The 69916-nt window shown below is 51.9% G+C and overlaps 2 protein-coding genes across 5 annotated transcripts; both read left to right on the top strand.

The window, feature by feature from the left end:
* The first annotated feature begins 19580 nt into the window (after nucleotides 1-19580).
* On the top strand, nucleotides 19581-69165 carry LOC129554852 (proteoglycan 3-like). Of its 4 annotated transcripts, XM_088843338.1 has the most exons (8): nucleotides 19657-19717; nucleotides 26273-26349; nucleotides 27344-27465; nucleotides 61738-61871; nucleotides 62304-62596; nucleotides 66882-67013; nucleotides 68179-68290; nucleotides 69032-69165. In XM_088843338.1, exons 1-8 carry the CDS (start codon nucleotides 19663-19665, stop codon nucleotides 69088-69090), a joined length of 984 nt encoding a protein of 327 aa, XP_088699464.1. In that variant the 5' UTR covers nucleotides 19657-19662; the 3' UTR covers nucleotides 69091-69165. The 4 variants fall into 4 exon arrangements, with proteins under 4 accessions (XP_088699466.1, XP_088699464.1, XP_088699465.1 ...); XM_088843340.1 differs by lacking the exon at nucleotides 26273-26349 and having other exon boundaries at nucleotides 19581-19717; XM_088843339.1 differs by lacking the exons at nucleotides 19657-19717; nucleotides 26273-26349 and adding an exon at nucleotides 20781-20935.
* On the top strand, nucleotides 32738-37339 carry SLC43A3 (solute carrier family 43 member 3). The gene is given in 3 exon segments (XM_088843341.1): nucleotides 32738-34562; nucleotides 35319-35442; nucleotides 35884-37339. Coding segments are annotated over 3 exon segments (513 nt in total). The 5' UTR covers nucleotides 32738-34275; the 3' UTR covers nucleotides 35986-37339.
* Nucleotides 69166-69916: the final 751 nt, after the last annotated feature.

The raw sequence follows: 69916 nt of genomic DNA, 5'->3' as shown, positions 1-69916 counted from the left end.
TCCAGGCAGTGAGATGGTTAAGAAAACCGTGCCTAATGTAGCCAATGCAACATTGTGCTGCCACAAAAATGATAATTACAAAGAATATGCAGAAGCATGGAAACTGTTCATCACATCATGTTTGTTGAGAAAAAGCAGGATACACCATTTGCATGAACACTGTGATTGTAACCACAAATAGTAAGCATTCATGTTGACGAAGTCTGGAGGAGAATATGCAAAATTGAAAATTATTTAAGGTTGGGGAAAATGATGAGTGGTTTTCCTTTTTGTTTAAGAATCATTCTTTGTTAATGTTGCTGAAATGTTTTCACAACAGAATGAACACTATAAACACAAAACCGTTTTTATTGCTTATAGAATAAAGCCAGCACTCTTCAGCCTTCGCTTACTATAATGATTGCTTAAATATTAATAATGTATGTAAAAAATTTAATTAATAATGAAATAATTTTTAAATAGTGACCACATTTTTTAGTTGCTTACTACATTTCAGGCAGTGAAGTGAGTGAGTCATCCGTGTCATTTCATTGGATCTTCATGACAACCCTGTGAATAAAAGCTGGTATTATTCTTGTTTTACAGTTAGGGGCCTGCGGTCCTATGACGCTAGGCCACCTGCATCACTTCAGAGCCAGGGCTGTCTGATTCCACAGCTTGTGCTCATTCCCGTTGATGGGCTTTGTGTGTCACATCTCGAGGCTCTTCAGTCCCTAGTGTTTCAGCATCATGATTTGGAAATAACTGTGGCTTATACGGGCTTCCCAGGTGGCACTAGTGGTAAAGAACTGTCCTGCTTCAGAGCAGGTTCGATCCCTGGGTCGGGAAGATCCCCTGGAGGAGGGCGTGGCAACCCACTCCAGTACTCATAGCTGGAGAATCCCACAGGCAGAGGAGCCTGGTGGGCCACAGTCCCTGGGGTCACACAGAGTCAGACTCGACTGGATTGACTTAGCACACACACGTGGCTCGTACATCATATACTGTGATGTACTTGATTTTAAAATTTAGGGGACTTTCCAGGAGGCCCAGTGGTTAAGACGCCATGTTCCCAGCGCAGGGGGTGCTGGTTCGATCCCTGGCTGAGGAGTGAAGACCCCACATGCCCTGCTGAGAGGCCAAAAAATAAAATTTAAATCAACTCAATAATTAAACATTTGAATGCATACTCTGGTATTCTCCTGAGCAAGAATCCCCTTGGAAGCATCCGTTAAATGTATTGGTTGTATTTTCCAATGTGCAATAATACAAAAAAGTGTTAATAGCATTAAAAAAGAAATCACCTAAGATCATCTTGTAAACCTCTCTTGGGGAAAAACATGGACTCCCTTCTGCCACAGTTGGCCCCAGTCTCCCGCTCCAGTCTGACTTCCCCACAGCTCCTGCTGTTTTCACTAGAGCCATTCCTGAGGCTGGAGCCCCTCCTAGGGCTCTGCCAAGACCCCCAGCTCCTCCTAGCCCTGCCCCGCGACCCTCCCTGCTCCCAGCCTCAGGGTATCCCCAGGGTGTGCCTGAGCCAGATGCAGACAAGCCATTAGTGGGCAGAGAGGACACAGATCAGGAGGCTGCCCATCACAACAATTAATCCTGTTTAAGCTCCCCTGGTGGCTCAGACCATGAAGAGTCTGCCTGCAATGCAGGAAGGAGATTGGGGTTCGATCTCTGGGTCAGGAAATCCCCTGGAGAATGGAATGGCAACCGGCTCCAGTACTCTTGTCTGGAGAATCCCATGGACAGAGGAGACTGGTGGGCTACAGTCCACGGGGTTGCAAAGAGTTGGACACGGCTGAGCGACTAACACTTTATTAAACTCCCACTGTGTGCCAGGCATTATACCAGAAACTATACACCTCATCTCAGTCGGTGCTCTTCTCCTTTATTTTCCCCCCTTTTCTGGGTCAGAGTTCTTTTTATTGTATTGTGTTAAGGACACTTAACATGAGATCTACCTTCTTAACAGATTTTTTAAGGGAACAATGCAAAATTATTATCTATAGGCACAGTGTTGTATAGCCCATCTCTAGAATTTACTCGTCTTGACTAATTGAAACTTTACTGTTGGCTCCTAATGATGACCTTATAAAATGGATATAATTTTTAATTTCTGTTTTGTTAGGAAACCAAAGCCTGTAGGGTTTAAGGCGTTTGCTCAGGTCACACAGTGGATGAGTAACAGCCCAGACCCGAGTCGAATACTGTTCGACCCCTAAGTCCCTTTCCCCATTCGGGTCCTGGGTCTTATTAATCATGAGGGTTATACAACAGGCCAACAGCTCTCTCCTCTGTGCCTTCAAAGTGGGCGCATTCATTACGGATGGGGTTCTTAATGAGCACAGCCACTTCAAAAGAGAATTTGACAACAGCTATTAAATGTAAAATGCTCGTGGACTCCGAGATTCTTTCAATTCAGGCTTAGGAAACTATCCTGCAGTGATTTGTGAAATGGACATGGAGACATCTGTAGCTTAAGAGTCAAAGCAGCATTGCGTGTGGTAGTGTGTGATGTAGGAAACACAACCTAAATGTCATCATTAGGGAATTGTTTACATAAATTTTAGCACATCCATCAAAAAGGATGAACAAAGTCTGCAAGTTCTTAGGGGCTTCCCCGGTGGCTCAGTGGCTCAGTGGTAAAGAATCTCCCTGCCAAGGCAAGAGATGAGGATTTGATTCTTGTACTGGGAAGAGTTCCCTAGAGAGGTTCTCTAGGGAACCCATTCCAGTATTCTTGCCTGGGAAATCCCATGGACAGAGGAGTCTGGCAGGCTACAGTCCATGGGGTTGCAAAAGACTCAGACACTACTTAGCACCAGACTTAGCAACTAAACAACAGCAACAAATATGTTCTGGGACTTCCCTGGTGGTCCAGAGGTTAAGAATCTGCCTGTCAATGCAGAAGACGTGGGTTTGACTCCTGGTCCTGGAAGATCCCACATGTCTTGGGGCAACTCAGCCTCTCCACTGCAAACACTGAGCTGGCAGGCAGCAATAAAGACCCAGTGCAGGAAAAAAAAAAAAAAAATATATATATATATATGTATACACACACACATACATATATACACACACATATATATACATATGTTCCTATATGGAACAATATCAAAGACACTAGCAAAGCAAAGTGCAGAACCATGTAATAGTATGTTACCATTTGTATCAAAACCCTGTGAGATGAAATATATAGAGAGCTATACACTCATAGACTATCTCCGGAAGAATGTAAATAAAACAGGTAGGAGTGGCTGCCCAGAATTTGGTACTGGAAGGACTGGTTGAGCAGGAGTGAAGGGTCTGGCTGCAGGGCTTGTCTGGCCAGCAAACTGTGTGGAGTCTCGGGGTAATTTGAGGGGCTTGTGGATTAGAGTTCTAGAGATGATCCCACCTCAGCCACCTCTCAGCCCTGCCCTGGATCCCCCGGGAGACTTAGGTGTTACCATGTAACCTTTTGTGCTGCTTGTGTTTTAAAACCCTGTGCATGTGTTACCTGTTTAATAATTTAAAATTTAAAATTAAAGAAAGAAGAATTTCCTGCCTGAGGCGAGACCCGCGTAGGCAATGGTGGCTCTCCGGGCTGCGGGACCCAGCTCTCACGGCACAGGCGGGGCCCAGGCCCCTGTCTCTCTTATGTTTTCAGTTGACGGCCTTCTGCTGGCTCTTCTCTGGCCAGCAGCTGGAAGGCTTCGGAGGTGGGTTTTTGGTCAAGACACATTTCAGTGGCTTCTCTAAGTCTAAGGGCTTTATTCTAAGGTGCGGATAATGTGAAAACAAAGTCCATCAGATGGGGATGACATATTCTTCACGGGGTGGTTTGAGGGAACAGCAGCTGGTCCTGGGTGGTACCTGCCGTGGTCTGGGTGTGAGTTGGAAAAGAATTTCCAGACATGAGAGAGAATGAGAGGGAAGTAAAGTTTATTACAGCGGGAGACGCTGTTCGAACAGCAGGCCGGCTCAAAGGAGAAGTGACATTGGACAGGGGCCCTTAATCCACTTTATACCCAGGGGACAAGGAGTGGGGCAGGGGTCTTGTGGTCCTTTGCTGACTGGCTGAGACACGTGTGCTGGGTGGGGGGAAGTGAGGCACGTGCCTTCTCCCCACGTAGGAGGGGACACAGGCTGTACTGCTCAGGAGGACCTGAAATCCCCTGATAGTTACAGCACGGGGGAGGGAAGGGCCACAAGGGTCTGGTTTCCTTTCCTGCATGCCAGGACCCTCCTTGGTTTCCTCTGCTCTTTCGTCCTTGGATCACCACGGCACCCAGAGAACGGACAGGCCAGTGGGGAGACCGCTTTATGTACGACCTTGGGAAACTGTTTATGTTGAGTTGTGAGAGGGTCAAACCAGAACACAGTGCGAATGGGAAGGATGCCCCCATCCGACAGAGTACTTTACAGAAAATCCAACCCAAACTGGCTTAACCGGGTCTCCTTGTCCTTTGGGAGGAGAAAGCAGGCTGTACCCCACCACGGGATAAACGTCTTTCCCTTCTCTCTGTGACTTCTTAGGTCAAAACCCCCTCGAGACAGCTGTCACCTGAAAGGTATTATACACTGATTGACTTGGGTTGGGGTTCCTGAGTCAGGCCCTGGCAAGGAGACTGACACCACTATGATTGTCTTGGACGCATCAGGACAGACTTGCAGGTGGGATCAAACCCAGAGCCGTGTCGTTGATGGACAATGTGCTGTACTCTTTTTCTCTTGTGCCATCACTTCCAACACGCTACATAAATTGTTTATTTACTCGGTTTATTGTTCATTGTCTGTCTCTTCCTGAAACGTAAAAGTGTTAGTCACTCAGTCGTGTCCGACTCTGCGACCCCACGGACCATAGCCCACCAGGCTCCTCTGTCCATGGGATTCTCCAGGCAAGAATACTGGAGTGGGTTGCCATTCCCTCCTCCAGGTCGCAGATGAAAATGGCAGGGTTCCGTGGCTGACTGATCACCTGGTGGCAGGGTGAAATTGCACAGAGGGAACACTTAGCCATGTCGGCTCTTCCAGAAGCCTTGGGCTTCTGATTGCAAATGCAGGCTGGGTATTGCCGCTCGACACCTGCCTCTCTCATATTCCTCAGGCAGGAACTGGCGTCCGAGCCTAAACTTAATTTGTCAGCGGCACCTCTTGGTGTCACTTCTGCTGAGCCCAGATAGCCATTAGGTGAGGGCTGAGGAGCAGCAGATAACATCTCTGTGTTACCTCTGGGAGGAACTTTCTCACTGGGGACTCTGAAACCAAGGACGTGTGGACGGTGTTAGTCGCTCAGGCAAGAATACTGGAGTGGGTTGCCATTCCCACGGTGTCAGCCGACTCTGCGTCCCCACGGACTGTAGCCCGTCAGGCTTCTCTGTCCATGGGACTCTCCAGGCAAGAGTACTGGAATGGGTTGCCATACCCTTCTCCAGAGGATCTTCCTGACCCAGGGATTCAACTCTGGTCTCCTGCATCGCAGGCAGATTCTTTACCGTTTGAGCTTCAGGGAAGTCTCAACCCATCCGCAAACACTCTGCTGCGTCTCTCCTCGCTGGTGGGGCAGATGCTTGGGAGTGGGGGTTCGGGGGATGGCTCTGATGAATTGTGGAGAACTGATTGTTCTGTCTCTTCCCTTTCCGCCGGCGGGAAGCTCTGAAGAATGGAGACTCAGGCTCAGGGAGGGGGTACAGGGGGGACTGGGCAGGGACAGGAGGAGGCTCAGAATGGCGGGAAGGAGGGCTGTGCTCACTTTGGAGTCTCCCTGCATTATTTACTGTTGTTTGGCCACACAGCACGCGGGGCCTCAGTTCTGCAGTTGGGGCTGGAACCCTCGCCCCCTTCCCTTCCAGGGGAAGTGCCGAGTCTTAACCACTGGATGGCCAGGAAGTCCCAGATGATGCTCGTTTTGAACTGCGCAGATGCATCCGGGACTGAGGGTTTTCTAGAGCTTTCCCCAGGGAGGATGTCCCTCCCCTCGGGGAGTGAGACCTGTGGTCTCTAAAGCCCGCAGCTTCCAGAGACGAAGGCAGCCGTCCTGGGTCTGTTGGCCCCGGGAGAGGGCGGCTGAGGCTGGGACGTGGGCAAGTGTAATAAGCACAGAGAAGCTCCGGTTCCTAGCAGTTCCCAAAGGAACGGTCCCTGAAAGTGGGGAACTATTAAGCTACTTTGCATCTTAAAACCAAGCGCAATTCAACCTCAGAGATTGTTAGCACACCTTCTGAGGCCGTTACTAGGAAGCTTTGTCTGATTAAGTCCTACTCTCGGGGTGTCTTTTTGAACAGAAATTTGCTTTTTTTCAAATCCCAGGGATGTAGGATTAAAATTGGATATTCTCTCTCTTTGAAGAAGTTGGGTTTAGGATGAATTCAAGGATGACTGACTCTACAGAAAGGGGAGCAGATTCAAGAAGAAATGAGGTACAGGGCAGAGATTTCCCCAAAGTGGTCCTTAAACTGATCAGAAATCTGCGGGGCGGGGGGCAGGAGTCTGCACTTCATTTTAAATGACAGTTTATCATGCATAGGATAAAGAACAGAAGCCTAATTGTGTAGCCCAGAGACATTTTACATGTGAATATAGCTATATAACCACCTCTCAGATCAAGACAGTAAACCCTCCAGGCACCCCAAGGTTTTCTCTTCCTGCTACAGGCAATTAACCCACCTTCCCTTCAGGTTGTAATCAACCACCTCTCTGACTTTTCTCACCACGAGTTCATTTTGTCTGTACTTGAATGTCACACAAATAGACTTAAACATCATAAGCTCTTTTTTTAAAAAAAAAAATGTGTACCATTTTTAAAGCCTTTATTGAATTCATACTTTGCCAACAAAGGTCCATCTAGTCAAAGCTATGGTTTTTCCAGTGGTCATGTATGGATGTGAGAGCTGGACTATAAAGAAAGCTGAGCACCGAAGAACTGATGCTTTTGAACTGTGGTGTTGGAGAAGACTCTTGAGAGTCCCTTGGACTGCAAGGAGATCCAACCAGTCCATCCTAAAGGAGATCAGTCCTGGGTGTTCACTGGAAGGACTGATGCTGAAGCTGAAACTCCAATACTTTGGTCACCTGATTCAAAGAACCGACTCACTGGAAAAGACTCTGATGCTGGGAAAGATTGAAGGCTGGAGGCAAAGGGGACGACAGAGGATGAGATGGCTGGATGGCATCACCGACTCGATGGACATGGGTTTGAGTAAGCTCCTGGAATTGGTGATGGACAGGGAGGCCTGGCATCCTGCAGCCCATGGGGTTGCGAAGAGTCAGACACGACTGAGCAACTGAACTGAACTGAGCTGTGCGCATTTCTGTTGGGCAGATATCTAGGGACAAACGTGATGATTTTGTGACCTGAGGGCTTGGCTGAAGGTTACCTCCAGTGGGGAAGGATGTTGGCTCCTACAGACTGCCCACAGCATCAGGGATGGAGGCAGCAAAAGCAGACATGAGCTTCAGGGATTCAGTCTGTCCTTGTGGGATTCTCTTATGGGCTCCAGCCTGTTTTTTTTTTTTTTTTTAAATGATTTTATTTCTCTGTTTGGCTGTGCTGGGTCTTTTGTTGCTATGAGAGCTTTTTCTCTGGTCGAGGTGATCGCAGGCTACTCTCTAGTTGCTGTGCATGGGGTTTCTCATTGAAGCGGCTTGTCTTGCTGCAGAGCATAGTCTGCAGAGTGACAGGGCCAGAAGCTGCCGCTCCCGGGCCCGAGAGCCCAAGCTCAGCAGTTGTGGCGCAGGGGCTTGGTTGCCCTGCGGCACGTGAGATCTTCCTGGATCAGGGATTGAACCCTCATCTCCTGCATTGGTAGGTGGGAGACTTGCCTGTAGCTCAAACGGTAAAGAATCTGCCTGCGATGCAGGAGACCAGGGTTCGATCCCTGGGTTGGGAAGGGAAGGGCAACCCGCTCCAGTGTTCTTGCCTGGAGAATCCCATGGATAGAGGAGCCTGGAGGCTACAGTCCATGGGGTCTCAGAGAGTCTGATGTGACTGAGCGACTAACACCTGGTAGGCGGATTCTTTACCTCTGAGTCACCAGCGAAGCCCCAGGTCCAGCTTGTTTTTGACCTCCACCACTTTATATCCACCTCCTGTACCGAACTTTCTCACCTATAGAATTCAAGCTGTGACGTGAGAGGCAGAAACAACAGTCTTGCAAGGCTGCTTAACCAGCTGCCACAATGGGTAAGTCAAAATCCCCAGGACAAGTCCACAGACACAGGACGTCTGCTCCCTGGTTACACCTGGCTGACAGTGTAGGTGTGTTGTCTCGGCTAGAAACTGCCGAACGGTTTCCAGAGCGGCCGTGCCTGTTTCCGCCTGTGCAGCAGCCTCAGCCTTCTGTGATCTTTTCACCCTTTCCAACTTCCCCAACCCTGGTAGGTGGGTATCTGCATTTTTAAAACAGGCTTTCCTTGGGATTCTCATGAAGGATCAAGGATAAGAAACTGGTTTGGGGAAAGACTTTGGCAGCTAAAGGAAGCCAGTTAGATCTGGAATTCTGTTCACCACTTAATGACTGTATGATATTGGTTGACTTTCTATCTCTCTGGGCTTCAATTTTTTCATCTATGGGATGAATTATTAATCATTGCTAACAAGTATTGAGTGCTTACCAGATGCTAGAGACTGTTCGAAGCACTGGATGTGTATTAACTCGTTCAACTCTCTCAACGAATGATGAAGAGGGTGTTATTATTATTTCCAACCTAGAGATGGGGAAACCGACGCCAAGATTTAAACCCAGGTAACCTGGCTTTGTGTTTTGAACCATTCGCTGTCCCTCCATTGCAAGGCTGCATGGAGACAAATGACAACAGGGAAGTGAAGGTTCTGCCAAGGACAGCACTGCCGGCACGTATCTATAATTCTTCAGTGGATCTCAACAGGAAACTGCCTTGCAGTTCTATCAGATATGCAGAATTTAATATAAACAAACAAGCGAACAAAAAAGCCAGCCATGATCATGACGCATGATGGAGCCATAAAGGTAGGATCTTCGTAGAAGCCAGAGAAATCCAGCACCGTCCAGAGAAATCCAGCACCGTCCAGAGAAAAGGACACCCCTACGGCTCCCTGCCTTGGATATTCTCGTCCCTTGGCAGGTAGGAGGCTCTAGAGGAGTGCATCCGCCTTCACCTAAGTGTCAGCCCAGCCTTTCCCTTCACTCTGACTTTGGATTGAACAAAGTATTGATTTCCTCTTCCAAAAGTCGTCCTTCCTGAAGAGATTGTGCTGACCAGCCAGCCTCAGGATTCCCGTCTCCTGCTGCTGCTGCTGCTGCTAAGTCGCTTCAGTCGTGTCCGATTCTGTGCGACCCCATAGACGGCAGCCCACCAGGCTCCGCCATCCCTGGGATTCTCCAGGCAAGAACACTGGAGTGGGTTGCCGTCTCCTAGATGGTTTCATTCCTCAGTGTAAATTAATAAATTGCGTTTCAGGTTTAACAGTCAGTCTTTTGTGAGTTTGTTTAGTTTAGCTCATTCCCCACTCCTTTCCCCCCAACCCCCACCCCGACCCCATGACAGTTAAGCTCCCAGGGAGAGGCTGGAGGGGAAGCACCAACAGGGTGACATAAGAAAGCTGTCCAAAGAATGGTATGAATATGTACCTTTGAGCATGTAGGGGACAGGGAGGGGCTTCTGTGGGGAAGGGAAGGAACTTCAAGGAAGGCTTCCTGAAGGAGGAGGACATTGGCATAGGCAGCGGGATAATACACGCGGGCTGAAACACAGGCTCTGGAGTCTGCTTGCAAGTCTGTCTCTGTCCCCTCACTGGCTGTGTGACTCGGTCAGGTTCCTTTATCCGGGCCTCAGGTTCTTCACCTTTCAAGTGGGCGTAACAATAGTAGCCACATTATGGGGTAGCTGTAAGTATAAAATGATTATATATCACAGGCGAAGAGCTCTTAGCGCAGTGCTGGGCCCACAGGCAGCACTCAGAATGGCTGTCAGGAGTGTTCCTTTGTTAACATCCAAAATGATGCTTTCATTGAGGAGAATTCTACCAGAAGGCAGGTGAAAGCCTGCCGTATCCCCAGAGGCAATTTTGTCTCAAAGGGATGAGCTGAGTCCGTGTTTTAAGACCTGGAGGGCAGAAAGCTCTTTGCAGTACATAGCTCCTTCCGGGAGCTGGTCACAGCCTGTCCTGCGGTTTCACAGAGTTGTCTGTACAATCCATAAGAACCCACTGGCCTTGAGAACTTCCGTGGTTTCTGAGTCACTCTCAGGACGTTTCAACTTCCAAGCAGAAAGCCCCAGGGCGACTCACCACCGAGGCCTTGCCTGGCCTCCTCCCTGTGGGGAGGGGGAGGCCTGTATGCGGGGGTGGGAGGCGTGCTGCCTGCTGCCCGCCCCCCACAGATCCCTGAGCCTGTTCAGCCTCCGCACAGAATCCCAGCATCACCGGGGGTGGGGCTGAGCCAGGTTCAGCACAGGCTGCGCTGCTTTCCCCAAGGAGAAGATGCTCCTGATGACCCAGCTCGGTTCTCCAGGGCTGGGCCCAGCCCCCAGGCCTCCTGCTTCTCTGTCCCGTGTTCTGTCTGCAGATCATGGGGGGCCTCCCCTAATCTCCCCACGTGACTCTGGTGGGGCCCGGAGGAGAGGTAGAGAAGAGGTTGAGGGACGCCAGGGTTTCCGCGTGCTCTCCTGGGCAGCAGAACCCCACTCCCCCCGGGTACTTCCTCACCCCCACCCCTCCAGCACCATGGAAACGGCTCTGGTTCTGAGAGCTGACGGAGGACGATGTCAGATTCGTGATTTCCGAAGAAGACTTAGCTTCGGGACCAGGGACCAGGCTGGATCACTCAAGAGCTTTGGTGTAGCAGAGTCTCATCAGCGTGAACGAGGGACACAGAGCTTCTGGCACAGACGTCAGAGGGGGCGGAGAGGGCCCCTCGCTGGTCTAGGCAAGGCCTTCCGCGTTTTTACCAGAGCCACCCCCACAACGTACATCTCAAATTAACAGGATTAGAACTTAAAATAGAAAGGTCTTACCAGACCGGCTCCCACAGAATACAAGTTTTATGATCTGGAGATTAGTCAGAAGATTCCTATTAAGGGGAAACGTGTCCTCGAGCAAGATACACTGTTCAGTTCAGTTCAGTTGCTCAGTCGTGTCCGACTCTTCGCGACCCCATGAATCACAGCACGCCAGGCCTCCCTGTCCATCACCAACTCCCGGAGTTCACTCAAACTCATGTCCATTGAGTCGATGATGCCATCCAGCCATCTCATTCTCTGCCGTCCCCTTCTCCTCCTGCCCCCAATCCCTCCCAGCATCAGAGTCTTTTCCAGTGAGTCAACTCGTCGCATGAGGTGGCCAAAGTATTGGAGTTTCAGCTGTAGCATCAGTCCTTCCAATGAACACCCAGGACTGATCTCCTTTAGAATGGACTGGTTGGATTTCCTTGCAGTCTAAGGGACTCTCAAGAGTCTTCTCCAGTTCAAAAGCATCAATTCTTCGGCGATCAGCTTTCTTCACAGTCCAAGTCTCACATCCATACATGACCATGGGAAAAACCATAGCCTTGACTAGACGGACCTTTGTTGGCAAAGTAATGTCTCTGCTTTTTAATATGCTATCTAGGTTGGTCATAACTTTCTTTCCAATGAGTAAGCATCTTTTAATTTCATGGCTGCAATCACCATCTGTAGTGATCTTGGAGCCCCCCAAAATAACATCTGACACTGTTTCCACTGTTTCCCTATCTATTTCCCATGAAGTGATGGGACCGGATGCCATGATCTTAGTTTTCTGAATGTTGAGCTTTAGGCCAACTTTTTCACTCTCCTCTTTCACTTTCATCAAGAGGCTTTTTAGTTCCTCTTCACTTTTGGCCATAAGGGTGTTGTCATCTGCGTATCTGAGGTTATTGATATTTCTCCCGGCAATCTTAATTCCAGCTTGTGCTTCTTCCAGCCCAGCGATTCTCATGATGTACTCTGAATATAAGTTAAATTGTTAGATACATTGATAAAGATACATTGACTAAATTAAAGATACATTGACTAAGACAAAGCAATGTAGAAAAAAGCAATTGTCCCTTTCTCCTTCTTGAGAACCCCAGACCCCTATCTCCTCCTTGGGGAGTCTCCTCCCGGACTTCTTATCAACCTACCTAAGAACTGACTCTGCGTTTCTTCCCACTACCCTTTGCCTTTCCACAAAACTGTTTTCATCAGCCCCAGCTCTTCCCTGTTCTTTTTATCTTGGCAGAGCTGGGCATCTGAAAAGTCCTGCTGTTTTCATTTGGGAGTCATGTCTCTCCCCCTGGATTCACCTCCTCTCTTTTGCAGAGTCCACGATGGTGGGTGTGGGCTGCTGGGTAAGAAAGGCTGGGAGACACAGATCTGTGGGTGAGTGGAGAGGCACGCTCTGCTCTCCTCTTAATCAAGGCTGCCTTCCGAAGCGGGTACCGACCCTCAACCCTATTACTAGTAATTGATACCCACCCATGTCATTCCAGCGCGTGCTCTGCCCAGCACTTGTGGGAGCCCCGTCCGAGGGGATGGGTGGGATACAGGCTAAGAACGTCTGTCGCAGTTGGAGCAACAGGATGTACAGTCCAGCCCTGCCACGTACTGCAGGGGTGATCCCGGGGGACTTGCTTGGCCCCTGTGGGTCTCAGCTGGCCCAAATAATGGATGCTAATAACACCACCGATCCCCACAGGATTGTCGTGAGGTTCAGACAGAACAAGCTCAGAGCACTTAGAAGAATGCCCAACAGATGGTCCGCGCTCAGTGAAGAAGCCTCCTGATGCTTGTCATGCTTTCTCTCACGGGTGGCCAGGCCTTGGTGTTGACAGCATCTCCCAGCCTGGTCCTTAGCTGTGGAGATTCAGGAGTCAGCAGGGCACCCGGGGCCCTCTGTTCCAGCAGAGTCTGTGCAGGCAATCCAGTTACCAACAACTGGTGGCTGGAGGAGCCTCAGCTGAGAGCTGAGTTGGGGGTGCGTGGGGGGTGGGGGCTCCGGAGGCTGCGGGTGGTGGGGCCGTGACTCCCATTTCTATCGCTCTGGGGACTCCAGCCTCCACCAGAGCGCCCCCTCTCCTCCACGCCTCTTTTGGGGGAGGAGTCCTTCCACACTCACTTTAGGATAAAGAGAAAGGTCTTCCCAGCGGGGCAGGGGGCCCCGCCTTCACACAGGGCTCTGCGGTGCCTGCCCAGCCCCCTCAGACCGCTTTGAACACACCAGGGGACCGGCTCAAGGGTCCAGCGGTGAGACTCCGCCCCTCCCCATCCTTTCAACAGACTTCCCCAACAGACTTCCTTCCACAGCTCAGAGTTCAGTCCACCCGGCCCCTGCTTTGGACCAGTCCAGTTGGTGCTGTGAACCGGTCACCCTGGGTCATGGGGCTGTGCAGTTGTGAGCAGCTAGAGCTCAGATTTCGGGGGCGGAGGTTCTGGAACAGAGCCTTTAGACTGTTAGGAGCACTTTGCCATCCTTCTCAAATATGACTGATTTCCTCCCTGTTTTTCTCTAAGTAAATAAGTTTTCTTAACAACAGCAGCTGCTATTTATTAATTAGCTAGTGTACTAACTGGACACTTTCCTTACACCTTTACTCTCTACAGCAGCCTGGTTCCGACTTTATCGAGAAGGACACTGAAGCCCAAAAGGTCAGCAAGAGCAGCAATTGGTCCATTAACAGTGTCTTTTTTTTTTTTCATTGCCTCACGATGATAAGTATTTTTCTCCCCAGTTGAAATGAAACAGAAAATGTGTGCATTTACATTTTGCCTTCTGAAGGAGGGCCTTCAAACCTCATTCACGACCATAGCCAGGAGAATCAGTTTGATCTGCAGCAAGCCCAGATTATGAACAGACTAAAAGTTTCTGTTTTGTTCTGCTTGTGTTCAGTATGTCAGAAATCAAAGCCCTTTATAGGAATGGTTCACGCTTTATCCACACAAAAATATTTGGAGATGATCGTCTTTTCAGAAACCTCTCTGGCTGCACCCAGAGCGTGTGGACCTCAGTTCTCTGGCCAGGGACTGAGCCCGCGCCCCCTGCACAGGAAGGTGGAGTCTCAGCCAATGGGCCAGGCGGGAAGTCCCCACACTTGTCTGGAAGGGGGTGAGGGGCAGGAAAGAGCATGTGGACGCTGTCCCAGGGGTGCCCTTAGGGTGGGGTGGGGGTCGGTCCTGGCTGAGAGTTTTCAGAGGAGGAGAGAGGTCGGTGTAGGTGTGGGCTGCACTGGGAGCTGACGCTGCTCAGGGCCAGTCACAGCTCATGCCAGGGGATGACCTGGTGCAACTCATTTCTATCGCCTTGTTTGGCAAACCGTTCTTCCTTGACCTAACTAAACAAACCCGCCTCCCCACCCCTTTGTCATGACATCCATCCGGTGGAACCTGCATATCCACACATGCTCATAATGGGAAGGAAACCCACCCCCCAGCACCAGTACTTGGGGGGGAAGCAAGAGACCCAGTGCTTCTCCTCCGGGAGGGGTTTGAACAAGTGAAAGCAAAGTCGCTCAGTAGTGTCTGACTCTTTGTGACCCCATGGACTGTACCAGGTTCCTCTGTCCATGGGGTTTTCCAGGCAAGAGTACTGGAGTCGGTTGCCATTTTCTTCTCCAGGGGATCTTCCCGACTCAGGGATTGAACCCGGGTCTCCCGCATTGTAGGCAGACACTGTACTGTCTGAGCCACCAGGGATATCCTTGAACAGGTAAGCAGTGTCATCAAATGGGAAACATGACGTTAACTCTTGCAGCAGAAGGGCGGTGGTTTGGAAGCAGGAAAAGTCCAGATGAGAGACAATGAGTGTCTGAAGGGGGCAGTGGCCGAGGATGGAGAGGAGAGATATTAAGGGGCACAATTGATAGGGCCTGATTGATTGATGCGGGCTGACATCCAAAGGCCGCACTTCGGCAGCCACTCCAGCCTCAAGCGCTCCACCGCCTTGGTCCAGCTGGTTCCGGAGTGCTCTAGCTCTGCCCAGGCTCCATGCCGGCCTCTGCCTGCAAGACCGTCCCCTCCGTCCAGAAATTCTGGGCCCCTCTGTCCGGCTCCTCAGCTAGATTGTGAGCTCCTGGAGGGAAGGTCGTGAGTCTCTTGTCTTGGAATCCCAGCACCGGGCACAAAGCCTAGAGCACCTCCTGGACGTTTGTGGAGCGAATCGATCCATTAAAAAGAGAGGCAGGGTGCAGGGGAAGCAAGCGAAGAGGGGAGGAAGACCTCCAGGCACAGCATCGGATCCTACCGTAAGCACCCGCTCTCTGACGTTACAGGCTAATCCTCATAGGCTCAGGCTCGAGTCCTCTCCGTAGCATCCGCCTCTCCTGGCTTCTGGAACTCGAACCATGTAAAACAGGAATGGGTCAAAGAATGTCCTACCACTGCATGCCAACGGGGTCAGCAAGATGGACACGTGACCCGAGGGAGCCTTCTGCAGACAGAGCTGTGTGTGGGGGGGTCACTGAGGGCAGAGAGGGCACCGGACGGGCGGGCAGAGCCCCGATGGCCTGTCCGGTCCCAGCTCCGGCCCCGGATTTACATCCTAAAATCTCTCCCTCCCTCCGCTTTGATTGTGTTCCCTCCCTCGCTGCTTCCCCACTTGCTGATCCCTCAGGTCCTCCGGAGACCAACATGTAAGTCAGAACAGGAGAAAGGGCTTGAATTAATTTCAGTGTCTTTGTATCTTGCCGTCAAATGGAAAATCTTGCATCTTACGTCCTGGTTACCTGAGCTGCTATATTTTCTTTCTTTGTTTTCTGCCCATCAATCAATTTTTTTTTTTTTTAGAAAAGACTTGCTTTCTTCAATGTCCCACTGTGTTGAAAAGTCATGTCTGACTCTTTGCAACCCCAAGGGCTGCAGCGCGCCAGACTTCCCTGTCCCCCACTGTCTCCGGGGCTTTGCTTGAACTCATGTCCACTGAGTCAGTGAGGCAAGGGACTGACGTCCCATGTGCCAGCGTGAAGCCTGGGAGTGTTAAGAGTGACAAGACAAGGCAAGTTCTTCTGAAGTCCCCTCCCAAGGCTGCTTCTGCGGGCCCTGGAGACCCCAGTACTGTGGTGGACAGTCCAGCTACCACCTGGCTGTACACCTTCATCAACCCATCTCCTGTTTCTTTCGCGACATGATTAGGACCTTAATTTAAGGTGTTACAGGCTCCATCTCACAGGTGGGACTTCCAAAGGGCTGGCTTGCAGGTGTGACCCCATGGGCTGTAACCCATCAGGCTCCTCTGTCCATGGGATTCTCCAGCAAGGATACTGGAGTGGGTTGCCATGCCCTTCTCCAGGGGATCTTCCTGACCTAAGAATAGAACCAGCGTCTCCTGTCTCCTGCATTAACAGGCAGGTTATCATTAGTGCCACCAGGGAATCCCCAAAGGGCTGGCTCGGGGCTCTATAATTCATGTAACTCGTGAGTACCTGCGTTTAGGATCAAAGCCACCACTGCCCTGTGCTTGGCTGGTTACACTTTATCCTTTCTGTTTGGGTAGTGACCTGAAAATATTCCCTGGTTCAGACTTTCAACTATCCTCCTAATCTTTTAATTTTTCCTCATTAAAAGGAAGGGTGTGCTTGGAATAGCTTGAGTCCCTGAGCCCCAGGAGGAGCCCAGGAGGCTGGGCGTGGGGCTTGTAGAGTGCCTTGGATATGCAGAAGCTCTCTCCCAGAGTTCAGCGTTCTCCACAGGGAACAGGAAATGGTCGCAGCGGAAGCCAACAGCTCACTTGCTCTGGGCAGGAATGGGAGCAGGGCAGCTGGGTTAGCCGGCTCTCTCCTGCTGATCACAAGCTCCGGCGGGCAATTATATACGTCTTTGATTAATAAAAAATGGAGCAGTGAATGAATACTTAATCAGCAAGGTCTGGTGGGTTGACTCTTTCAGAACCTGGGCTGGGGGTGTGGCAGGAAGTCATCAAAGGGGTCCCGGGCGGTGGAAACGCAGAGCACCTCTCCGGATGGTGGTCGCTGAAAAGAAAAAAAGAAAACAACAAAAAGTGGCGAATTTCATTCAGGGATCTTTCTGAGGAGACAGCCTGGGACACAGCCTCTCAGAGAGCTCCGAGGAACTGTTCCAAAGAGCTAAGGGAGGAGGCAGGATATCCAGGAGTTTTTACTGGAGAAAAACACAGACACCTGACCCCCCCCCCCAAAAAAAAGAAAGAAAACCCACTCCATATTGTCATACATGAAAAGATAACCGCCAATCACAAAAGCAGACAAGTAGGGGACCAGGCAAGAATCTCCGCTTCTTGAAGTTATTCCTAGATAAGATGCTAACTATCTAGGGCCAGTATCCTGTTTTCCTTCATTCTGAATCCCCTTCGAGAGAACTGTCTAGTTGGCTGCAGGTGCTGGAAGGAAATGACAACCCACTCAGCATTCTTGCCTGGAGAATCTACAGTCCAATAGATTGGGAAGGGGAAAGGGGTGCCTAGTGGGTTACCGTCCATAGCGTGGAAGAGAATCGGACATGACTGAGCACCTTGGACAGCATATTGAAAAGCAGAGACATTACTTTGCGAACAAAGGTCTGCCTAGTCAGTCAGTTCAGTCGCTGAGTTGTGTCTGACTCTTTGCAGCACGGCAGGCCTCCCTGTCCACCACCAACTCCTGGAGTTTACTCAGACTCGTGTCCATCAAGTTGGTGATGCCATCCAACCATCTCATCCTCTGTCGTCCCCTTTGCCTCCAGCCTTCAATCTTTCCCAGCATCAGAGTCTTTTCCAGTGAGTCGGTTCTTTGAATCAGGTGACCAAAGTATTGGAGTTTCAGCTTCAGCATCAATCGTTTCAATGAATATTCAGGACTGATTTCCTTTAGGATGGGCTGGTTGGATCTCCCTGCAGTCCAAGGGACTCTCAAGAGTCTTCTCCAACACCACAGTTCAAAAGCATCAATTCTTTGGTGCTCAGCTTTCTTCACAGTCCAACTCTCACATCCATACAAGACTACTGGAAAAACCTTAGCTTTAACTAGACAGACCTTTGTTGGTAAAGTAATGTCTCTGCTTTTTAATATGCTGTCTAGGTTGGTCATAACTTTTCTTCCAAGGAGCAAACATCTTTTAATTTCATGGCTGCAGTTACCATCTGTAGTGATTTTGGAGCCTAAGAAAATAAAGTCTTTCACTGTTTCCACTGTTTCCCCATCTATTTGCCATGAAGTGATTGGACCAGATGCCATGATCTTTGTTTTCTGATGTTGAGTCTTAAGCCAACTTTTTCACTCTCCTCTTTCACTTTCATAGAGGCTCTTTAGTTCTTCTTCACTTTCTGCCATAAGGGCGATATCATGTGCAATCGGAGGTTTTTGATATTTCTTCCAGCAATCTTGATTCCAACTTGTGCTTCTTCCAGTCCATCATTTCTCATGATGTACTCTGCATATAAGTTAAATAAGCAGGGTGACAATATACAGCCTTGACGTACTCCTTTTCCGATTTGGAACCAGTCTGTTGTTCCATGTCCAGTTCTAACTGCTGCTTCCTGATCCGCATACAGATTTCTCAAGAGGCAGGTCAGGTGGTCTGGTATTCCCATCTTTTTAAGAATTTTCCACAGCTTGTTGTGATCCACACAGTTAAAGACTTTGGTGTAGTCAATAAAGCAGATGTTTTTCTGGAACTCTCTTGGATTTTCGATGAATATTGGATGGATTCGATGAATATTCAATGAATAGTGGATGTTGGCAATTTGATCTCTGGTTCCTTTGCCTTTTTAAAATCCAGCTTGAACATCTGGAAGTTCACGGCTCACGTACTGTTAAAGCCTGGCTTGGAGAATTTTGAGCATGACTTTACTAGCGTGTGAGATGAGTGCAATTGTGTGGTAGTTTGAGCATTCTTTGGCATTCCCTTTCTTTGGGATTGGAATGAAAACTGAGCTTTTTCAGTCCAGTGGCCACTGCTGAGTTTTCCAAATTTGCTGGCATATTGAGTGCAGCACTTTCACAGCATCATCTTTTAGGATTTGAAAAAGCTCAAGTGGAATTCCATCACCTCCACTAGCTTTGTTCATAGTGATGCTTCCTAAGGCCCACTTGAGTTCGAATCCTAGGATGTCTGGCTCTAGGTGAGTGATCACACCATTGTGATTATCTGGGTCATGAAGATCTTTTTTGTATAGTTCGTCTGTGTATTCTTGCACCTCTTCTTAATAGCTTCTGCTTCTGCTATCTTTCTGTCTAGTCAAGGCTATGGTTTTTCCAGTAGTCATGTTTGGATGCGAGAGTTGGACTAGAAAAAAAACTGAGCACCGAAGAATTATGCTAATGGAAATCAGTCCTGAATATTCATTGGAAGGACTGATGCTGAAGCTCTGATACTTTGGCCACCTGATGCAAAGAACTGAGTCCTTGTAAAAGACCCTGACGCTGGGAAAGATTGAGGGCAGAAGGGGACGACCGAGGATGAGATGGTTGGATGGCATCACCTACTCGATGGACATGAGTTTGAGCAAACTCCGGGAGTTGGCGATGGACAGGGAGGCCTGGCATCCTGCGTCCACGGGGTCGCAAAGAGTCAGACACGACTGAGCGACTGAACTGAGCACGCAGGCAAACACCGCGATGGGAGGCAACAATTCCTGAAATAAGTGACACACCCGGCACTTTTTTTTTTTGGTCTGAACTTTCTAGTTCTTGTTTTCGGTTCTCTGACTCCGCTGGGATTTGCTGACGGCGCGAGGAGCATAAACTCAGGAGAAAGGAGCGAGCTGGTGGGCAAATGGGAAGGAATGTAACCTGTGCCCGCGTGTGTGTGTGTGTCCGTCTGTCTGCGGGTAAGCCCTCCGTGCGCTGTGAGTTTGTGATCGTTTTCCGTGGGGCGGGGTGGGGGTGCTGCCCGTGTGCGCAACAGCATTAAAACTATGTCGGTCACGGGCAGCTGGGAGCGGGGAAGAGGATCAGAAAGGAAAACAGACGCCGCCGGGCTCAGACGCGGGCAGGAAGGGAAGGCGTGGTCAAAGAGGCGGAGAGACTGCGAGGGCCGGGGCGGAAGCAAGCGATGGAGGGCGCGGGGGCGCGGGGCCGGAGCCGGGGGCGCGGGGCCGGCGACGCGGGGCCGGGGCCGGAGCCGGGGGCGGCGCGCTCCGGGGCTGCGCGAGCCTCCGGGCGCCCCTGTCCCGAGGGCGGCTGACCACGTGCCGGGGGGCCGCGGGCAGCGAGGTGGGGTGGGGAGCGGCTCCCGGGTGCTTCCCCGGCGGATGGTGATGGGAAGAGGGGCGCGGGGGGTGGGGGTGGAGGTTTTGGGGGTCCCAGCCTTGGATCGCGGGGGGTCTTGGAGCGGGGGGCTTGGAGGATGTGTTTGCCATTAGCCCTGCCGGCAGCGTGACTTCATCAGCCCACGTGACCTAGGGAAACTGACAAAATTCCCAGCGCTTTTGTCCGTGACCTGAAGATAGGAAAACACCCACTTAACCAAGTTACCAGCAGGCCTAGGGAGGACTCTGCGGGGTCCCCCAGCCTCTGTGCCTGGCCCAGAACTGATTCTGTTCCTTAGTGGCCGCGGCTCTGAAACTGGGGCTCAGCTCCAGCCTCCCCAGCTGTTGCCAGCTGTGGGGTGGAGAAGCTTTGTAACTGTGTCTAGCAGTTGACCTCTGTCCCACAAAGAACCCCTGGTCCGCCCTACCTTGCCCACAGCACCCTGTGGGCCAAGCAGCCTCCGCCTCACTTCACAGGATCCAGAGAAGCCCTGTGAATGACTGTTGCTCAAGCCTGAACCAGCCAGAAACCAGAGAGCCACCCGGACCCTAGGAATTTTCCAAGAGCTTAGATGCCAGGCTGGGTCAGCCTGGAGGCCACCAGTGGGATCGCGGCATCGGCTCCCCCTGGCGCCATGCAGGGCCACAGCCTGTCCTTCCGTGTGGCCACGCTGGTGACAGGGCTCCTGGAGTGCCTCGGCTTCGCGGGCGTCCTCTTTGTGTTCAAAGAGCAGCGTTACTTTGAGGAGCTGTGTGAACCGGATGCCGGATCAGTGGGCTATGCCACCAGGCTGGATGGTAAGGGAGCAGGACCTTCTCTGAGTCTGGTTCCCAGGTGGTGGGAAGAAGGCCTGACAGGACTCCAGGCGCCACCCCCCTGCGCCACCCCCCCGCGCGCCACCCCCCAGCGTGCCACCTCCACCCAGGCCAGGCTTTCTCTGGTGAGAAAAAGGCGTCAGCCTCCCCCACCCTCAACCTGGACCTAAGAGGTGCCTGGGAAGGGAGGTGCCCGCTCCCAAGGGCTGATTAGAGGCTGTCACGGCTCAGCTTATCCAAGGGGTAACTTTCCCCCCCGGCGGGCTGTCCGAGATGAAAGAGGTTGCCCTGGCCTGGGGCCAGGCCGGATGCCCGCCTGCCGGGAAGGCTGGGACGGGCCAGGGGGTTGGCCTGTCCACCTGGACTCCTGAGATGGGCCCGTCTCTCCTCCAGACTGCAGGGCCCGGGACGAGCAGTTCTTACTTGCCAGGGTCCAGCCCCAGCAGAGTCCAGGGGTATCCTCCGGATGAGCGGCGTCGGCGAGAAAAGGAAGAAAACAAAGCGACTTGAGTCTTGGTTGAGTGCAGAATCAAGGCTGCCTTATTTTCTTCACATCAGTGCTTAAAAACCCCAAAACCAAAAATTTTAAAGAGAGGGGAATGTCTTGATAAGATCGTACCAATTTGGATGGGCTCTTATAACATCAAGGCCACAAGGCATGAAAAACGACTTTATTGTGTAGCGATTAGTCAGCTGTGAAAGTTATAAACAAGCCTCATCTTGGGAGCCTCAGTCCCGGGCAGACTTTGTGGCTCCCTAGGTAGCATGGTATCTGGGTTTGGGCTCCACCCCCAAACACCTGCAGAGACGATTTTCCACACTAGTGCTATATGCTTACTTATTCTGTTATCTACCTTCATCTCTGTGTTGACTTCTAGTGTAACCCAGGCACACACAGACAGGGGGCGGGGAGACATAGCAGCGAGCACTGGTGTGTGACCCTGAGGGCCAAGGGTCTCATGGGCTCCCTCCAGATCTCACCCTAAGGGGCCCTTCTAAACTCGCGAAGGGCTCTGTATTTACTTTTGCTTGTGGAGTGTTTAGGCCTATTGTTAGCAGACTTAGTTTTATGCCAGGGGCGCCTTGTGCAGTCGTGACCATTCCAAATTCTAAATTGACATTTATAACCCCAACAGGGCCAGAAGGGGTAGGATGTTCTGTGTAAAGATATTTTCCTCATCCCTGGCCTGTTTATAGGGACTCATGTACCCCCAGGGACTGTATTGCTGCCTGCAAAGCTTTCAAGGGGGATTTTTGAGCAGGAGTCAGAAGAATTCTTAGAAAGCACAGAGGACTACCAAGCATCAGAAGAAGAAAAGACGGAGGCCCGGGAGTAGATGACGGGGCGGCCCCGAGAAATCCCCGGAGGTCTGGACGGCCTTGGGTGCCAGCTCCTCGAGCCAAGACCTTGTCGTGGGCGGGGTCTCTCATGCCAGCTCCTGACACTCACTCATCTTCACCCTGGCCTCCTTCATGAACAACTTCATGACCTTCCCCACGGGCTACATCTTCAACCGTTTCAAGACCACCATGGCCCGCCTCATTGCCATGTAGGTCCCAGGGGCACCGGGCCAGGGCTGGGCAAGAGGACTTCGGGCAGCGGCGTTGTTTGCAGGGAGCCCCGGGCCAGGCAGCTGGGCACCTTTGCTCCAGCAGCGCTGCCAGGACCATGCCCGCGTGTGGGCACCCTATCTCGGCCTCCCCTGCTCCCTCAGCCCCTGCTTCCCTTGCTTCCCCTCCTTCCTCTGGTGCGTGTGAAACTGGGCCGTTGGTCAGGTCGTGCTGAACTGGGCAGAAGGCCAGGCCTGCTTCCTGGGGCGGGGCTGGCCTGGGGCAGGGCTTGTGAAATCAGCAAAGCCTAGAGTTGCCGCTGACACTCATGAGACTGGAGCTCCCACTGCAGGGGCGCAGGTTCGATCTGTGGGTGGGGAACCAACATCCCGTGTGGCGTGGCCACAGAGAAAAATGGAACTGTCTCTGCCTTGGTGCAGGGGACTCCGTGTCTCCATCACACCCAAGTGGCTCCTCACCGCCTTCCTCCTGGCCTCCCCCGACCCCGTCACTTCCCAGAAGTTTGGCAGGACGGCGCCCCGGGGTGTCTTTGGCGGCGGGGACTCCAGGTTCCCTCTCAGGTTCCCTCCCTGCGCAGGCTGAGTGGTTTAGGAGAAGGAGGGCCGCGCTGGCTCACAGGGGTGCCGCTGAGCTGGCCAGCCTCTGAGATAAGCGGCGGCCTGCGGGGCGTGATTAGGACCCAGCGCGGGCGTCTCCCTGGAGGCCCGGGGCGTTCAGCTGTCTGAGGGACTGGCGGGCGGCCGGCTGGGCCGCGGCTCTCTGAGCCCTTGGGTGACCGTCTCTGTGTCCTTGGACTCCAGTCTCCTGCCCCCTCCTCTTTCCTGTCCTGGCTTTGCCCTTTCCCTCGTCTCCGGCCTTGAGTGTGAGAAGCAAAGCCCAGTGTGCGTGCTGTGCTGTGCGTAGTTGCTCAGTTGCGTCCGAATCTCTGAGACCCCATGGACTGTAGCCCCCCAGGCTCCTCTGTCCATGGGATTCTCCAGGCAAGAACACGAGTGGATTGCCATGCGCTCCTCCAGAGGATCTTCCCAACACAGGGATCGAACCCAGGTCTTTTGCATTGCAGGCAGAGTCTTTACCATCTGAGTCACCATTCAATGACACTCTGGTTTATTCCCCACTTTCTTCTTGGGGAATAAAGTGGGGAAAGTGTGGGGGAGAAAACTGAGGTCAGAGACCCCCTTGCAAAGACTTCGAAAAGGCCACAGAGCAAATTAGTGAGGATTGGGGCTGGGACCCCTGGCTGTGCTCTTGATAGCAGCGTCTCACTGCAGAGGTCAACAGATGCCTTTTGGTCTTCTCCCCGGAGTCAGGTCGTGGGGCTCAGCTTTGGGCTTAGCAGGTAAGAGCACCTCACTCTGCTGTGAGTGGCGCCTGCCCGATGCTAGTGGTCTGCACTGGTGTTCAGTGAACACCGGCTGACTGCGGCTTCTGTCTGGGCAGACCTCAGGAGGGAGCCTGGCACCTCAAGCCAGTTATTTAAAACGCACTCTGCTCATCAGCCCGGCTTCGTCCCTAAAAGCCTGAACGTGACTTTCAAGTGGCCGAGTGTGGAGGTAATGGCTGGCTACGTTTTGACTCCCATCTGTGAATCACTGGAGCCACAGTTTGCCCTTCCCCCAGAAAATGGGGCTTTTTGATTTTGGAAAAAGTGTTGAGACCACAGTGATGCTATTTTTGAAAGGAATCTCAGCCAACCTTCAGGGCACTTGGGGAGGCACCTTTTCCAGAGACAGAAATTGAATGGTAAGGAGTGTGAATGCTCTAAAATGAGCAAGTTTGCAGTCTGTCTCGAGGTAGGGAACAGTAGTTACTAGAATAATAGTTGCTTTGGAGAATATTATTAGGAAGCACACAGATGCTCTGTTAAGGCTGCATCACCTGGTGGAAACGTTACTGTTTTCATTTCTCATCCAGGCCTCTGATGTCACTCAGGAAATCGCCCAGTGCTGGGGTGATTTTAACACTGGCCAGAGCAGAAAGCAGGCTTTGAACATTCCAAGTGCAACTGCATTCAGTTACAATTTATTGACACTGTTTTCATTGTAATTATTTTTATAGTTGGGGCTTCCCTAGTGGCTCAGACTGTAAAGCAAATGCCTGCAATGCAGGAGACCTGGGTTCAATCCCTGGGTTGGGAAGATCCCCTGGAGAAGGAAATGGCAACCCACTCCAGTATTCTTGCCTGCAGAATCCCATGGACAGAGGAGCCTGGCGGGCTACAGTCCATAGGGTTGCAAAGAGTCGGACAGGACTGAGTGACTAACACACACACGCATTCACAACAAGCAACACCAGTTACTTTTCATTGACGCTGCTGCTGCTGCTGCTAAGTCACTTCAGTCGTGTCCGACTCCATGCGACCCCATCGACGGCAGCCCACCAGGCATTGACGCTAGTAATGTGAAAATCCCATGGATGGAGGAGTCTGGTAGGCTGCAGTCCGTGGGGTCGCTAAGGGTCGGACACGACTGAGCGACTTCACTTTCACTTTTCACTTTCACACATTGGAGAAGGAAATGGCAACCCACTCCAGTGTTCTTGCCTGGAGAATCCCAGGGACGGGGGAGCCTGGTGGGCTTCCGTCTATGGGGTCACACAGAGTCGGACACGACTGAAGCGACTTAGCAGAAGCAGCAGCAGCAGTAATGTAAAGTTTCCCTTTTTTTTTTGGCTCCCTTGCTACTTCACTGTGGGATCTCAGTCCCCTAACCAGGGATTGAACCCTGGCCATGGCAATGAAAGTTGGCATCCTAACCACAAGGCCACCAGGCAACTCCAAGTATAAAGTTTCCTTCAAAAATAATAGATTCCTTTTGGATAGTGAGTCACAGTAAAAAGAAAAAAATCTAGCAAATAAGACAGGCATGGCCTATGGCCCAGATCATGAAGGTGTACAGAAAGAAGGCAGTGACCTGGAAGATTAATTTACAAAGGGTGCTGTCAGTGCAGGAGACATGGGTTCAATCCCTGGGTCGGGAATATGCCCTGGAGGAGGAAGTGGCAACCCACTCCAGTCTTCTTACCTGGAGAATCCCATGGACGGAGGAGCCTGGTGGGCTACGGTCCATGGAGCCGCAACAAGTCAGACACGACTGAGCGACTAAACGCCAGCTCCAGTCCTTGGTGCTTAGCTGTTTCTTAGTTCTGCTCTTCTTGTCCAACATGTGCCAGAGCCATTGGAATGATTTTTTTTTTTTTTTGCATGTCGGTCTTTTCAAGGGCAAGAAATTCTTTTTATTCATCCATTTCTAATGCCAGGCAAACACCTACCGCAAAGGAAATGCTCGAAGACTCATGAACAGAGGAAATGCAGTTCACGTGCATTTTCTCACTCAAATCTTACAGTGCCTTAGGAAGGCAGAAGAGCAGGGACTGTTGTTCCCATTTATCAGATGAGATGACTGAGTCACAGATTCAGAATCCAGCTCGGCCTGCAGTGTCAGGATGAAAGGGGTTGCACGTGATTTAGTGAAGGAAGCGGGCAGCGGGTCGAGTCCTGCCTCTCTCTGTAGACATCCAGCCTGCCATCGACCAAGGGTCATCTTTGATAGGGAGGAGGGTCCCTTTGCAGGAGCACGTGAAGGAGCCTTGATGGTCCTCTGAGACCCTTGGAGGGTGCTGGAAGGGCTGCCCAGAATCAGGGCCTTGAGCGCAGGCTTGCAGGGAACAGGGGGGAGCCCCAGGGTGCGGGGCTCCGTCTTTGGGTTGCCGGCTGGCGTCACCCCGCCTCTGTCTTGGATCTTGCAGACTCAACTGTACTGCTCTTCCTGGCCATGCCCATGCTCGCCATGGGGGGCATCCTGTTCCTGATCACCAACCTGCAGGTACGAGCCCACCCTGCCCGAGGGTGCCTGGCAGGACCTTGGGGCAGGTGGGGGAGACGCACGCCCCCTCTGCTTCGGTGGCCTCTGATGGGGTGGGCCCCGGCCGGAGTTGCAGCTCTTGGGGTGGAGGGGGGTCTGCGTACGAGGGCCTGACACTTGCTGGTTGCACGGGAAGTGTCTCACGGGCGAGTAAGTGACTCGGGCTGGTCCTGTGCTGTCCAGATGAGGAACCTGTTTGGCAAACACCGCTCGACCATCATCACCATGTACAACAGCATGTTTGACTCCTCCTTGGCTGTCTTCCCCATCATCAAGGTAGAGGGTGGCGGTAGCCTGTGTTTATCGCCCCTGCTGCTGGCTGGGCCTTGGGGTGGTGCCAGGCAGCCATAATCAGCTTCCAGCATAGAATGTGAGAGCCTGGACCAAGACTCATTCTTAGAAATAAGTTTCAGCCCCGGATTCTTACCTGGACTTTTTGTATGATACATTCTGCAGTTTATGACAACATGAACTTTGCCACTTTCACCGTGTTTAAATGTGCAGTTCAGTAGCACTGAGTTCATTCATGTTGTACGACCATCACCAGCACCCACCTCTAGGACTCTTCTCAGCCCTGTGAAGCTGAAGCTGTCCGTCAAGCAGTAACTCCCCACCACCCCATCCACCCCCCACTAGACCCTGACAGCCACCATTACAATTTCTGTTTCTGTGATTTTGGCTACTGCAGGTACCTCCTAAGTAGAATCACATACTATTTTTTTCTTTGTGTGACGCATTGTTTCATTTGGCCTCATATCCTCAAAGTTCAAAGTCTGTCTCAGCGTCAGAATCTCCTTCCTTTTCAGAGTGACTCCTGTTCCACTGCATGCGTGCCGCCGTTGTTCCTCCGTTCATCCTCGAGGGGCCGTTGGTTTGCGTCCACCTTTTGGACGTCGTGAGGAATGCTGGTGTGAACGTGACCGTTGCACTGACCTTTCCCCTCTTTTTCCTGCAGCTCCTTTATGAACAGGGCGTCACCGTCAAGGCCTCCTTCATCTTCATCTTTGTCGGGCACACTCTCCTCCTGATGCCCCGGGGGCACATCCCCTGCCCGCTGCCGCCCGACTACCGCTGCGGGTAAGACTGTGAGCTAGGGACGGTGTGGCCAGAGCCCCTCCTCTGACCTGGAGTGGGAAGAGGGTTTGGGACGGACATGGTTACAGCAGGGCAGAGGAAACCTGTCTCTGGAGAAGAGGACTAGACGTAGGATGTATCAGTTAGCTACTGCTGTGTAACGAATGATCCCAAAACATAGGGCTTAAAACATTAGGCGTTTATTATCTTCCCAAGTCTAGGGGTAGCTGGCTAGTTCTACTGATCAGGGAGCTACTTGGATGCTCTTGACAGGACTGCTCATGCCTGTGACCATGTGGAGGGCTGGCCGGGGGCTGGCTGGCCTAGGATGGCCTTACTCACAGGGGATTGGCCTGCTTGTCTGGGCGGCGAGGATGTCTGGGCGGTGAGGATGTCTGGTCACGAGGCTCACAACCTCCAGCAGGCTAGCTTGTGCTTCTTCACATAGTGGTTTCAGGGTTCCAGGAGTGTGCGGAGACGCACAAGGTTTCTTCCGGTTAAAGGCTGGAATTGGCACACTGCTTACTCGTTTATTTTTAATAGATTTATGTATTACTGTTTGTTTCTGGCCGTGCTGGGTCTCTGTTGCTGCACGGGCTCTTCTCTGGTTGCGGAGAGCTGGCTTCTCACTGCCGTGGCTTGTGGAGCAGAGTCTCGGGCGCACAGGCTTCCGTAACGGCTGCCCGAGGGCTCAGAGCTGCGGCTCCCAGGCTCCATAGCTGTGGCGTCTGTGCTTAGTTGCTCGGCGGCACGTGGGATCCTCCCGGATCTGGGGTTGAACCCGTGGCTCCTGCATCGGCAGACAGATTCTCCACCGCTGAGCCCTGAGGGAGGCCCGGCGCATCACTTTCGATGGGTCGTCTTGGTTGAAGCAGCTCACAAGGCCTGCCCAGATTCAGGGGTTGGGAAAACAGAGCCTCCGAGTTCCTTTGCAAGGAGTAGAGAAGAGAGCAGGTGAAGAAACGGGGCCATCTCTGCGTCTGCTCAGTACCAGCAGTGGCGGCGGGGACGTTTGTCGGAGGCCCGCTCACTGTCTGGCGGCCCGGCGTGCTCTCTGGTCTCATTTCACGGAAGTCCTTGGATGCATATCTGTATCTCCATCTTCCAGATGAGAACAGCAAGGCTCAGAAGAGTTAGGTCTGAGCCGCGTTGCCACAGCCAGGAAGAGGCGGGACTGGGATTCGAACCCACGCCTATTCTACCTTTCCCACCCTTCCGTCACTCCCGTATGTGGCTGCAGATTAGAATTGCTGGGATTACCTGGAGATGTTTCTAAAAAAGGTAACGGGAGCCTACCTTCCACGCCCAGACCTTCTGACTCAGCTGGTCTGGGCCTGTATGCAGGCGCTGGGGCTGCGAAAAGGTGATTCCAGTATGCAGTGAGAGGGCCCGTTTCCCTTCCCCGCATCCCGCGGGCGCGTCAGGCTCAGCTCCCAGCCCTTGGCTTGGGCTGACAGAGCTTCTGTTTCCAGTCTCTGCTCCGGGGGACAGCCCCCGAGAGGAAGACAAGAAGGCAGCTGAGTCCAAAAAGCTGGAGCTGCAGTCAAAGGAGTTCCTTTCCCCGAAGAAAGGTGAAGCCTGCTGGTTAACCCATTTCCCCCCCAAGAACCTGGCCTTCCCCTGAGGCCAGCGGGGTTCCTCACCTCCAGAGCTTTGCCAGGTCAGGTGGTCAAGAGACCTGTAGGAGCTTCCCGACCCCCTCAGCCTGCAGGGGGCCCAGAGAGGGGCAAGCAGTTCCATTTCATCTCTCCTTTCCGTCCGCGGCTCCTTTCCCATCGCACCGCACCCCTGCTCGCGAGTTCAGTCTCCCATCATTTGCCTGCCCTTGCCCGCCCGCTCCTAGGTGTGCCTTATCTGTCCAGCATCTGCAGGCCCCGCGGGCCAGCCCTCTCTCGCTGACCCGTCTCCATCTCGCCTCGCCTTTGTCTCATCTGTCTGTTTTGGGTCCTGCGTGACACACGTCCCAGAGCACTGCTGGCTGAGGTAGAAACAAGAATAAGACCCTGTGGAGTTCACCGAGGGAAGGGAGGCGTGAGCTTGCCAGGCCGCATCCAGGAGGAGCCGGAGCAGGATACCCCTGGGGACCCCAGGGTCAAATCCTCGCAGCCCGCCCCTCGAGGAGAACGATCCCATTGGGCAGCCTGGGGTGAGGCGCAGAGCGCTCTGTCCACAGGCTCACCCGGACCGTGAGGATCAGGGCGGGGAAGTTTCCGTGGGAGACTCAGATGCTGTCCTGAAAGAGGCGGAGGGTACGGAGCCGCTGAAATCCTCGCTGTCCCCCGCCGTCCCGCACTCTCCTCTTTCTCCTGTCCTTGCCTGTCTCTTCCTCATCCTGCCTGAGACGATCGGGAAGGCTGGTAGTGCGATCAGCGCCCCAGCTGTGAACGGTCGGATAGCGGCCAGCAGAGCGTGGGGGAGCCGTGCCCCGCGGCGATGGGGCCAGGATGTGGTGTGGAGCTGGGGGTGTTGCCCTCGGAGAGTGTGGGGGGCAAGAGCGGGTGAGCGCAGAGCTCCGGGTCTCCTGGTAAGGCCTGTGCACCCAGTTCCCCCCCAGTTTAATGGTAACTCTTGCCCGAATCTCCTTCCCCCCTCATCCGAGACCCCGGGACAGCAGCAGGCACCCGGCTCCTTCTGGAGCCACGCCTTCCCCCAGCGCTTTGCCTGGCATGTGGTGTGGCTGTCCGTGATACAGTTGTGGCATTACCTCTTCAGGTAACAGGGCGGCCTGTTCGTTTTGTTGTTTTGGCCTCAAGCCGCACAGCCTGTGGGGTCTGGGTTCCCCAAGCAGGGGGCTGGACCCTGTCCACGGCAGGGAGCGTGCTGAGCCCTAACCGCTGGACCCCAGGGGCGGCCAGTACCCCTAGAGTTTCATCTGCCCCTGCCCCGCTTCTCCGAGCTGCCTGTAAAGCAAACCTCAGGCATCAGACCATTTTATTTGTAAACACTTCAGTTTGTAGTGCCCACAAATAAGGCCTCTTTTGTTTCAGCGAGCGCCCCGGGAGGAATGTCGTCGTGGCGCCGAGGCCGCCTCCGATGGCTTCTCAGGGCCCGGCTTCACTCGAGCCGTCCAGTGCGGATTTCGCGGGCGGCCTCACCTGCGTGTGTCGCCGGCTTGTTCACATTCGGGCCCATGCGGGCCACAGCGTGGGTAGTAAGTCTCGGTACCCCCACCGCTTTTCCGCTTTACTGACGGGACTGGGTTATTTGTCCTGTCAGGTTCCCCACATTTTGCATTTGGCATCCTTTTCATGTCATTTTAAAACGTTCTTTTGACTGGGCTCTGTCTGAAAACAGGCAGATTGGAGACTCAGTTTAGTATCTTTCGGCGAGAATCACTTGAGAGGTGGAGCCGTGGGCTTCCTCCGAGCTCTCATCCGCAGACCCTGGGTACCCGTTGCCTTGTTCTTATGATGTTAGCATTGATCTGTGCGCTCAGACCTTGTCAGTCTGATCCGCCCGTTGTAACGGTTTGTCATCAGCTGCAGGCCCTGCAGCTACTGTTGCTCGATGCCTAGACGATTATTTTATTAGGGTTGCAAAACAGAATTTCTGTTACTATCTTTTCCTTCTGCTTTTCATAGCTAAAACTTTCTCTGGAAAGACCAACTTTATTAACTATTTTGTTTGCCCTGAAATAAATGCATATTTTTTCCTCTGTTTGAGCCTCTATGGTGGCTCAAATGGTGAAGAATCTACCTGCAGTGTTGGAGACCCAGATTCGATCCCTGGGTCGGGAAGATCCCCTGGAGAAAGGGAATGGCAGCCCACTCCAGCATTCTTGCCGGGAGAATCTGATGGACACAGGAGCCTGGCGGGCTACAGTCCATGGGGTCGCAAAAGAGTCAGATGTGAATCTGCAGTGAACGCTTTTCCCTCTTCTTTACTAGTTTCAGGAAAGTGGGTTGGTGTCTAAGCAGCTCCCGGGGTGGCCACTCATGCTCTCTTGAAATCTTGTTTTCAGTATGTCTGACGTGCTTTAGTCCATCTCTGTGATGATCCTTCTCGAGGCTCAGACTCCCTCATCCGTGACCCCTGGGAGCGTGGCCAGTCCTGTGTCCTTTACAGAAAGTCAGTTTTGGAGAGTGCTCGGGTCCCTTTCACCGGGTGTTTCCTGGCCCAGACCTGAAACCAGCCATCCGTTCAAATAGTCCTGGGTCCCTTTGAATGAGAAACAGTGTTTAACGACAGCAGTCTGGATGCTGGGATTTCTAATTCTTCTGGGCTCTCATTGCTTTTAGTCCTCAGAGGTAAGGTATACCTAATTTTTTGGATGAAAAGAAAATAGATCATGAATACCTAATACTGATATTTTAGTTCAAATTTTACTTGATTTTTGCATTTGTTTCTCTTTTCTTCTGAAAATCATGGTTCCTAAAATACTATACATATATACTATATATACATATACTGTATACTATATATACACACACATATATATATTCTATATATAGTTTTTAAAATATATATTTTATGCATAATTACTGGTTTAGCAGGATCAGTTCAGTTCAGTTCAGTCGCTCAGTCGTGTCCGACTCTTTGTGACCCCATGAATCACAGCACGCCAGGCCTCCCTGTGCATCACCAACTCCCAGAGTTCACTCAAACTCATGTCCATCGAGTCGGTGATGCCATCCAGCCATCTCATTCTCTGTCATCCCCTTCTACTGCTGCCCCCAATCCCTGCCAGCATCAGAGTCTTTTCCAGTGAGTCAACCCGTCGCATGAGGTGGCCAAAGTATTGCAGTTTCAGCTTTAGCATCAGTCCTTCCAATGAACACCCAGGACTGATCTCCTTTAGAATGGACTGGTTGGATCTCCTTGCAGTCCAAGGGACTCTCAAGAGTCTTCTCCAACACCACAGTTCAAAAGCATCAATTCTTCGGCGATCAGCTTTCTCCACAGTCCAACTCTCACATCCATACATGACCACTGGAAAAACCATAGCCTTGACTAGACGGACCTTGGTTGGCAAACTAATGTCTCTGCTTTTTAATATATTATCAAGGTTGGTCATAACTTTCCTTCCAAGGAGTAAGCGTCTTTTAATTTCATGGCTGCAACCAGCATCCGCAGTGATTTTGGAGCCCCCAAAAATAGTCTGACACTGTTTCCACTGTTTCTCCATCTATTTCCCATGAAGTGATGGGACCAGATGCCATGATCTTCGTTTTCTGAATGTTGAGCTTTAAGCCAACTTTTCACTCTCCTCTTTCACTTTCATCAAGAGGCTTTTGAGTTCCTCTTCACTTTCTGCCCTTATAAGGGTGGTGTCATCTGCATGTCTGAGGTTATTGATATTTCTCCCGGCAATCTTGATTCCAGCTTGTGCTTCTTCCAGCCCAGCGTTCCTCATGATGTACTCTGCATGTAAGTTAAATAAGCAGGGTGACGATATACAGCCTTGACGCACTCCTTTTCCTGTTTGGAACCAGTCTGTCCCACGTCCAGTTCTGACTGCTGCTTCCTGGCCTGCAGACGGGGTCAGTACTGTTAACAACAGCAGTGCCAGTGCCGAATGCTGGTGCGCCTTCCTTTCTCCCATGCTCATTCTGAAGATATATCCCCTAGGAGCTGTCAGTCAAAGTTACGGTATTTTAAGAGTCAGCAATTTGATATAAAAAGTTGTGTTCGTTGGTTTCATCTCGTTGGATTTTTTTTTTCTTTTTTGGGGGGTGGGGGATGGCTTTGCTTGTTTTCTTCCTATTACTCTGATTAAATTTTTAAGAACATTTTTGTATCAAACGTTGACATTATTCCAAAGCCACAGCTCGGAAACGGGATACAGCCACCGCGTTTGTTTTCTCCTTGGTCCCCTGTCTTCCCTTCCTGCCCTCATTTGGTAATTGCTTTGATTTTTTTTTCTCTCCTTAAAGACAGACTCTGTTTGCGTACACAGTTCCTCTTTCTGAGAGGAAAGGCAGCGGCCTGCAGGCTCCTGCCTGGCAGTTGGCTCTGTGCGGCTCTGTCCCGGGGCCGCCCGCAGCGGGGCCCAGCCTCCTGTTACTGTCACTGTTGAGTCGCTCAGTCGTGTCCGACTCTTTGCGACCCGGTGGACTGCAGCCCCCCAGGCTCCTCTGTCCATGGGGTTTCCCAGGCAAGAGCACTGCAGTGGGTTGCCAGTTCCTCCTCCAGGGGGTCTTCCTGACGTGGGGATCGAGCCTGTGTCCCTTGCAATGGCAGGCAGCTTCTTTACCGCTGAGCCCCCAGGCGAGCCCCGCTGCCTTTGTCTGCTGCCTCCTTCTTTTATGTTCCGCCACAGTCACTCCCCTCCTGCTGCTGGTCTGGACGCCTCCGCTCCTGGAGGACCTCTGGAACCCATGGTCCTGCCCGGAGTATTTGGCTGTGGGTTGTGATCATCTGTGAGTGGCTGATGCTGGTCTGTGATTAGGATGAGTCGCTGGGGATGGAGGCATGGGTACATGTTTGAATGATGTTTTGGTTCAGTTCAGTTCAGTCGCTCAGTTGCATCCGACTCTGTGTGACCCCATGAACTGCAGCACGCCAGGCCTCCGTGTCCATCACCAACTCCCAGAGTCCACCCAAACTCATGTCCACTGAGTCACTGATGCCATCCAACCATCTCACCCTCTGTCGTCCCCTTCTCCTGCCTTCAATCTTTCCCAGCATCAGAGTCTTTTCCAATGAGTCAGTTCTTCGTATCAGGTGGCCAAAGTATTGGAGTTTCAGCTTCCGCATCAGTCCTTCCAATGAATATTTAGAACTGATTTCCTTTAGGATGGACTGTTGGATCTCCTTGCAGTCCAAGGGACTCTCAAGAGTCTCCTCCGAATATTTAGGAAGTGAGTTATCCGCATGGACTGGTGGATTGGAGATGGGGCGTGTGGAGAGAAGGTCAGCGTAGCCCCCTGCCCTGTGGGCGTGCCGTCAGCCTCCTGTCTCCCTTTCGGTCCAGGGGCCCCGGCCAAGGCCGCTGCCCTGCGCTCGATGGTGTCTTCGCTGGCCCTGACATCCCCACTGTGCCTGGGCTTTGCTGTCTGCGCCTCCATGCTGGTGCTCCCCCTGTAGTATGCCACCTTCATCCTGCAAGTGGTCAGCTGCTCCTTCCTCTACGGGTGCAACGCGGCCTTCCTCACGCCTAAGTGGGCTTGATGTGCGCTCCCTGATGGGGGATCCCCCTGGGGCAGAGGGAGGTGTGCTGGGGGCAGAGAAGTCGGGAGAGGAGACCCAGACGTGGTCAGGGGAGGCGCACTGGAGGCTGTGGGAGGGGCAGAGCCTTCACGTCCATGAACGCGCTCATGTCTGCTCCCCACTGCCTCTGTGATCTGCCTGGCAAACTCCTATTCACCCTCCAAAGCCCACTTCTGTTGTAGCTCTCCCAGGGAAGGACAGAAAGAAACCTTTTTCTTTCCTTGTGGCACTCTTCTTTCTTCTTCTTCTTCTTCTTTTTTTTGATACTTTCCTGGCCCTACCGCACTGCTTGTGAGATCTTAGTTCCCTGACCAGGGATCGAGCCCACAGCCCTTACATGGGAAGTGCAGCGTCTTAACTCACTGGACCACCAGGAAAGTCATTGTTCTTGCTTCTTCTGCTGGTGCACGCACCGTTTAGCATATGTGGATGTATCTGTGTCTTTTTCCTGAGGCCACCTGGGGCCCAGCCTGTGTCTGGGGCCCTGCTTTTTCCCCCGGGTCGAGCGCGGGGCTGTATCTGTGCTCTGTGGCTTGAAAGCCTGAGCAGAGGTGAAGGGGGTGCCCTGTGGGTGTGGGTAAGTGACAGCTGGCTTAGACTAGGGGACCGGGAGCAGGGGGCTGACCAAGACCCACCAGAGCCAGGCCCCTCTGTGGAGTGAGGGTCCCCAGAGCCTGCCAGAACCTCCTTTGCCCGCCCTCACCCAGGTTCCCCTTGGAGCACTTCGGGAAGCTGTTTGGACTCGTGATGGCCCTGTCGGCCGTTGTATCTCTGCTACAGTTCCCTCTCTTCACCCTCATCAAAGGCCGCCTCCAGGATGACCCGTTATACGTGAGTCTGGGTGGTGGGGACCCTGGCCTTAGACTCAGGTGGGGCGACTCGGTCAGTCTCCAGCAGGGGTTGCCCCTGGCCTGGCCGGGGTGGCCTGGGTGTGGTTCCCGCGAGAATGTTTCTGCACATGGCTACGTCCTGGGTCTTGCTTTTCCAACGGGAGTCGTGGGAGAACCCTACCATGTGCCGAGGATCCCCGGAGCCAAAGGGTTAATGTGGATGGCCTCCCAGGTCACTGGGGACACTGCAGGCCTCAGTTTTTCCACCTGTGAAATGGGCACAGAGTTCCTCCTTGCCCTGCCCTGGGGGATGGAATGAAAAGTTACCCGGAGTCCATCCCAGAGGGCACCGTCAGGTCTGAGTGTGAAGCAGAGGAGAAGCCTGGCGGGATTCTGGCCCTTCCCGGTGGTGGACTTGGCCTCACTGCCCCCCACCCTGCAGGTGAACTTGATGCTGGTGCTACTGGCTCTCCTGACGTTCATCCACCCCTTCCTGGTGGACCGGGAGTGCCAGTGGAAGGAAAAGCCCCCTGAGGTCACCTAGATCAGAAGGCCCCCCGTTTGCCTCCCCAAGGATGTGTCATCTTTCTCCCCCTCGGAGGACCCCACACCCAGGAAGACTTGGCCCACCCAGGCTGCTTGTATTAAGTAGCCATTATTCTTTCCGTAAGACAAAAAGCCGTACTCACCTGCCTGCCAAGACTGCTTATTCGCAAGACAGGAGCAAAGGCGCAGAGAGGCTCTCAGTGTCAGAGGCGGGAGCAGCTGGCCCTGGCAGACGCTTGGCCCGAGGCGGGTGACGGGATGGTGAGCTGTGTCTCCTCTTCTCCGGGTCTCTCTGTCCCTGAAGCCTGAGCCTGCCTGACCCTGTGCGCCGGGTACGCTTCCTGGTGAAGGCTGAGGCTTTGCCACCCAGCGTTCGTCAGTGGCACCCAGCTTGCGCCCAGCGGCCCAGAGGATGAGCCCGGGGTGAGAGAGGCAGGCAGGTTGGGGCAGGGGTCCCAGGTCTGCCGCTGATGCCGAGCGACCTTGAGCAGACCCTTCTCCTCTCGGAGCACCGGTTTCCCATCTGTGAAAGGAGAGGGGGTTTGGAGTCGGCCTTCCCTCTGGCATTCGTGTTCCATTGGGTTGGCCCGAGAGTTCATTTGAGTTTTTCGTAAGATGTTACGGGGGGCAGGAGGAAGGGGCGGGGATAACCCGAACGAACTTTTGGGCCAGCCCAATGGAAGATTTTCAGAACAGCGTCAGCCCGGCCACCCTCAGAGCCACGAGAGCCACCTGGCCTGCTGGACCCAAGGATCTCTGACGAAGCCTTTCAGGGAGATTTTCCTCTTTAAGAAGGGAGATGATTATTTACTTCAGGTAGGATATAAAAACGTCCTCTGGGGAATGGTTTTTATAACATATTGAATTATGTCCTAAATCATTTTATTAAAAGAAATAAAGCCTTTCTGTCTAAGACAACTGCTGCTCCTAGGCTTTGGGGCCATGGTGGTGTGTGTGTGTGCGTGCCTGTGTGTTCCCACCCCACACCTGGCCCAGGGGCATCTGACCGCAGCCCCAGGCGTGGCAGCTGGACCTGGGGTGGGGCAGGAGCCCTGAGATTGGGGTCCAACCACCTGGTCCTAAGGCCTGGGCTGGGGACCCCGCAGGAATCTTCTGCCTTGCCTCCTCTTGCTCTCCACCCTGCCCCCACCCCTGCTGCAACACGTGCCCCCCAACCCCCCCCAGCTGGAATCGGAAGGTCTGACCCAAGTCTCAGTTCCCCTCGCAGCAGCTGGGCAGGCCCCTGAGGTCCTTAACTGCTGACTAGGGTGAGTCCTTTCCACCCTGGAGGGCGCTGTGAGAATTGGAGGTGGTTTCCACTGCCTGGCGTGTGCTGGGCACCCTGGAGCGTTCGTTTTACTCAGACTGGAGAGGAGGTGGGTCATTAAGGGAGAGGGGGTGAGGGGTGGGCTAGGCGAGATGGGAGGAAATCTGGAACACGCCTGGGGTTTTACTCCTCTTAGCCGGGAGAGGACTAAGGATGGGCTCCTGCCTTCAGTCAGCCCGTGATTACTGAGCTGCTGCGGGATCTGTGCTAGGCGCTGGGGAGTCGAGAGAGGTGCCTGAGGGTCTGAAGCCAACTCTTTGAGTTGCCAAGGGCTAATTTTCCAGGGCCGGGCCTGGGTGTGCAGATGGCATGATTGCTGATAGATGCTTTCATCCGGCTGTCTTGCTCAAAAGCTTTTGGTGGCTCCCTGTGGCCCATGGGGTGAAGCCCAGATTCCAGCCTGGCAGTGCAGACGGTCGGTCAGCAACGCGGTTCCAGCTCCCCGCACTGCTCCTCTCCTGCCTCCGGGGCCCAGCTCACTCCCGCGGGCCCAGGTGAGTGCTCCCCGCACTGCTCCTCTCCTGCCTCCGGGCCCAGCTCACTCCCGCGGGCCCAGGTGAGTGCTCTAGCCTCTGTGAGCCTTCCCGCTCCTCCTGCCAAGCCCGCCTCTGCTGGGGACTCTGCCGGGTCCACTGGGGTCCAGCTCGAAGCACCGTCTCTGAAAGCCTTTCCGCGCTTTCAGCAGCCCTGAGTTCCCGGGCCTTGGTCATACCCTTCCTGGAGACTGGCCCCCATCTCCTCTCGTGGCCCCTTTTCCCATTTGGACAGAAAGGCCCGGGAGGCAGCCTCTGGGTCTCACCCTCGGCTCAGGGACTAGCGCCTGCTTGCTGGTTCACAGCGCCAGTTACTGCCTGTTGGAAGACTGATCACTGCATGAGTGGAGTCTTGTCCTGGCTTCGGCGTTGCCGAGGGACAGAGCAGGGCGCGCGGGCTGTGGTGGGGTGGGCAGCAGTGGACCGGGAGCCCAGCCAACCCTCTCGGCATCCCGGCTATCGCCGGTGTGGCCTTGGATGGACCGCTCCTCCACCTCTCAGTTATTTATCGGTGTGACTGGGGAATAGGCCTGCCTTTCTGGACTGGGTTAGAAGTTAGGTGAGGTGCCTAGACACGGTGGGTACCTAATGGATCAAAGCTATCATTACAGTCAATGTATTAAATGTTAAAAAGATTGCCTCATGTCCACCAACTGGTGAACGAATTAATAAAATGGTATGACCACACGGTGGACTCTTGCTTGGTGATACAGAGGAGTGAGGTATTGATACATGCGACCACACGCATGAACCTTGAAAACATGCGAAGTGAAAGAAGACAGACCATGAATGTAGCATGATTCCATTCAGAAATGAGACATCCAGAAGAGGCAAACCCATAGAGGCTTCCCTGGTGGCTCAGCTGGTAAAGAATCCTCCTCCAATGCGGGAGACCTGGGTTTGATCCCTGGGTTGGGAAGATCCCCTGGAGAAGGGAATGGCTACCCACTCCAGTATTCTGGGCTGGAGAATTCCATGGACTGTATAGTCGCAAAGAGCCGGACACGACTGAGCGACTTTCACAGAAGGGAAATGAGAACTCTTAGGGCTGGGCACATGAGCTGCTTCTCACTGACTCATCTTCCCCAGAAATCACCCCAGAGTCTGGATAGAGGTGTTCTCTGCACTTCCTGAGAGATCCAGGCACCTGAGTTTTTTAGTAGCAACTTTATTGGGATAGAATGCATATACCATACAGTCCACCTGTCTAACGTGCACAGCGCATTGGTTTTCCGTGTACTGAGTTGCACCACTTGTCAAGCTGAGTGCATTCTTATCATCCTCGAAACCCTTCTGTGAGTTCCTCCTCAATGCAATCACCCACTCTTTCCAACAAAGAAGCGAGCTCGCCACGGGGTTCACAAGGGTTGGTTCCGCTCAGCAGCAGGCAGGCAGTGCCACCCTGCTCTCTGCTGCCAGCCTCAGCGGACAGGGACCACGCAGGTGGCACAAGGGGGGTCCTCTCTGGGGCAGGGGACAGTCCACCTGGAGGAAGAGGAGGGTGCCTGCTGCCCCGCCACAGGGACAGTGTGGGTCAGCCGCCGTGTGTGATCGTCTGCTGTCACCACCAACTTGCGGATGAGGGCAGCGAGTCTCTGACGGCAAGCTTCACCAGGACCATCCAACTGGTGCCTTGTGGAGCTGGTGCTTTAGCCCAGCTCCCTGGGTGCTCCGGTGGGTGCTCCGGTGGCTGAGACTCTCTGCTCCCAGTGCAGGGGGCTGGGGTTCAACCCCTGACCAGGGAACGGGGGTCCTACATGCTGCAGTGAAGACTCAGCATGCTGCCACTGAGACCAGTGCACACAAGCAAATAAATACAACAGAGACTAAAAAAAAATGCCCCAAAATCCACGTCTGGCTGACTCCTCAGGTCACGTCAAAATCCACGTCTGGCTGACTCCTCAGGTCGCGTTCCTCTTAGGTGTGACCTTTTCTTGAAGTTCTTATTCTTATGCCGTAAGTTCATCTACAAACGTACCTAGGATGAGTCTGATCCTTCTTTTTTTAGAGGTTGCGCCTCTTGATACCTGTCCCGTGGATTGTTTGTTAAGCAGCTGGTGTCTTAAAAGGGGCTCTGCATCCAGAAAAGAGCACGGTCATCACGGCTAGTCACCTGCACCTGCTTTCCACTCAACACGGTGTATTCTTCCCTGGACTATCCTCGTGGTGGCTCCTATGCCCACCCAGCGCTGTTGGCAGCTCTGCGAAAGATGCACAGACCAAAGGCGGAGGACAAGGCAGCTCGTGCCATGCGCGCCTCGGCCTTGCCTTTACACTCTTGGCGTTCGTTCTTATGTCAGAAAGAAACGGCTGTTGTAAAGCAGGTCAGAGAAGAAAGAGCCGCGTGATACAGAGCTATCACCATTCATTTCAGCACCCAGAAACGCCCGCGGTTAGCACGGGGGCCTGCGTGCAACTGTGTGTGTAATGACGGAAACCATCTCCCAAGCCCTTCTTTACGGCATCACGCCGCTGTCACAGTCGTGACTTTAAACAGCCACTTACCCCCCCGTCTGATGGTCGTGGCACAGTGACCTCCCTACTCTGCCCTGGGTCTTGGACGATGTGCCTCTGTCTCTTCTGTCCCCCGGGGCTGCCTGGGCGGGGTCCCAGATGGCAGAGACTCGGGAGGTGGGTGGAGGGGAGCAGGTTGGGGCTATGAACAATAACAGCCGGAGGAGCCCCTTGGGAGTTTCTGGGGGAACCCCATCACAATGCTTAATCCTCTTCTCTTGGGCTTCCCTGGTGGCTCAGGGGTCAAGAATCTTCCTGCAATGCAGGAGACCTGGGTTCAATCCCTGGGTCGGGAAGATCCCCTGGAGGAGGGAAAGGCTCTCCACTACAGTATTCTGGCCTGGAAAATCCCATGGACCATATAGTCCATCGAGAGAGGGGTCGCAGAGAGTCGGACAGGCTGAGCAGCTCTCGCTTGGTCCAGGGCTGACTGTTCTCCAGCCTGAAGGCACTGGCTGCCTGCTGCACAGGGTGGTTGACCCTCTGATAGTTCGAAACCCGGGTGCCCGCAGGCATGGCCTGCAGCACCTTTCCCTGCTGGTCCCTCAGGGCCTAGATGACCCCCGAATGCATTGAGTATGACTTGGGCACAGCCCTGAGTCCCTCCTTGAATGTTCTGCGGGAAGAACGCTTGCATTCTGGCGCCAAGTCCACAGGCTCCCATCCAGACTCCGGTCCTCTGTTGGGAGGAGGAGTCCTAGATGGGCCACGTCTGACCACTCCTGGCCCATTGCTGCCCACCACTGGGCCACCTCGCTGGGACTGTGCTCAGGGCCCTCTGCGTTCCCTTTCCCGAGCCCAGGGTCACCTCCCAAGCCTGAAAGTGGACTCAAGCTGTAGGTGCGGGGGAAAGACTCTGGGCATCCCAGACACGGACCAGCTGTATGACCTCAAAGCACCCCTTCGTCCCCGGAGCCTCAGTTTCCTCACCTGTGATGGAGACAATAAACAGCACAGGGCTGGTTGGAAAGACTAGAGAAGACTCAGGGAATAAAACGTGGAGGCAGCTGGAGTCTCCAAGACCAGCTTCCGGCTCTCTCCCCCCAGAGCTTGGGACTTGGTTCAGGGTGCGTCAGGTTCCTCATCTGTAAACTGAGAATAACAATAGAATTGGATCTTGGGGTTGGGAGGATGAAGTGAAGTAATGACTTCAAAGCACTTGGAACATGGCATAAACTGCCTGGCTTCTGGCAGGCAAGCACCTGCTTGTCATTGGTAGTATCTGTGATTCCCTGGGGGTGGACAGAACTCCAGGCCTGAGGGGAGCCTGGGACGTCACTGCCTTGGTTCAGGGCAGAAACCAGCCCGCAAGCATTTGCCCGAACTCGTTTCTGTCTGACAAAGCAGGGCAGATCCTCCTGAATTGTGTAGAATGGGAAAGCTTCAAGACAAAAAAAAAAAAAGACTTTCTAATTATTCCAAATCTTAAGCCAATGAAAAATGTCAACTTTTGTATTCATTTCTTGCCCAACTCTTTTCTTCTGCAGTAGTCAGCACAGGAAATCTGTGCGCACAGAACTGTCAATCACCAGGGACTGGGCTGTGGATTCCTTCTGGGGCCAGGGGTCAGGGATGGCTGGGGTCCAGGTAGGAGTGCTGACAGCCAGCCCTGCACCTTGTTCTCATGTCCCCGGGCTGTGTGTTCTTGTACGGGTCACAGCCTCTCCCTGCTGCTGAGGATAAAGAGGCTCCACGTGAAAAGCACTTGGCCCTGGCTCATAGCAGGTCCCGGAGTGATTTTTATTGTTAATATATGCACAGTATCGCGTTAAAGGTCAAGTGCACGCTTTGGTTTTTTCTCTTAATATATGTATTTTATTGAAGTATAGTTGACTTACAATGCTTCAGATGCGTAGCAAGCTGATTCAGTATACTTACACACATATATTATTTTTGAAATTACTTTCTATTAACCTGCATGCTTTAGAAGTGAGACGACTGTACTCTCCTTGCTTGGAATGCGTCGCACCCAACCCATGGTTAACTCCTACAGTTCCTCCAGTTTTCAGCTCCTACCTCCCTTCTTTCCCTTCCAGCCTGTCACCCTGTACGGATTTTCATTGCACCAGGCACTTGTCTAGCATAGAGCTTGTTACAGTTGCAGTTTAATGTACAGATTAAAAAAAAATGATAATGCAAGACTTCCATTAGTTTGGGAACTGCAGGTAGGCAATCATTGTATCCTTTTTCCCCTAATGATTAAGTTATCTTTTTAAAGTAACTTTTAAGAAATGTGTTTGGTTTTGGCTGTGCTGGGTCTCCCTCACTGTGCTTCAGTAGTTGAGGTGCCTGGGTTCAGTGGTTGCAGCTCGCAGGCCCTAGAGCTCAGGCTTGGTAGTGATGGCCCATGGGCTTGGTTGCCCTGTGCCTTGTGGATCTTCCCTGACCAGGGATCACACCGTGTCCCCTGCATTGGCAGGTAGGTTCTTAACCGCTGAGCCACCAGGGAAGTCCAATGACTGTATTTTATTGCCCCTTGCATCCTCAGGGCTTTGCCCCCTCCCTACCTGGCACAGAGGACTTCCCTTTTGGTTCAGCCGGTAAAGAATCTGCCCGCAATGCGGGAGGCCTGAGTTTGATCCCTGGGTTGGGAAGATCTCCTGGAGAAGGGAAAGGCTACCACTCCAGTATCCTGGCCTGGAGAATCCCATGGACTGTACAGTCCATGGTGTTGCAAATAGTCGGACACGACTGAGTGAATTTCACTACCTGGCACAGAATTGTTGTTGTTCAGTCGCTCAGTCTTCTCCGACTCTTTGCAACCCCATGGACTGCAGCACACCAGGCTTCCCTGTCCTTCACCATCTCCCGGAGCCTGCTCAAACTCACGTCCATCGGGTCGGTGATGCCGGCCAGCCATCTCATCCTCTCTCGTCCCCTTCTCCTCCCGCCCCCTATCCCTCCCAGCATCAGGGTCTTTTCAAATCAGTCGGCTCTTTGTATCAGGTGGTCAAAGTTTGGAGCTTCAGCATCAGTCCTTCCAATGAATATTCAGGGTTGATTTCCTCTAGGATGGACTGGTTGGATCTCCTTGCAGTTCAGGAGACTCTCAAGAGTCTTCTCCAGAACCACAGTTTGAAGGCATCAGTTCTTCTGTGCTCAGCCTTCTTTATGGTCCAACCCTCACATCCCACTGGGAAAAACATAGCTTTGACTAGATGGACCTTTGCTGCCAAATGTATGTCTCTGCTTTTTAATGTGCTGTCTAGGTTTGTTGCAGCTTTTCTTCCAAGGAGCAAGGACCCCTACACAATAGGGGTTCAAGAAATACTGGGTATTTAAGGGACACAGGAAGAGAGACAGAGAGAGGGAAGGGAGGGAGGGGGAGAGCGAGGGAGGGAGGGGAGAGGGAGGGAGGGAGGGAATGACTGAAGTCGGGGCGCCTCTCTCACCCCCGCCACCCGGGGTCTCCGTTTGCCACTGGGAGGGACTTCCTTGCAGAAACTGCAGGATGACTTGAACCCCGAGGCTCTGGAGAAGGCTGGGGAAACGGATGGATCACTGTATATTTTATGACGAGACAAGAAAGACTGAAGCACAAAAACATGAGAATTTCCTCCTCCCACTTGGCCTCCTCCCTCTGCTAGTGAAGATGTGTGTTGTGTGTAGGCATTAATCAGACTGCCTGAGGAGACAACATTCCTCCTCAATCTCACAAAGGGTCACAACTCCCTAGGCGATAACCTTCCTTCTCAAACTTGGAAGAGGTCCCAGGGACCTCTCTGTGTGTAGATATGCTCACTATATGTGCAGATCTGGATTGTGCAAGCTGTCACTGAAAGTTAAAGTGTTAGTCGCTCAGTCGTGTCTGACTCTCTGCGACCCCGTGGACTGCAGCCGGCCAGGCTCCTCTGTCCATGGGATTCTCCAGGCAAGAATACTGGAGTGGGCTGCCATTCCCTTCTCCAGGGGACCTTCTGAACGCAGGAAAATCCCCACATGTTGTGTAATTTCTGCTGTACAGCAAAGTGCATCAAGGAAAGGGCACTCTAGACAGATGAAATGGTGTCTGAGAGCTCATAGTATATTTGGGAAATAGCAGACGGGGGGCCTGGTGGGCTGCCGTCTGTGGGGTCTCACAGAGTCGGACACAACTGAAGCGACTTGGCGGCAGCAGCAGCAGGGTGCTCAGTATGATGGGAGCAGTGCCTGTGTGTGTGTGTGTGCGAGCGCGTGTGCCTGTGTGTGTGCGTGTGCACCTGTGTGTGTGTGTGTGTGCGTGCGTGTGCGCGCGTGCGCCTGTGTGTGTGTGTGTGCGTGCGTGTGCACGCGTGCGCCTGTGTGTGTGTGTGTGCGCACGCGCGTCCGCCTGTGTGTGTGTGTGTGTGTGTGTGTGTGTGCGCGCGTGCGCCTGTGTGTGTGTTTGGGGAGATGAGGTTGTAGAGCAGTGACTCGGCTAGCGGGTGGTTCTGCCCCTGGAGGGACGTTTGGCAATATCTGGAGACATTTTTGATCGTCCCAACTTGGGGGGAGGTACCACTGGCATCTAGAGGGTGAGGGTGCTGCTGCTAAACCCCAGCCCAGCACAGGACACCCCTCACAGCGAAGGAGAATCCAGCCCCCAGTGTCAAAGGTGCTCAGGGTGAGGTCAGGGGGGCCAGATCAGAAAGACAGCATTTGTCGGAAGTACTGGACAAGTGTTTGTGTGATGAGCTCCAGGTTTTAGGAGCTCATTTTAGCAGCATCCAGACAGTGTAGCAGAGATGGGGGTAGGTTACAGGAAGAGGAGGAAGGGAAAGTGATTTGAGAGCCACTGAAGTGGTCCAGGTGACAGACGGCCAGTGGATGGCTAGAAGATGAGAGGGGGCGGAGGGACTGGGTGGGGAGATGAGACAGTGAAGGTGCTGAGGCTGTGGATGTGCGGGTGATGGAGCGGGTGGGGGAGGACGGCCCCCGGGTCTTGGCTTGGGGGCATGAGTGCGAGGAGATGGCTTCTCCAGAGGGAGGGACCACACGAGGAGGAGCAGGTTTGTGTAGGGGTGTGTGTGCGTGTGTGAGATGAGTCAATCGGACGTGTGTTGAATTCATAACACACGTGGGACACCCAAGTTGGAAAGCTGTTTGGGTGACCGGGTAAGTGAGTCTGTAGCTGTGGGCCAGATCTGGTGAGCCGCAGGTCTGGGGCTGGAGGTGAAGATTTGGGAGTGATGAGAGTATATATGTGGCAGCCTGAGACTCGGGGGTGTAAGGTCACGGAAACGGCGTCTCAAGCTGTAAGGAAATAACCCAGACACCAAGGGAAAGTAACAGGCTTTATTGGCAGTGCGCTCCCGGGCAGAACCCACTGACCGCAAGAATGGCCACGAGGAGTTCTGCCCCGAACACAGGCAGGGTGCGATTTTTATGCCTTCGGGGCAGGAAGTGGTATCATATAACCTGGACAGGCCTGAGATAAGGTAAAGCTCGGGAATGCGAGATTGTGAGTGGTCAGCTAGACCGGGTTGGTCGCTCTGGAGGTCAGGAAGCGGGGGATAGATCTCCGCAGAGGGTTATTACATCAGAAATTCCTCAGCGGTTTGGCGGGACTTTTTCTGGTGAGGGCATGGAGAGGGGAAGAAGGAGACAAGATAGCCACCGGGAAGGGGAAGCCAAGAAGGCCACCAGGGTCCGACCTTACAGGGGGTGGATGGGCTAACCCACAGAGCAGGTTTGCAGTTAGGAAAGAAGGGCACCAAGAAGCCAGGGGATGGCCAATATATAACGTTCTGGAAGAGGAAGAGGAACCCCTCAGCAGAAGCTGGGAAGGAGTGGCTAGAAAGTTGTTAAGAAAAGACGCTGTTTTTAAGAAGCAGGAAGTAAAGCGCTATCAGGCACCACAGAGGTCAGGGAGGATAAGAACTGAAGGCTGTCTGTTGGGTTTGGCAGTCAGGCAGCCAGTGGGGACCTTGGAAGAATAGTTTCTGTGGAGCATTGCAATGGGGATAGAAACCAGAGCAGTCTGGTAATACAGTGTAAGGAATCGGGGGGGCGGGGGGGTTGAGTTGCTGGCCAGTTAAGTCTACACTATGGCCTTCCCTGATAGCTCAGCTGGTAAAGAGCCCACCTGCCATGCAGGAGACCCCAGTTCGATCCCTGGGTCGGTAAGATCCGCTGGAGAAGGGATAGGCTGCCCACTCCAGTATTCTTGGGCTTCCCTTGTGGCTAAACTGGCAAAGAATCCACCTGCAATGCGGGAGACCTGTGTTTCATCCCTGGGTTGGGAAGATCCCCTGGAGAAGGGAAAGGCTACCCACTCCAGTATTCTGGCCTGGAGAATTGCATGGACTATACAGTCCATGGGATCACAGAGAGTTGGACGTGACTGAGCGGTGTCCACCAAGTCTGCAGTGCTCATCGGAGGAGCTTGCTTTTGGTGCAAAGACAAGTCACGTCATTCTTTGACTCAACCTCCGTCCGTTCCATTCAGTCGCTCAGTCGTGTCCGACTCTTTTTTGTGACCCCGTGGACTGTAGCCTACCAGGCTTCTCCGTTCATGGGATTCTCCAGGCAAGAATACTGGAGTGGGTTACCATTTCCTTCTCCAGGGGATCTTCCCGACCCAGGGATCGAACCCAGGTCTCCCGCATTGGAGGCAGACCCTTTAACCTCTGAGCCACCAGGGAAGCCAAATCACCCACATGCTGGCTCAAATTCCTGCAGTGCTATGGTTTGTCTCCTAGAAGTGCTTCTCCTCTTCTGCCTCTCCTATCCGGTCTGTCAATTTTTCAGAGCCCAGTCCAAGGAGCACCTTTTCAAAGAAGCCGTCTCTGCCTGCCCTTGCCCTCAATGCAGCCCTGGTAGCGTTGCTGAAAGTGGGCTCTGGCTGCTTACCGCTCAAACGCCAATAAACAGGCCAGGTTGGTGGGAAGGAAAACTGGCTTTATTTCAGGTCTCAGCAACTAGAGGCATAGGGCAGACATCAGTCCAGGGGCTGACAGCTCTGCCCCTCAACAGTCAGAGGGGCGAGAGCTTTTATAGACACAGGGAGGGGGGCTACACGCAGAAACAGCACAGCCAGCCCTGACAGTTGCCTTGAAATTGGTCCTTCAGTAGTCTGACCAGCATCATCTGGGTTGTTTTGGATACAGTTAGTCTTCAGTTCCAGGGTCAGTTCGTTTCCATTCCTTGAGGTCAGTTCTCAGAATTGTAGCAGAGTTTTCACGGCTGCAGTCCGGTCATCATGTAGTTACCTTCTGCACCTGGCGGGGGTTTCAGCCTCTACAAGACCACTCCCAGGCCGTGGCTCAGAGTGTTACCCACGGCCCTTGAGAAGGAGCTAAAGGCCCCTGTCAGCGCCTAATGAGCACAGTCACTCTTTGATTCCCTCTGCCTCTCCTGCTCTCATTTCTCTCACTGAGCTGACTCTGTGGCTACAGTTCTTTTCCGGAGACAAAAGGCAGGCTGAGGACGTGGGGACAGGGACCACAGGCTCCTGGTCTGTTTCAGGAGCACAGAAAATTGGTATCTTCCAGCACGTGAGGTTTTATCCTTTGGTGTCCACTCAGAACAGGGCCTTGTTCTACTAAGAGGTTCCTTTTGTTTGTCTTGCTTTATTGGCTACATTAGGCCTCCCTGAGATTAGAGACTCAGAATATTTACTGAATGTATGAATGTATGATTCAGTGCTCAGAACCTGGCCCACAATAGTGTTCATGGCAGTTGGGGCTCAGAAAGACATCTGTGGAATTCAAATTAATGGACTTATATTACTTGGCCAACAAAGGTCCGTCTAGTCAAGGGAATGGTTTTTCTGGTGGTCATGTACGGATGTGCGAGTTGGACTGTGAAGAAAGCTGATCGCCGAAGAATTGATGCTTTTGAACTGTGGTGCTAGAGAAGATTCTTGAGAGTCCCTTGGACTGCAGGGAGATCTAACCAGTCCATTCTAAAGGACATCAATCCTGGGTGTTCATTGGAAGGACTGATGCTAAAGCTGACACTCCAATACTTTGGCTACTGCATGTGACGAGTTGACTCACTGGAAAAGACTCTGATGCTAGGAAGGATTGCAGGTGGGAGGAGACGGGGACGACCGAGAATGAGATGGCTGGATGGCATCACCGACTCTGTGGACATGAGTTTGAGTGAACTCCGGGAGTTGGTGATGGACAGGGAGGCCTGACGTGCTGTGATTCATGGGGTCGCAGAGAGTCGGTCATGACTGAGCGACTGAACTGAACTGAACTGAACTCTGATCTTAAGTCAGCTGGACTTTCTCCAGGAAGTAAATTTCAAGATGGTAAATCAACTAATGGAAAAACTCCTTCTACGACCTGGGTCGAGTTCTAGGCAGTGAGTAGGAAAGACAACGTCCCTGTTCTCTGGACTTTTTCCTCCAGGGAGAGACAGATAATAAACGAGAAACCAGCAAAAGAGCAAGAGTGTATCTCTGAGTGTGAGGTGTTAGTCGCAGAGTCGGACACCCCATGGACTGTAGCCCACCAGGCTCAGGCTCTGTCCATGGGATTCTCCCACTGGAGTGGGTTTCTATTTCATTCTCCATGTCCCTCTGGTGGAAATAAATGAATAATGTGGATCAAAATAACTAGATGTGGGAAGTGTGCTGGGTGGGCTTCTTTAGGAGTTCTCTGAGAAGGCAACCTCTGAGCTGAGCCTGCTGGATGAGAAGGAGCGAGTATCAAAGCGTCAGCTTGGCCAGAGGAGCAGAAATCAGTATGACAAGGGTCACACACACCAGGGTGGTTGGACAAGTCGAAGGACAGAGGGCCTTGCCGGCAGTGGTCCCGAATTTGAATTAATCGCTAGTGCAGAGGCAGCACATTGAACGGGAAGCATGGGCGTGATGGGCTTGAATGCACATTATCCCGTGTGGTGGCTGCAGAGATAGAGAGAGACCGGTGGCTTGGGGAGGTATTGAGGCGGAAGCTGGGGTGGGGGATGGGCGCTGGCTGCAAAGACGTTCCTTCCAGCCTTGCTGTGCGTGCAGTCCCTGGGAGAGGAGCTGCCTGGAGGGGAAGGGGGCGTTATCTCACCTTGGCGGCAGGAAGAGCACTGAACTTCTGAGTCCAGTCCAGGGCACTTGTCATTTCTTAGGCATGGACACTGGACTGGGTCATTTCTAAAGATCCTTCGAACCCTAGCTTTCTTGGTCTCTGTCGGTTATTGAAGCTTTCAAATAGGGAAGTGTCAAAGGAACTGTGAATCAAGGTTGATTTCGCAGGGCAACGGCCTGGGTCACTATCTCCTGGGTTGCTCACTCCTGGGGTGATGGTAACCCTTTCCCTCCCTCTTATCTGCCCCAGGGGGGATGTTGACCGAGTCCAGGCAGCGGGCAGTTGATCAGCCCTGAAGTTCTGGTTCCTGCCCTTCATTGCTTCTCTGAGGGTGGGACTTGGAGCTAGAGGAGGCTAACCAGCTTCTTATGGTCTGACGGGGAGAGAGGTGGGGCCTCTGGCTGGAATCAAACCTCTCTTCCTCCCTGTTCATATTTCCTGACTTCTCCTTGGGTTCTGTGGGAGGTCCCCCAGCAGATTTGTTTGGGGTGCTTTCCTATGCCTATCAACCCCCTACCCCCACCATCAACGGTACCAACTGTAAATTTCGTCCTGAGAAGGAAATGGGCCTTGAGAGTTGTATGTGACTTCTGTGCCATAGAACAGTCGGCACACATTTAGTGACTTCAGACAACATACATTAGTTCTGCAGCTCAAAGGTGTGGGCGTGGCATTGTTACCTAGTCCAGGCTCGCTCTGCTTGCCACACAACAGGCCAATGAATCTGAGAGACGAGGTGTGGAGGCAAGGAAAAGACTAATCGGGAAGCTGGCAGACCGAGAGGACGGCAGCTTAGCGCCGCAAAGCAACCATCTCACTGGGGTCTGGATGCCAGGTTCTTTTACAGCGGTGAGGGGAGGTGAGGACGCAGAGTAAAAGGCCCTGAATCTTGCAAACTTCGCCTACAATGGCAAGCCTCGGGCAGGGGGTGTGTTAATTTCTTCCTTCCTGCCATCCACAGGTGGACCAGGTTCTGAACAAAGGTACTTTAAAAGTCAGGCAGAGGGGCGGGTTCTCTGAGGCAACCCATTCTGTATGATTATAATAACAAAAGCAACAAAAAGCAAGACAAAGAAACAGTTCCCACCTGAAGTCAGAATTGGCTTCCTCCCTAGAGGAAATCAGTCCTGAATATTCACTGGAAGGACTGATGCTAAAGCTGAAACTCCAATAGTCTGTCCACCTGATGCGAAGAGCTGACTCATTGGAAAAGACCCTGATGCTGAGAAAGATTGAGGGCAGGAGGAGAAGGGGACGACAGAGGATGAGATGGTTGGATGGCATCACTGACTCAGTGGAGGTGAGTTTGGGTGGACTCCGGGAGTTGGTGATGGACAGGGAGGCCTGGCGTGCTGCAGTCTGTGGGGTCACAAAGAGTCAGATGCAACAGTCTGGGAGACTGTATGAGCTGAGCTGAACTGAACTGCAGCAGTGTGGCTGCGTATGTTCAGCTCCTGGGCGTCCCAAGGCTGCAATCAAGGTGTTGGCTGAGCTGAGTTCTTATCTAGAGTTCAGGATCCTCCTCCAAGCTCAGGAGGTTGTAGTGGAATTCTGTTCCTGACTGTGAGATGGGGCTACTCCACGTTCCTTGCCCTCCTTTCCGTCCTCAAAGCCAGCAATGGAGAACCAATTCCAATCAAGTTTGTAATCTCAGACTTTAGAAAGAGCCTGCTCCCTTTAAAGGGCATACCTCATTAGGTTAGACTCCTCTGGGCTGTTCTCCCTTTTATAAGATCCATAAAACACAGCACAACCACAGGAGAAAAATTCATCCTATAGACAGCCTCAGGGATTACTCAGCATGTGTGCCCGTGGGTCGGAGAAGGATCTTGGGGGACATCTTAGAATTTCAATCACAAGAGCCAAGGAGGACATTTTTTTGGTGGAGAAGTTTGGTGGAAAAATTCCTGGTAATTTGAGGACCAACCATCCAGTAAAGTTAGCACTTCCTTTGCCTTTTGGGAGAACATAAAACAATCTCACGGAAGGTGGGGAACATCACACAGTGTATTGTCCCTGATGGCATAGTTCAACTTTCCAGGTTGATACACCCTGGGGCAGGGTGTGGGAGGGTGCCAGTCGGAAGGCGAGCTGAGCAGAGTGACCTGGGTGCACACCGCTGCAGGGCTTTGTATCTTCTGGCTGTTGTGCGTTGGTCGTGGGAGGGACGCACGCCAGAATTCCTTGGTACTGCCACCGGGCCCAGGCTGACCTCTGCTTGGTGGCCCGTCGGTGCTTGGCCACAGTGGTGGCGGGGAGACCTCTGAGTTCCAGGTCTGCCCCTGGACAGGCTGTCCTAGGGCTGTAGCAAGTTCTCCCAGGAGCCCAAAGTTGGGATGAGTCCCCGAGAATGAGCCCAGGATGGATGAAATGCAGGGGAGGGGAAAGGTTCTGCTAGGATCCCCCATGGCTGTGCTGTTATGGAAATGGATGACTGAGGCTCTTTAGGGCCATCCAAGCTCTGCAGTAACTTTGGGGCTGGAAAGGGGGATTCCTAAGACTCGGGATCTTGTGACATTGGCCGACACTTCTTGGGGAAAGAGTGCAGGCCCGATGTTCAAAGCATGGGACCCCAAGACCTCTGGCTCTTTGCTCCCATGAAATCCAAGTGTGCTGAGCCACGCATCACAGCCAGAGAACAGCCCTGCTAGCCACAACTAGAGAAAAACCCCTCAAAGCAATGAAGACCCAGCAGAGCCAAAAGTAGATGAATTTAAAAAAATATTTTAAAGAAAGGATCAGCACAGTCAAATAAATAAATAAAAATAAATATTTTTAAAAATGCCCCTCCCTCACCCCACTGCCCCTGACGGCCCAAGAGCCATAAGAAGTGGGATCCCAGAAAGCAGAAGGCAGGGAGGAGGCTCAACAGCTCCCTGCATGTCAGCTACACACGCAGGGTCTCATTCATTGTCAGCGAGGTGGATGCTGTTATCCCCAGTGTGTGAGCAATGAGAGCGAGGCACACAGTCAGCTCAGTTCAGTTCAGTCGCTCAGTCGTGTCCGACTCTCCGTGACCCCATGAACCACAGCACGCCAGGCCTCCCTGTCCATCACCAACTCCCGGAGTTCACTCAAACTCATGTCCACAGAGTTGGTGATGCCATCCAGTCATCTCATTCTCTGTCGTCCCCTTCTCCTCCCGCCCCCAATCCCTCCCAGCATCAGACTCTTTTCCAGTGAGACAACTCATCGCAGGAGGTGGCCAAAGTATTGCAGTTTCAGCTTTAGCATCAGTCCTTCCAATGAACACCCAGGATTGATCTCCTTTAGGATGGATTGGTTGGATCTCCTTGCAGTCCAAGGGACTCTCAAGAGTCTTCTCCAACACCACAGTTCAAAAGCATCACTTCTTTGGCTATCAGCTTTCTTCACAGTCCAACTCTCACATCCATACATGACCACGGGTAAAACCATAGCCTTGACTAGACGGACCTTGGTTGGCAAACTAATGTCTGCTTTTTAATATGCTATCTAGGTTGGTCATAACTTTCCTTCCAAGGACTAAGCGTCTTTTAATTTCATGGCTGCAATCAGCATCCACAGTGATTTTTGAGCCCCCCAAAAAAATAAAGTCTGACACTGTTTCCACTGTTCCCCCATCTATTTCCCATGAAGTGATGGGACCAAATGCCATGATCTTTGTTTTCTGAATGTTGAGCTTCAAGCCAACCTTTTCACTCTCCTCTTTCACTTTCAGCAAGAGGCTTTTTAGTTCCACTTCACTTTCTGCCATAAGGGTGGTGTCATCTGCATATCTGAGGTTATTGATATTTCTCCCGGCAATCTTGAATCCAGCTTGTGCTTCTTCCAGCCCAGCGTTCCTCATGATGTACTCTGCATATAAGTTAAATAAGCAGGGTGACAATATACAGCCTTAATGTACTCCTTTTCCTATTTGGAACCAGTCTGTTGTTCCATGTACGTTCTAATTGTATCTTCCTGACATGCATACAGATTTCTCAAGAGGCAGGTTAGGTGGTCTGGTATTCCCATCTCTTGAAGAATTTTCCACAGTTTCTTGTGATCCACACAGTCAAAGGCTTTGGCATAGTCAATGAAGCAGAAATAGATGCTTTTCTGGAACTCTCTTGCTTTCTCCATGATCCAGCGGATGTTGGCAATTTGATCCCTGGTGCCTCTGCCTTTTCTAAAACCAGCTTGAACATCTGGAAGTTCACGGTTCACATATTGCTGAAGCCTGGCTTGGAGAATTTTGAGCATGACTTTACTAGTGTGTGAGATGAGTGCAATTGTGCGGTAGTTTGAGCATTCTTTGGCATTGCCTTTCTTTGGGATTGGAATGAAGACTGACCTTTTCCAGTCCTGTGGCCACTGCTGAGTTCTCCAAATTTGCTGGCATATTGAGTGCAGCACTTTCACAGCATCATCTTTTAGGATTTGAAATAGCTCAACTGGAATTCCATCACCTCCACTAGCTTTTTTCGTAGTGATGCTTTCTATGGCCCACTTGACTTCACATTCCAAGATGTCTGGCTCTAGGTGAGTGATCACGCCATCGTGATTATCTTCGTCGTAAAGATCTTTTTTGTACAGTTCTTCTGTGTATTCTTGCCACCTCTTCTTAATATCTTCTGCTTCTGTTAGGTCCGCACCATTTCTGTCCTTTATCGAGCCCATCTTTGCATGGAATATTCCCTTGGTATCTCTAATTTTCTTGAAGAGATCTCTTATTTTTTGTATTCTGTTGTTTTCCTCTATTTCTGAGGCACACAGAGGTTAATAAAAGTGTCCAGGGTCACACAGCTTGTAACTGGTAGAGTCGCAACTCAAAGTTGGACTGTCTGACTGCAGAACGCACGCTCTCAGCCACTGCTCTGTACTTCCACTGGATGTTGAGGAAATGGACTTTCTGTGGTCGCTTGGGTTTCAGACTGTGGATTGTGTAAGCTCGGGCCCCAGGTGCCAAGCCAACAACTGAGCTCTGAGAGTCTGCCCTGTCCTTGCCTGACTGTAGCAGCTCTCAGCAAACGTGCAAAGTGGTCCTGCAGGGGGCCTGGGATGGGGGCGAGCAGAACACAGCACAAAGCTGCTGCTTTGCCTGCAAAAAGGATCTTCACGATCCAGATAACCATGATGGTGTGATCGCTCACCTAGAGCCAGACATCCTGGAATGTGAAGTCAAGTGGGCCTTTGGAAGCATCACTATGAACAAGGCTAGTGGAGGTGATGGAATTCCAGTTGAGCTATTTCAAATCCTGAAAGATGATGCTGTGAAAGTGCTGCACTCAATATGCCAGCAAATTTGGAAAACTCAGCAATGGCCACTGGACTGGAAAAAGTTAGTTTTCATTCTAATCCCAAAGAAAAGCAATGCCAAAGACTGCTCAAACTACCGCACAATTGCACTCATCTCACACGCTAGCAGAGTAATGATTCAAAATTGATTCAGAATTCAAAATTCTCCAAGCCAGGCTTCAACAATATGTGAACTGTGAAATTACAGATATTCAAGCTAGATTTAGAAAAGGCAGAGGAACCAGAGATCAATTGCCAACATCTCTTGGATCATCGAAAATGCAAGAGAGTTTAAAAAAAATCTGCTTTATTGACTATGCCAAAGCCTTTGACTGTGTGGATCACAGAAAACTGTGGAAAATTCCGAAAGAGATGGGAATACCAGACCAGCTGACCTGCCTCTTGAGAAATCTGTATGCAGGTCAGGAAGCAGCAGTTAGAACTGGATATGGAACAACAGACTGGTTCCAAATAGGAAATGGAGTATGTCAAGGTTGTATATTGTCACCCTGCTTATTTAACTTATATGCAGAGTACATCATGAGGAACGCTGGGCTGGAAGAAGCACAAGCTGGAATCAAGATTGCCGGGAGAAATATCAATAACCTCAGATATGCAGATGACACCACCCTTATGGCAGAAAGTGAAGAGGAACTAAAAAGCCTCTTGCTGAAAGTGAAAGAGGAGAGAGAAAAGGTTGGCTTGAAGCTCAACATTCAGAAAACCAAGATTATGGCATCCGGTCCCATCATTTCATGGGAAATGGATGGGGAAACAGGGGAAACAGTGACAGACTTTATTTTTTGGGCTCCAAAATCACTGCCGGTGGTGACGGCAGCCATGAAATTAAAAGACGCTTACTCCTTGGAAGAAAAGTTATGACCAATTTGCTGCTGCTACTAAGTCGCTTCAGTCGTGCCCGACTCTGTGCAACCCCATAGATGGCAGCCCACCAGGCTCCTCTGTCCCTGGGATTCTCCAGGCAAGAATACTGGAGTGGGTTGCCATTTCTTTCTCCAATGCATGCATGCATGCTAAGTCGCTTCAGTCGTGTCCGACTCTGTGCGACCCCATAGACAGCAAACCAACCTACATAGCATATTAAAAAGCAGAGACATAGCTTTGCTAACAAAGGTCCGTGTAGTCAAATCTATGGTTTTTCCAGTAGTCATGTAGGCATGTGAGAGTTGGACTATAAAGAAAGCTGAGTGCTGAAGAACTGATGCTTTTGAACTGTGGTGCTGGAGAAGACTCTTGAGAGTCCCTTGGACTGCAAGGAGATCCAGCCAGTCCATCCTAAAGGAGATCAGTCCTGAATGTTCATTGGAAGGACTGATGCTGAAGCTGAATCTCCAATCCTTTGGCCACCTGATGGGAAGAACTGGCTCACTGGAAAAGACCCTGATGCTGGAAAAGATTGAAGGCAGGAGGAGAAGGGGACGACAGAAGATGAGATGGCTGGATGGCATCACTGACTCAATGGACATGAGTTTGAGTAGGCTCCGGGAGTTGGTGATGGACAGGGAGGCCTGGCGTGCTGCAGTCCCTGGGGTCGCGGAGAGGCGGACACGACTGAGAGAGTGAACAAAGCAGTGAAGGAAAGGGCCCTGTCCTGTACACGTGCCAAGGTTGCACCCCTGCACCTATCGCTCATGTCTTTTCTGCCTGGATCACCTGTTCCCCTCCTTTGTGTTCACTACTAATGTGTCCGGATGAGCATCAGCTCCTTATTTCCCTGGAGCCTTCCCCTCCCTCTTCCACTGTGGAATTTCTTCAGCACCAGTGGAGAGTGCTTCTTAGCTTGGGTCTTAATCTTTCTCTTCTTGTTTAACCTGGATATGTTTCCTCTTACCAGCCAGACTGTAAACAAATTGAGGGCAAAGATTATACTTCGCTGTGATTTTGTTTCCACCTAGATGGATGGCATGGTTTTTGACATACATCAAGCATGTGAAAGGGAAGAGAAATTTGGTGCCAGGGAGAACTGAATTTCAATTTCAACCCTGCTATTTTCCTGAACAATGTCCTTCATCACCTGTTCATTGAACAATCTTTATTGAGGACCTACTATGTGCAGCCATTGTACTAGGCACCAAAGATACCAGCGTGAGTAAACAGATGTGGTTAGCCTAGAAGGGAGATAGATATTAACCCACTAACCAGACAATCAAAAAAGAGAAAATGACTAACTCCAACAGGGACTCTGAAGTTCACGCACATGGAGTTACAAGAGCGTATGTAGAGGACGCCGAACTCCTGTGGGGAGGGGGAGCGCAGAGTGGGTCAGGAGCCACACCGAGCCTTGGCTTCCTCACCTGGACAATGGGGATATCAGCCACCTAGCTCTCTAGGTTGTTGTAAATGAGGTAATGTGTGCAATGCACAGCGGTTTAAAATGAGCAGTGTATGTTACCATACTGAAGGCTGGTAGGTTGACCAACTGAGTCATTAAGTTCTTTTTTAAAAGAAAAAACTTTTATTATTTTAAAATTAACTATTTCGCATTGCTGTTTGCTTTTGGTTGCACTGGGTCTTTGATGCTGAGTGCGGGCTTTCTCCAGTCGTGCGGAGCGGGGACTATTCTTCCTTGCGGTGCGTGGACTTCTCAGCGTGGTGGCTTCTCTCCTGCAGAGAGTAGGCTCTAGGCACATGGGCTTCAGTACTGGTGGCACACGGCTTAGTTGCTCCAAGGCAAGTGGAATCTTCCTGGACTACGGATCGACCCCATGTCTCCTGGCAAGTGGATTCTTATCCAGTGTACCACCAGGGACGTACTAATTGAGTGGTTACATTCTCAAAGAAGTGGGATCAGGCAGAGGTGAACATTTCCTGTGCTCAGACATCCCCATGGCTGTGATTCTCAGATACATTTTCCATCAGAAGAGTCAGCTGGGAAGCTTTCTGAAAAGGCACACATGCCCTCCACTCTAGATCTACCAGGCAGTCATAATGTCCTGGGGTGGGGTTTGTGTATTTTACAAAGTCATTAATAAGGCCTCTTGCCAGAGGGAACACACACAGATCAGAACCACTGAATCATGCACAGCTCTAAAAAGAAGGAAGGCAACCATCTTCCCTCTCTTCCTTCTACTCCCGGAGGCCACCAGGGTCAGCAGGCCAGCGTGGATCTGTTTAGCACGGCAGCTCCACGGTCTGTGGTTATATAAAGGAAACTCACAGATAGATACTTGCATATGGATTTTTCCTTTGTAAAAGTGTGGAAATGGAGCAGGACCATACGGTCCTTGCCCCCCGCCCCCACCGCCCCATCCCACCATGTCATCTGCCTGCCTTTTGCACGTGGAAACTTTTAGTCAAAAAATAAAAGTTCAATCAGAAAAGTGAGAAATGCTGAGACAAAGGAAAAGAGTGTAAGGAGAATAAATAATAATAATGGAATCATTAAGCGTAGTCAAGGACTTTAGTTCTTTCTCAAGGGCTGCAGATCATATTCTGAGCCATATCCCGCGAGCTGTCTTATAGATACTGGACCGCCAGGTGGAGAAGCGAACGACACAATGAGTGGACTGTACCCAGGACATGAGCGGCCATAGTCCCGAGAACTGGCCCCAAAGAAATGGGAACAAGTGCGCCCCAGAACTGAAGATTGACTGTCCCTAAAACAACCAAGACGACGCTGGCCAGACCACCGATGACCAGCCCGAAGATGACTGTCAGAGCTGACTGTGCTGCTTCTGCGTGTGGCCCCCTCCCCTCCCCGTGTCTATAAAGGCCCTCACACCCTGCTTGTCAGGGGTGGGGGGAGTCAGCCTTTGGGCAGATGCCACCCTGCCCCAACAGTTGCCGGCACCTGAAATAAAGCAACTTCTCCTTTCCACCAACCTGGACTGTTGATTGGCTTTGGATGGGCAGGGAGCTGGACCCCACACTCGCCGAGGGTAACAGTGTTCGCAGACTAGATGTTTTTCTTGGCAGTTTGCTGTTCACTTTTCGCTTCACAATACAGCATACACATCTCTTCAGGTTGACAGATAAAGGTCCAACTTTTCTTTTAAGAGTCACATTGGGAGTTCCCTTGTGGTCCAGTGGTTAAGACTCTGCCTTCCAGTGAAGGGATGCAGATTCAATCCCTGGTTAAGGAGCTCAGATTCGAACTAGCTGTGTGGACTTGGGAGTCAGACACTAGTGTCAAACATGTGTTTTTGAACGAGCTGTGTGGACTTGGGCAAGTTACTTAGCTTCTCTGATGATCTGTCAACTAGAATAGCAATGCCTGAGGCCTCAGACGAACGTAAAGATTAAGGAAGTCGGATAAAGATGCAAAAGCCTTAGTGAAGCACAGCGTTGGGATGGTGGTGGAGCTTCAGAAATGTTATGTCCAGACTTCCAGTCCATGCGTAAGACTCTGAGCTTCCCCTGCAGGGAGTGTGGGATCGATCCTTGGTTGGGGTACTAAGACTCCGCCTGCCCCGTGGCCAGGCCAAGAAAGCTGTTTCCAGTTTTACATCGGACAGGCGTCACCGTGATGATGGAGGGGGTCCCTGAAGTCACTGGGATGGCTTTGCCCAGGGTCAGCGTAGAGGAGGGGCCGGCCAGAGGGATGGGCGTCCTGGGACAGGAGGCCGAGGGTAGGCAGGCAGATAAGGAGCCGGAAGGCCTGTCTCTGACTTGTCGTGTGGTCTTGGGCAACTTATTTCAGCTCTCTGAGAGGCCGTTTCCTAAAGTGTGAAACGGGCGTTTAAATGAAACATCGCTTGAAAAGCTTATCATAGCACTGGTTCGCAACACCAGCCGATGTTACTGGTCATCCCAACTGCTGCGTGAAATGGTGTCCTTGGCCTGGGCCCAGGACTGGGAGAATAATGTGGGAGGGCTAGCCCTCCACTCCCCCTCCATGGAAAGTCTCCAGCTTGAAATCTGAAGACCAGGTTTTCCCTCTCTGGAATTGACCAATCCCTCCCAACCCCCAAGTCACGTAGATAAGCTGAGGGTCGGGTCCGTTGGCCCCGGGAGATAATGGCTGAGACCGTTACTCCGCAATCAGCCCAGAAGTGACCTCTCAGACACTTCTCCATTTGTAGGGCCCCAGGGACAGAGAATGAGATGGCTGGATGGCATCACCGACTCGATGGACATGAGTGTGAGTGAACTCCGGGAGCTGGTGATGGACAGGGAGGCCTGGCGTGCTGTGATTCACGGGGTCGCGGAGAGTCGGACACGACTGAGCTACTGGACTGAGCTGAAGGAGAGCAGAGCAGGGCAGGCCTCCAGACCGGTCAGCCTCTGGGCGCCCTGTCCCTGGTGCCCTGAGCACTGGATGGCTGGGCAGGAGTCCCAGAACAAAGATGCACTGTCCTGCGAGGGTACCCGAGAGTGAGGTCCCACGCTGATGGATCCATGGGCTCGGGGCCGTGACGTCTGGCAGAATCAAGCCTCAGCCCTTACTGGCCTCTCCTTGGACTGCAGTGAATGTGGCTGGAGCTTGATTAGTATTTAGACATTTTGTTCATCACAGTACTTTGGCGTTTATTCTGATATTTAAGGAAAATTGCACGAAATATTTATTTATCTTGATGACTGCATACTTTTGTGTCCCCTTAAATTTTGCAACCAAGGTCGGTGTTTTCCTTGCTGCCCCTCAGTGCTCACCACCGTGGTGACACGGAGCTGGTGGGAGGTGGGGAGTCTAGGTGGGCAGCAGAGTTGCCCACTTGGCAGCCGAATGACCTTGTAGGAAGGTCTCCACTCCACGTGTTATCTCCTTACCAGTGGATAGGGCTCAAGGCTGGACGAAATGGCCTGTTCTAGATCAGTGATCTTGAACAGAGCAATTTTACTTCCTACAGGACATGTGGAAATGTGTGGGGACATATCCTAGTGCATGACAGGGGAGGCATGATTGACATCCAGTGGGTAGAGATCCAGAGATGCTGTTAAACTTTCTACAAGACACAGGACAGAAAACGCCCCCAGCCTCCAACACAGAACGGTGTGACTCGCAAGTGTTAAGATGCAAAGGCTGAGAACCTTCAGCTAGAGTGGCAGTGTAAAGGAAAGAGCCTCAAGTGTTCATCTTGAAGACGAGAAAGGGATGGAGAGCAGAGGGAGACGCAGGACGAGAGCGAAGGGAAAGGCGGGAGACAGCGGCCCCGCGAGAGGAGGCTCCAGCCCCAGAGGCTCAGCGGTCCCGGCGCCCCCGCTCCCCGCAGCCTCCGCTCGGCGCGGCCCCCTCTGAGCCTCATTCTTCACATCAGTGAGTCGGGCTGGCCGCACGATCTCGCGGGACCGAGGTTCGGAAAGTGAGGATTCGGGATGTGACGCACATGAAGCATCCACGCGTGGTCCGCACAAGAGCTCAGGAGGGCCGAGCCGCCACTTATCCTCCCCGCACCTGCTCCCCCTGGTCTCCCCGCTCCCTGGGATCCTCCGCGGCATTTACTGGAGTTCTGACCAGAGGAAAGTGCTCCTGGGACTGAAAAGTGTTCAGACCTGGACCCTTTAGGGACACTGATAAAAATTCAGTCTGGACACTAGTCATGGGGGCTTCTGGAGCATACTAGGGTGCTGGGGCATCTGTGTCCAAACAGGAGGCAGGTCCCTGATGTCCCAACAGAGTGCATGGCCCAAGGGCGGGAGGACTGATCCAACCTCTTATCAGCCCCGCTGTCTAACCCCCGAGCCTGGGGCAATCCTCCTGACCTCCTCCCACTTCCCCAAAGCCCAATATAAGGGCAGCTTCTGTGTGCCAACAGCCAGAGGCTGACAGCGGAGGCTTCAGACTCTCAGGCGGTAAGTGCTCCCTTGGCTTCCCCAGAAGGACAGGTCCAGGGCTGGGAAGAACCCGGGCTCTCTATGGGAAACACCGGGGAATCCGGTCCTTTCCACCATAATGACCACTGTCTTCCCTTCTTCCCCTGTGTGTCTGACTCTGGCCCTGAAGGTGAGCACACCTGTTCCTGTAGGAGCGACCGTCTGAGCTGAGTGCTGTACCAGGGAGCAGTGACCTGCTCTCAGGAAAAGGGACTCTTGTACTTGAGCTCACAACCCCCTGTTCTTTTTCTGATCCTCCGGCTTGGGGTCTGTTCACTGCAGGACAAGGAAGCTCTCTAGTTTTCCCTTTAATCTACCATTTGAGCAATCATTGCCTCTCTGCTATGTTCCAGGGGCGGTGGAGACACAAAGGAAGTCCCCAGTGGGGAACGTGGAGCTGTGCATTTGTCACAAGACTGCAGGGACATGAAAGGCTGCCTGCTCCTGCCCCTTCTGCTGCTGGGGACAGTTTCTGCTCTCTATCTGGGTGAGTCCTCCCCTTCCCTTCTCATCCATCTTCCCCTCTTTTTTCTGTACCGTTTTTTGCTCCTTGGGTCCAGGGCCACAGGCCCCCGTTCAGCTGCCCCATCCCATCTCTAGTTCGATTTCCCCTGGACCCAGAACTGTGACCTGAACCTTTATCAGGGCTCCTTTGCAAGGAAAATCACCCACCTGTGAAGATGAGAGCTTCTCACCTCTCTCACTCCCAAATGACCCGCACATGGTGTCAGCTGGCATCAGGTTCTCAGGCATTTGTGTGTGTGATGCAAGAATTCTGGCTCATCCAACCCCCAAGGGATCCTTCCAGTCTTTGGTTCCAGATGGCATCCCTAGGAGGACGGAGTGGAGCCATCAGCGCTGTCCATGGTCCTGGAGGAAGGTGGTGCCTGCTGATGGTGGGTTATTATTTTTTTTCCAGAGAAGGATGCCCCCCATCTGGACGGTCCAGAGACACAGGCAGACCTGAGCCAGGATCTGGAAGGTTCAGGGGGGCAGGAAGGAGAGCTGTCCCTGTGTGGTGAGGTGCTTGAGTCGGGGGGAGAGGAGGCCGAGGACGCCCAGGACGATGATGGGGACTCAGACCCAGATGACTTGGATGAGGACGTGCAGTGCCCCAAGGAAGAGGAGACAGTGCAACTTTCTGGTGGTCCTGAGTGCAAGTGGTGCCACTATAGGATTGTGCGGACCCCAAGGAGGTTTGGGCATGCTCAGGTAAGCAGCAGCGAGACTGCTATGAGAGACAAGGAATTGGGAGAGCAGAGTGGATTCAGCCTTCTGGTCTCTATTATTTAGACTAGGGGTTCTCCAAGCCTAGTATCCACCAGAAGTCTTGTTAAAGCAGAGATTTCTGGGCCCCATCACCTCCATTTCTGGATTAGCAAATCCGGGGTGTGTTTATAACAAATTCCCAGGTGATGATATTGTTGGTCTAGAGATTGCACTCTGAGAGCTACTAGTTTAGATAAAAAGCTTTGGTGTAAGAGACACCTGTGTTGTGTCCTGGCTCTGCCTTCATCAGCTATTTCATTTGGGCACGTCACTTCACCTTTTGGGGCTCCTGTATATTCATCTGCAGAATGGAGACATATGATACCACCTCTTAGAGAGTTATGCTGAGGATTGACTAACACATGGAAAGTATTTAGAATAGTCTGTTGTTGTTCAGTCACTAAATCGTGTCCAACTCTTTTTGATCCTATGGAGTGTAGCACTTCAGGCTTCCCTGTCCTTCACTGTCTCCTAGAGCTTGCTCACAGTCATATCCATTGAGGCAGCGATGCCATCCGAGTGCCTCATCTCTGCCACCCCTTCTCCTTTTTCCTTCAACCTTTTCCAGTGTCAGTCTTTTCCAATGAGCCAGCGCTTTGCATCAGACGGCCAAAGTATCAGAGCTTCAGCTTTAGCTTTAGCTTCATCTTCAGTCCTTCAAATCAATACCAGGGTTGATTTTCTTTAGGACTGACTGATTTCATCTCCTTGTAGTCCAAGGGACTGTCAAGAGTCTTCTCCAACCCTGCATTATGAAGGCATCAATCTTTGGCACCCAGTGTTCTTTATGATCCAACTCTCACATCCATACGCGCCTACTGTAAAAACCATGGCTTTGACTCTATGGACCTTTGGTGGCAAAGCCATGTCTCCGCTTTTTAATATGCTGTCTTGATTTGTCATAGCTTTTCTTCGAAGGAACAAGCATGTTTTAATTTCATGGCTGCAGTCACTGTCTGCAGTGATTTTGGAGCCCAAGAGAATAAATCTATCACTGCTTCCACTTTTCCCCCTTCTATTTGCCAAAAAGTGATGGGACCAGATGCCATGATCTTAGCTTTTTGAATGTTGAATTTTAAGCCAGCTTTCCCCATTCTCCTCTTCCACCCTCATCAAGAGGTTCTTCACTTCCTCTTCACTTTCTGCCACTAGAATTATATCATCTGCATATCTGAGGTTGTTGATATTTCTCCTCGTATTCTTGATTCCAGCTTGTGATTCATCTAGCCTGCATTTTGCATGATTTACTCTGCATATGAGTTAAATAAACAGGGTGACATTATATAGCCTTGACGTACTCCTTTCCCAATTTTGAACCAGTCTGTTGTCCCACATCCAGTTCTAACTGTGTCTTCTTGATCCACATACCAGTTTTTTAGGAGACAGGTAAAGTGGTCTGTTATTTTCATCTCTTTAAGAATTTTCCACAGCTTGTAGTGATCTACACAGTCAAAGGCTGATGTGTGTGATCAATGAAGCAGAAGTAGATGTTTTTTGGAATGCACTTTTTTTCTCTATGATCCAGTGAACATTGGCTATTTGATCTCTGATTCCCCTGCCTTTTGTAAATCCAGCTTGTACATCTGGAAGTTCTTGGTTCACACTGCTGAAGACTAGTTTGAAGGATTTTGACCTTGACCTTGCCAGCGTGTGAAATGAGCACAATTGTATGGTAGCTTAAACATTCTTTTGCATTGCTATTCTTTGGGATAAGAATGAAAACTGACCTTTTCCAGTCCTGTGGCCACTGCTGAGTTTTCTAAATTTGCTGACATCTTGAGTGCAGTTGGTGATGGATAGGGAAGCCTGGCATGCTATGGGGTCATGAGCAGTCCATGGGGTCACAAAGAATCAGACACAACTGAGTGACTTAACTGAATTGAACTGATTGAGTGCAGTACTTTAATAGCATCATCTTTTAGGATTTTACATAGCACAGCTGGAATTTCATAACCTCCCCTAACTTTTTTTGTAGTGATGCTTCCTAAATCCCACTTGATTTCACACTCCAGGATGTCTGGCTCTAGTTGAGTGGCCACACCATAGTGGTCATCTGAGTCAGTAAGACCTTTTCTGCACAGTTCTGTGTATTCTTGCCACTTGTTCTTCATCTCTTCTGCTTCTGTTAGGTCTTTACTATTTATGTCCTTTATTGTGCCCATCTTTGCATGAAGTGTTCCCTTGATATCTCTAATGTTATTGGAGAAATGTTTACTCTTTTCCATTCTATTATTTTCCTCTACGTCTTTGCACTGTTCATTTAAGAAGACCTTCTTACCTCTCCTTGCTACTCTCTGGAGCTCCACAGTTAGGTGGGTGCATCTTTCCTTTTCTGCTTTGCCTTTTGCTTCGCTTCTCTCCTCTGCTGTTTGTAAAGCCTCCTGAGGCAACCACTTTGCCTCATTGCATTTATTTTTCTTGGGGGTGGTTTTGGTCACCGCTTCCTGTACAGTGTTACGAACCTCCATCCATAGTTTTTCAGGCACCCTGTCTCTCAGAGCTAATCCCTTGAATCTATTCTTCATCTCCACTGTATAATCATAAGGGATTTGATTTAGGTCATACCTGAATCACCTAGTGGTTTTCCCTTCTTTCTTCATTTTAAGCCTGAATTTGGCAATAAGGAGTTTATGACCTGAGCCACAGTCAGCTCCTGGTCTTGTTTTTGCTGACTGTATAGAGCTTCTCCATCTTTGGCTGCAAAGAATATAATCAATCTGGTTTCACTGTTGACCATATGGTGATGTCCATGCGTAGAGTCATTATTTATGTTGTTGGAAGATGGTGGTTGCTTTGACCAGTGTGTTTTCATGACAAAACTCTGTCAACCTTTGCCCTGCTCATTTTGTACTCCAAGGTCAAACTTGCCTGTTACTCCAGTTATCTCTCGACTTCCCTCTTTTGCATTCCAGTCCCCTATGATGAAAAGGACATCATTTGTGTGTGTGTGTGTGTTAGTTCTAGAAGACCTTATATGGCTTCATAGAACTGGTCCACTTCAGCTTCTCCAGCATCAGTGGTTGCGGCATAGACTTGTACTAGTGTCATTTTGAGTGGTTTGCTTTGGAAACAAACAGAGCTCATTCTGTCGTTTTTGAGTCCCACCCAAGTACTGCATTTCAGACTCTTGTCGGCTATCAGGGCTGCTCTCTTTCTTCTAAGGGGTTCTTGCCTTCACTCGTTGGTGTAGTGGTCATGTGAACTATATTTGCCCATTCCTGTCATTTTAGTTCACTGATTCCTAACATGTTGAAATTCACTCTTGTCATCTCCTGCTTGACTAAGCCTAACTTACCCAGATTCACAGACCTAACATTCCAGGTTCCTATGCAATATTGTTCTTTACACCATCAGACTTTCACCACCAGATGCATCCATAATTGAGCATCGTTTTTGCTTTGTCCCAGTTGCTTCGTTCTTTCTGGAACTACTGTAATTGCCCTCCACTCCTCCCCAGCTGTGTATAGGGCACCTTCCAACCCGGGGTCTCATCTTCTAGAGTCATATCTTTTTGCCTTTTCATACCGTGCATGAAGTTCTCACAGCAAGAATACTGGAGTGGTTGGTCATTCCCTCCTCCAGTGGACCAGGTTTCGTCAGGACTCTCCATGTGACCCTTCCATCTTGGATGGCCCCACACGGCATGGCTCAGAGCTTCATTGAGTTACACAAGCTCCTTTGCCAGGGCAGTGCTGTGATCCATGAAGCGAGAATGGTCCTTGGTCATTGTAAGCTGCCCATAAACGCTGGCCATCGGGGTGGGAGGGAGGCTCAGAAGGGAGGGGATTTATGTGTACTTATGACTGATTCACATTGCTGTTCAGCAGAAAGCAACACAGCACTGTTAAGGATTATCTTCCAATTGAAAATCAAAAGAAAATAAGAAAGCATTTGACCTCAGGGTCAAGATGAAAAGTAAAGGCCAGAACAAGTGAATAGCCACTTTAAACATCTTTCAAATATAACGTTATTTTGTAGACATCTATTAAATAATTCCATATGAAAATAATGTAAAAACATTTTTAAATGGCGCTTCTAGTTATTCTGAGTATTATTAATCTTTACTGCAAGAAGTTCCTGATGTCAAATAAAGAAGCAAGAGATGGGATTCAGGGGCCCGCAGACCCCTGCTTTCTGACCTGGAGAAGGCTTTGGGTGGGGGTCTCTTATGGAAACTGAGGGCCTCGTAAGAAACCATGAGATTCTACCCCCCTTCACCTCTCTGCAGAGAATCTGCAGGCGTTGCTACCGAGGCAACCTCGTCTCCATCCACAACTACCGCTTCGACTATCGCGTGAGACGCTGGGCAAGAAGGACCAACCAGTCACAGGTCTGGATCGGAGGCGTCATCAGGGGCAGGGTAAGTGAGTCAGTTTTCAGGTCTCTTTTTAAGGTGGCTTAATACTGTAAAGTGAATCCACTGTCTTTTTAAAATTTTCTTCATTTATGACGGCGTTGGGTCTCTGTTGCTGCGCCGGGGCTTTCTCTCGTTGCAGCCGGCGGGGGTTGCTGCCTATTGCGGTGCTTGGGCTCCTCACCGGGTGGCTTCTCATGCTGCACAGCATGGGCTGTAGGATGCCGGCCTTCACAGCTGCTGTCGAACACTCTAGAGACCCGGCTCAGTACCTTTGATGCCAGGGCTTAGCTCCTCTGTGGCATGTGGGGTCTTCCAGGACCAGGGATCGAACCCATGGCCCCTGCACGGGCAGGCAGCTTCTTCACCACTGGACCACCAGGGAAGGCCTGGGGGGAGTGTTTCCGGTTCCCTCAAGGCGCCAGCTGCCCCCATTGAGCCTCATCCTGGCACGGGAAGCTGACCTAGGAGCCGTGATGACAGCGCTTCTCTTCCTCAGCCATGTTCAGTGGCCTCACGCTTGCAGTGTGAAATCTGCCTTGGTGGATGCATTTACACCAGAGAAATGCACAATTACTATACATCAGGGTTCTTTCTTTCCTCTGCCTCACACTTTCCACCAAAGTTGACTGTTAAACATTTATCAGCGAATCACTGGAGTCAGGAGACAAGAGTTCATACCCATCTTGGTCCCATACTGGCTGAATGACTGCCTCCATATTTCAGTGTCTTCATCTCTAAGTGGGTCCTTCTCTGAGAGTGACCCTGGGGACTGTGGCTGAGGAAGTGCTGTCATATTTGCTGCTTGCATGTGGTCCAGGGACCAGCAGTACCAACATCACCTGGTACTTGTTGAAATACAGGATCCTGGGCTGCACCCCAGACCTCCTGAATCAGAATCCACATTTCCACCTGATCCCTAGGAGATGTGTCTGCTCAGTGAAGTGTGAGAAGCCTGCTCTGTGTGAGAGCTGGAAGTGATGTTTGCTCTTCCATGTCATTGCCTGAAAACGCTCAGGGATGGGTCTGTATGGTGGCGTCCTAGCCAGGTGACACAATGAGAGGAGATTATAGACACAGTGTCCAGAGGGGATGCTCAGGGGCCTTTCAGGAGCCCCCGCACCTGTCTTCCTGGACCTCATCCCTCTGACCCAGCCTCTCTCTTCTCTAGTCCCGTTGCAGGACATTTCGCTGGACTGATGGGAGTCGCTGGAATTTTGGATACTGGGCTCGAGGGCAGCCTGGGAATGGGAGAGGCCACTGCATTACCCTGTGCACCAGAGGTGAGGGGGCCGGGCGCTCGGACAAGGGGGGCGGTGGACTTGCACACACGCCCCTGTGAGCTGCAAAGACACGCCTCCCCGCTAGAGAACCCCGCCCTGTGTGTGAGCAGGGCTGAGGTGCAGGGATCCTCAGAGCCACAGTGAGGGGTCCTGGACGGGGCTGGGGCTCTGTGTCCTCCAGACTCAGCGAGGCTCCTGCCCTTCCTCTGACGGGACGGTGACAAGGAGTGAGTGTGGGACAGACGGGAGGGACACTCGGGAATGGGAGGTGTGGCCGAGGGACATGGGAAAGACGTGGGAACTAGGGCCAGCTGACAGATGATTCCGCAGCTCCCAACAGCATGGCTGCCCAATGAGTGAGAGTTTAGAACAGGGGCGAAGACCATGCGGGCCGGAGTCAGATGGCCGAGGTCCACAGCTGGCTCCACTCACTACTTGCTGGCTGAGATACAGACAGGTTACCAATCCCACTGAGCCTCAGTTTTCCCCTCTGTGAAATGGGAGTGATGGCAGCCCTGACCTCTTGGAGTCACTGTCAGGATGGAAGGACAGTTTGTAAGAAGCACTTAGCACACTGCCTCTGCCAGGGAAGAGATCAATAGCGTGGCTAGTAGGGACGTATGGGAAACATACGGCCGTTCAGATTGGTGGGAAAAGGTGACCTGTGAGGTGCCTGACGGTGGGGGTTAGGGGAGACGCACTCAGGTGGGCAACTGACATCACTGTGCTCTCTTCCACCAGGGGGTCACTGGCGACGCGCTTCATGCAAGAGGCAGCTGCCCTTCGTCTGCGCCTTCTAAGCCAGAGCCGGGAGACCCTGCCTCTCCCGCATCCTGGCCGCACGTCCCCTTGCTTGTCCACTCATAAAAGCTACACTTCTCACAGTGGCCCCTGACTCTGTTTTCTTCATTGTGCACGCTGGAGGAGTCTTCGGGGTTGGGAAATCTAGGAAGCTCTCAGTTCGGCTTTGTGGGGTGCAGACTGGGTCTTTGAGGATTTTAAAAGCTGGAGCAGGATGGCTGAGCGGTGAGGGTCAGGGGGCTGGGGTGCTGGCGTGTCTGGCTGCAGCGCCAGCTGGGTGCGGAGGTGGGCCAGGCCAGGGAGGCGGGTGTCTGGCTCCAGTAGACCCTTTTCCAGGGTCCCGGGGAAGAAAGCCTTTGGTGAGCAGTTGGGCAACTGGCCCTCTTGGTCTGGATTGAGTGAGGCATGTGGGGCGGGGTCGGAAGTGGCAGCTTTCCAGCCTGGAGGCGATGTGGGATTTAAGAATTGGATGGAGATGTGAGGTCCCACCAGGGGTCTTCACGTGGTACATGGAGAAACCTCCTCGAGGGTGGACACCTCCTCCAGCCCTGTGTCATTTTCACTTCAGGTTCAGTTCAGTTCAGTTCAGTCGCTCAGTCGTGTCTGACCCTTTGCGACCCCATGGACTGCAGCACGCCAGGCCTCTGTCCATCACCAACTCCCGGAGTTCACTCAAACTCATGTCCATCGCGTTGGTGATGCCATCCAACCATCTCATCCTCTGTCGTCCCCTTCTCCTCCCTCCTTCCATCTTTCCCAGCACCAGGGTCTTTTCCAGTGAGTCAGTTCCTCTCATCAGGTGGCCAGAGGACTGGAGCTTCAGCT

This window comes from Moschus berezovskii, chromosome 14 (assembly GCF_049115385.1).
Source record: "Moschus berezovskii isolate FMDL1 chromosome 14, NW_MosBer_1.0, whole genome shotgun sequence".
NCBI lineage: Eukaryota > Metazoa > Chordata > Mammalia > Artiodactyla > Moschidae > Moschus > Moschus berezovskii.
This window is presented reverse-complemented; position numbering and strand designations above follow the sequence as displayed.

Excerpts from the sequence above, each read along its gene's own strand:
- LOC129554852 (XM_088843338.1), top strand. The coding sequence starts at position 19,663 with ATGGGAAGGAATGTAACCTGTGCCCGCGTGTGTGTGTGTGTCCGTCTG. Across the intron at positions 61,872-62,303 it reads AGTTTCTGCTCTCTATCTGG|AGAAGGATGCCCCCCATCTG; the intron begins GTGAGTCCTCCC and ends TTTTTTTTCCAG. Across the intron at positions 67,014-68,178 it reads GAGGCGTCATCAGGGGCAGG|TCCCGTTGCAGGACATTTCG; the intron begins GTAAGTGAGTCA and ends TCTCTTCTCTAG.